This window comes from Triticum aestivum, chromosome 1A (assembly GCF_018294505.1).
Source record: "Triticum aestivum cultivar Chinese Spring chromosome 1A, IWGSC CS RefSeq v2.1, whole genome shotgun sequence".
Taxonomy (NCBI): Eukaryota; Viridiplantae; Streptophyta; class Magnoliopsida; order Poales; family Poaceae; genus Triticum; species Triticum aestivum.
In genome coordinates, this window is record NC_057794.1 from 416,926,067 (window position 1) to 416,998,155 (window position 72,089).

Sequence of the window (72,089 nt, forward strand, 5' to 3'; positions counted from 1 at the left end):
ATGTTTGTCTATGTATTCACACATGTATTATGTTTCCGGTTAATACAATTCTAGCATGAATAATAAACATTTATCATGAAATAAGGAAATAAATAATAACTTTATTATTGCCTCTAGGGTATATTTCCTTCAGTCTTCCACTTGCACTAGAGTCAATAATCTAGTTCACATCGCCATGTGATTTAACACCAATAGTTCACATCACCATGTGATTAACACCCATAGTTCACATCGTCATGTGACCAACACCCAAAGGGTTTACTAGAGTCAATAATCTAGTTCACATCGCTATGTGATTAACACCCAAAGAATACTAAGGTGTGATCATGTTTTGCTTGTGAGAGAACTTTAGTCTACGGGTCTGCCACATTCAGATCCGTATGTATTTTGCAAATTTCTATGTCAACAATGCTCTAAACGGAGCTACTCTAGCTAATTGCTCCCACTTTCAAAATGTATCTAGATTGAGACTTAGAGTCATCTGGATTAGTGTCAAAATTTTCATCGATGTAACCCTTTAGGACGAACCTTTTGTCACCCCCTTAATCGAGAAACATATCCTTATTCCACTAAGGATAATTTTGACCGTTGTCCAGTGATCTACTCCTAGATCACTATTGTACTCCCTTGCTAAACTCAGTGTAGGGTATACAATAGATCTGGTACACAACATGTCATACTTTATAGAAACTATGGCTGATGCATAGGGAATGACTTTCATTCTCTTTCTATCTTCTGCCGTGGTCGGGCTTTGAGTCTTACTCAATTTCACACCTTGTAACACAGGTAAGAACTCTTTCTTTGGCTGTTCCATTTTGAACTACTTCAAAATCTTGTCGAGGTACATACTCATTGAGAAAACTTATCAAGCGTCTTGATCTATCTCTATAGATCTTGATGCTCAATATGTAAGTAGCTTCACTGAGGTCTTTATTTGAAAAACTCCTTTCAAATACTCCTTTATGCTTTCCAGAAAATTCTACATTATTTCCGATGAATAATATGTCATTCACATATATTTATCAGAAATGTTGTAGTGCTCCCACTCACTTTCTTGTAAATACAGGCTTCACCACAAGTCTATATAAAACTATATGCTTTGATCAACTCATCAAAGCGTATATTCCAACTCTGAGATGCTTGCACATTTTGTTAGCACCTTTAGGATCGACAAAACCTTCTGGTTGCATCATATACAACTCTTCTTTAAGAAATCCATTAAGGAATGTAGTTTTGACATCCATTTGCCAGATTTCATAAAATGTGGCAATTTGCTAACATGATTTGGACAGACTTAAGCATCGCTACGAGTGAGAAAATCTCATCGTGGTCAACACCTTGAACTTTGTCAAAATCTTTTTCGACAAGCCTAGCTTTGTAGATAGTAACACTACTATCAGCGTCCGTCTTCCTCTTGAAGATCCATTTATTTTCTATGGCTTGCCGATCATCGGGCAAGTCAACCAAAGTCCACACTTTGTTCTCATACATGGATCCCATCTCAGATTTCATGGCCTCAAGCCATTTCGCGGAATCTGGGCTCATCATCGCTTCCTCATAGTTCGTAGGTTCGTCATGGTCAATTAACATGACCTCTAGAATAGGATTACCATACCACTCTGGTGCGAATCTCACTTTGGTTGACCTACGAGGTTCAGTAGTAACTTGATCTGAAGTTGCATGATCATCATCATTAGCTTCCTCACTATTTGGTGTAGGAGTCACAGAAACATATTTCTGTGATGAACTACTTTCCAATAAGGGAGCAGGTACAGTTACCTCATCAAGTTCTACTTTCCTCCCACTCACTTCTTTCGAGAGAAACTCCTTCTCTAGAAAGGATCCATTCTCAGCAACAAATATCTTGCCTTTGGATCTATGATAGAAGGTGTACCCAACAGTTACTTTTGGGTATCCTATGAAGACGCAGTTCTCCGACTTGGGTTTGAGCTTATCAAGATGAAACTTTTTCACATAAGCATCGCAACCACAAACTTTAAGAAACGACAGCTTAGGTTTCTTGCTAAACCATAGTTCATACGGTGTCGTCTCAACCGATTTAGATGGTGCCCTTTTTAATGTGAATGCAACTGTCTCTAATGCATAACCCCAAAACCATAGTGGTAAATCGGTAAGAGACATCATAGATTGCACTATATCAAACAAAGTACAGTTATGACATTCGGACACACCATTACGCTGTGGTGTTCCAGGTGGCATGAGTTTGTGAAACTATTCCACATTCTTTTAACTGAAGGCCAAACTCGTAACTCAAATGAAGGCGTGATGACGGTGATGATGATGCTACCGACGCAGGACTTCGCCTAAGCACCGCTACGATATGACCAAGGTGGATTATGGTGGAGGGGAGGCACCGCACACGGCTAAAAGATCAATGATCAATTGTTGTGTCTCCAAGGGGTGCCCCTCCCTGTATATAAAGGAGTGGAGGAGGGGGAGGGCCGGCCCTCTCTATGGCACGCCCTAGGGGAGTCCTACTCCCACCGGGAGTAGGATTCCACCTTTCCTAGTAGAACTAGGAGTCCTTCCAAGTAGTAGGAGTAGGAGAGAAGGAAAGGGAAAAGAGAAGAGAAGGAAGGAGGGGACGCCGCCCCTCCCCCTTGTCCAATTCGGACTAAGCATTGGGGGGGGGGGGCGCAGCCACTGCTCTCTCTTTCCCCTAAAGCCCAATAAGGCCCATATACTCCCCGACGAATTCCCGTAACTCTCTTGTACTCCGAAAAATACCCGAATCACACGGAACCTTTCCGATGTCCGAATATAGTCATCCAATATATCGAACTTTATGTCTCAACCATTTTGAGACTCCTCGTCATGTCCCCGATCTCATCCGGGACTCCGAACTACCTTCGGTACATCAAAACACATAAACTCATAATACAAATCGTCACCAAACGTTAAGCGTGCGGACCCTATGGGTTCGAGAACTATGTATACATGACCGAGACACGTCTCCGGTCAATAACCAATAGTAGAACCTGGATGCTCATATTGGCTCCTACATATTCTACAAAGATCTTTATCGGTCAAACCGCATAACAACATATGTTGTTCCCTTTGTCATCGGTATGTTACTTGCCCGAGATTCGATCGTCGGTATCTCAATACCTAGTTCAATCTCGTTACCGGCAAGTCTCTTTAGTCGTTCCATAATACATCATCCCGCAACTAACTCATTAGTTACAACTCTTGCAAGGCTTATAGTGATGTGTATTACCGAGTGGGCCCAGAGATACCTCTCCGACGATCGGAGTGACAAATCCTAATATCGAAATATGCCAACTCAACAAGTACCTTCGGAGACACCTGTAGAGCACCTTTATAATCACCCAGTTACGTTATGACATTTGGTAGCACACAAAGTGTTCTTCTGGTAGACGGGATTTGCATAATCTCATAGTCATAGGAACATGTATAAGTCATGACGAAAGCAATAGCATCATACTAAACGATCAAGTGCTAAGCTAACGGAATGGGTCAAGTAAATCACATCATTCTCCTAATGATGTGATCCCGTTAATCAAATGACAACTCATGTCTATGGTTAGAAAACTTAACCATCTTTGATTAACGAGCTAGTCAAGTAGAGGCATACTAGTGACACTATGTTTCTCTATGTATTCACACATGTATTATGTTTCCGGTTAATACAATTCTAGCATGAATAATAAACATTTATCATGAAATAAGGAAATAAATAATAACTTTATTATTGCCTCTAGGGCATATTTCCTTCATTTAGAGATGGTTGCATTCACGTTAAATAGGGCACCATCTAAATCCGTTGAGACGACACCATATGAACCGTGGTTTGGCTAGAAACCAAGTTATCATTTCTTAAAATTTGGGGTTGCGATGCTTATGTGAAAAAGCTTCAACCTGATAAGTTCGAACCCAAATTGGAGAAATGTGTCTTCATAGGATACCCAAAGGAGACAGTTGGGTACACCTTCTATCACAGATCCGAAGGCAAGATATTCGTTGCTAAGAATGGATCCTTTCTAGAGAAGGAGTTTCTCTCGAAAGAAGTGAGTGGGAGGAAAGTAGAAATTGATGAGGTAATTGTAGCTTCTCCCGAATTGGAAAGTAGTTCATCACAGAAATCAGTTCCAGTGATCCCTACACCAATTAGCGAGGAAGCTAATGATGGTGATCATGAAACTCCAGATCAAGTTACTACCAAACTTCATAGGTCAACCAGAGTAAGATCCACACCAGAGTGGTACGGTAATCTGTTATGGAGGTCATGTTACTTGACCATGACGAACCTACGAACTATGAGGAAGCGATGATGAGCCCAGATTCCATGAAATGGCTTGAGTCCATGAAATCTGAGATGGGACCCATGTATGAGAACAAAGTGTGGACTTTAGTTGACTTGCCCGACGATCGGCAAGCCATAGATAACAAATGGATCTTCAAGAAGAAGACTGATGTTGAAGGTAATGTTACTGTCTATAAAGCTTGACTTGGTGCAAAAGTTTTTCGACAAGTTCAAGGAGTTGACTACGATGAGACCTTATCACCCGTAGCGATGCTTAAGTCTATCTGAATCATGTTAGCAATTGCCGCATTTTATGATTATGAAATTTGGCAAATGGATGTCAAAACTGCATTCCTTAATGGGTATCTTGAAGAAGAGTTGTATATGATGCAACCGGAAGGTTTTCTTGATCCTAAATGTGCTAACAAAGTGTGCAAGCTCCAGCAATCCATTTATGGACTGGTCCAAGCCTCTCGGAGTTGGAATATACGCTTTGATAGTGTGATCAAAGCATATGGTTTTATATAGACTTTTGGAGAAGCCTGTATTTACAAGAAAGTGAGTGGGAGCTCAGTAGAATTTCTAATATTATATGTGTATGACATATTGTTGATTTGAAATAATTCAGAACTTCTAGATAGCATAAAAGGATACTTTAATAAGAATTTTTCAATGAAAGACCTCGGTGAAGCTACTTACATATTGGGCATCAAGATCTATAGAGATAGATCAAGACGCTTAATTGGACTTTCACAAAGCACATACCTTGATAAAGTTTTGAAGAAGTTCAAAATGGATCAGTCAAAGAAAGGGTTCTTGCCTGTGTTACAAGGTGTGAAGTTGAGTCAGACTCAATGCCCGACCACTGCAGAAGATAGACAGAAAATGAAAGTCATCCCCTATGCCTCAGGCATAGGTTCTATCATGTATGCAATGATGTGTACCAGACCTGATGTGTGCCTCGCTATAAGTTTAGCAGGGAGGTACCAAAGTAATCCAGGAGTGGATCACTGGACAACGGTCAAGAACATCCTGAAATACCCGAAAAGGACTAAGGATAGGTTTCTCGTTTATGGAAGTGACAAAGAGCTTGTCGTAAATGGTTACGTCGATGCAAGCTTTGACACTGATCTGGATGACTCTAAGTTGCAAACCAAATATGTATTTATATTGAATGGTGGAGCTGTTAGTTGGTGTAGTTCCAAGCAGGGCGTCGTGGCGGGATCTACGTGTGAAGCGGAGTACATAGCTGCTTCGGAAGCAACAAATAGAGTCTGGATGAAGGAGTTCATATCCGATCTAGGTGTAATACCTAGTGCATCGGGTCTAATGAAAATATTTTGTGACAATACTAGAGCAATAGCCTTGGCGACAGAATCTAGATTTCACAAGAGAACAAACACATCAAGAGATGCTTCAATTCCATCTGCGATCAAGTCAAGGAGGGAGACATAGAGATTTGCGAAATACATACGGATCGGAATGTTGCAGACCCGTTGACTAAGCCTCTCTCACGAGAAAAACATGATCAACACCAAGACTCCATGGGTGTTAGAATCATTACTATGTAATCTAGATTATTGACTCTAGTGCAAGTGGGAGACTGAAGGAAATATGACCTAGAGGCAATAATAAAGTTATTATTTGTATCTCCTTATATCATGATAAATATTTATTATTCATGCTAGAATTGTATTAACCGAAAACTTAGTACATGTGTGAATACATAGACAATCAGAGTGTCCCTAGTATGCCTCTACTTGACTAGCTCGTTAATCAAAGATGGTTAAGTTTCCTGACCATAGACATGTGTTGTCATTTGATGAACGACATCATTAGAGAATGATGTGATGGAAAAGACCCGTCCATTAGCTTAGCATTATGACCATTTAGTTTTATTGCTATTGCTTTCTTCATGACTTATACATATTCCTCTGACGCAACTCCCAAATACTGGAGGAACACTCTGTGTGCTATCAAACATCACAACGTAACTGGGTGATTATAAAGATGCTCTACATGTGTCTCCGATGGTGTTTGTTGAGTTGGCTTAGATCGAGATTAGGATTTGTCACTCCGAGTATCGGAGAGGTATCTCTGGGCCCTCTCGGGAATGCACATCACTATATGCCTTGCAAGCAATGTGACTAATGAGTTAGTTGCGGGATGATTCATTACAGAACGAGTAAAGAGACTTGCCAGTAACGAGATTGAACTAGGTATGAGGATACCAATGATCGAATCTCGGGCAAGTAACATACCAATGCCAAAGGGAATGACATATGTTGTTATGCGGTTTGATCGATAAAGATCTTCGTAGAATATGTAGGAACCAATATGAGCATCCAGGTGTTGCTATCGGTTATTGACCGGAGATGTGTCTCGGTCATGTCTACATAGTTCTCGAACCCGTACGGTCCGCACGCTTAACGTTCGATGACGATTTTGTATTATGAGTTATGTGATTTGATGGCCGAAGTTTGTTCGGAGTCCCGGATAAGATCACGGACATGACGAGGAGTCTCGAAATGGTCGAGAGGTAAAGATCGATATAGTGGAAGGTTATATTCGGAAACCGGAATGGTTCCGAAGTGTTTCAGGTATTTTTTGGAGTACCGGGAGGCTACCGGAACCCCCCGGGAAATAATGGGCCTTAATGGGCTTTAGTGGAAAGGACAGAAGGGCATCAAGGGTTGGCCGCGCCCCCCCTGGCTGGTCCGAATTGGACTAGTAGGGGGCGGCGCCCCCCTCTTTCCTTGTCCCCTCTTCCTCCTTCCCTCCTTCTCCTAGTTGGAATAGGAAGGGGGGGGCGAATCCTACTTGGACCGGGAGTCCAAGTAGGACACCCCCCCTTGGCGCCCCCCTTGGGCCAGCCTCCTCTTCCCCCCTCCTTTATATACGTGGGAGGGGGGCACCCCAAAGACACACCAAGTCTTCTCTTAGCCGTGTGCGGTGCCCCCCTCCACAGTTACACACCTCAGTCATATCGTCGTAATGCTTAGGCGAAGCCCTGCGCCGGTAACTTCATCATCACCATCGCCACGCCGTCGTGCTGAAGGAAATCTCCCTCGTCCTCAACTGGATCCAGAGCTCGAGGGACGTCATCGTGCTGAACGTGTGATGAACACGGAGGTGCCGTATGTTCGGTACTTGGATCGGTTGGATCGTGAAGACATTTGACTACATCAACCACTTTACTAAACGCTTCCGCTTTCGGTCTACGAGGGTACGTGGACACACTCTCCCGTCTCATTGCTATGCATCTCCTAGATAGATCTTGCGTGATCATGGGTAAATTTTTTGAAATACTGCATTCCCCATAGTTTCGACCATACACGGTCGAACAAAAGGCCGTTTTCCTCCTATTCTGCGATACACTAGACCCCGTTCCCGCTATTCCATCCAAGCCGGTTGGCTCCTGATGAACAGGACGCGTTCCGACCTAGTGACTTGGCTTCCGATGAACATGACACATTCTGACCTAGTGGCTTCGCTTCCGATGAACAGGACGTTGTTTCCTCCATTCCGACCCAACCGGTTAGCTGCCGATGAACAAGACAATGTCGCTGCAGTCTGTTGCCTCTCCATGTACACGAGCCCTCGTCATACAAATGCGCGAGTAGGCGTTCGATACCCCGCCCATATGTATGTACTTGGCCGTATTTTTTGGCATCTGGCTGTATGTTCGTTCACACGGTTTTGACTGGACTGCCTGAATTGCTACGTCGGGGGCTCTACTAGTACACATGTCTGATACGACTACGTTGTATCTACTTTTCCAAACACTTTTGTCCTTGTTTTGGACTCTAACTTCCAAGATTTGAATGGAACTAACCCGGACTGACGCTATTTTCAGCAGAATTACCATGGTGTTATTTATGTGCAGATACAAAAGTTCTCGGAATGACCTGAAACTCCACGGAGCGTACTTTTGGAAGTAATAAAAAATACTGGCAAAATATCAAGGCCAGGGGCCCACACCCTAGCCACGAGGGTGGGGGCATGCCTGCCCCCTGGGTGCGCCCCTACCTCGTGGGCCCCCTGGAGCTCCTCCGACCTCAACTCCAACTCTATATATTCACTTTCGGGGAGAAAAAAAATTAGAGAGAAGGATTCATCGCATTTTACGATACAGAGCCGCCGCCAAGCCCTAAAACCTCTCGGGAGGGCTGATCTGGAGTCTGTTCGGGGCTCCGGAGAGGGGAATCCATCGCCGTCATCATCATCAATCTTCCTCCATCACCAATTTCGTGATGCTCACCACCGTGCGTGAGTAATTCCATCATAGGCTTGCTGGACGGTGATGGGTTGGATGAGATTTATCATGTAATCGAGTTAGTTTTGTTAGGGTTTGATCCCTAGTATCCACTATGTTCTAAGACTGATGTTGCTATGACTTTTCTATGCTTAATGCTTGTCACTAGGGCCCGAGTGTCATGATTTCAGATCTGAACCTATTATGTTTTCATTAATATATGAGAGTTCACGATCCTATCTTGCAAGTTATAGTCACCTACTATGTGTTATGATCCGGCAACCCTGAAGTGACAATAATCGGGACCACTCCCGGTGATGACCGTAGTTCGAGGAGTTCATGTATTCACTATGTGTTAATGCTTTGGTCCGGTACTCTATTAAAAGGAGGCCTCAATATCCCTTAGTTTCCGCTAGCACCCTGCTGCCACGGGAGGGTAGGACAAAAGATGTCATGCAAGTTCTTTTCCATAAGCACGTATGACTATATTCGGAATACATGCCTACATTACATTCATGAATTGGAGCTATTTCCGTGTCACCCTAGGTTATGACTGTTACATGATGAACCACATCCGGCATAATTCCCTATCACCGATCCATTACCTACGAGCTTTCCATATATTGTTCTTCGCTTATTTACTTTTCCGTTTTTATTGTTACAATCACTACAAAATACCAAAAACATTACTTTTGTTATCCTTACTTTTTGCTATCGTTACCACTATTATCATATTACTTTGCTACTAAATACTTTGCTGCAGATATTAAGTTATCCAGGTGTGGTTGAATCAACAACTCAGCTGCTAATACTTGAGAATATTCTTTGGCTCCCCTTGTGTCGAATCAATAAATTTGGGTTGAATACTCTACCCTCGAAAACGATTGCGATCCCCTATACTTATGGGTTATCAAGACTATTTTCTGGCGTCGTTGCCGGGGAGCATAGCTCTATTCTTTGAGTCACTTGGGATTTATATCTGCTTATCATTATGAAGAACTTGAAAGATCCAAGAACCAAGATTTATCCCTCAACTACGAGGGGAGGTAAGGAACTCCCATCTAGCTCTGCACTTGATTCACCTTCTGTTTTGAGTAAGCTTGCGACACCTAAACCTGCTTTGCCATTCATTCTGATATGTCGCATGTTATTGATGATGCCACTTCTGCTATGCATGATACTTTTGATGAAACTACCTCTATGCTTGATACTACTATGTCACTTGGTGAATTTCTTGATGAACAACTTGCTAGGGCTAGAGAGAATGAAATTATTGAAACTAATAATATTGACGAAAGTGATGATGAAGACTTTCCCCCTAATAAATATGAATTGCCTGTTGTTCCTGAGGGTTATGTTATGGATGAAGAAGCTACTAGAGCTATTTTAGCTTGCAATGATAGATATGATCTAAAGAGGTTATTAGCTAAATGGAAGCAGCAATCCCTTAATGCTAGAATGAAACATGACCCTGCTTTTGCTACTTCACCTATCCACGTTACTGATAATGATTATGAATTCTCTGTTGATCCTGATATAATTACCTTGGTTGAATCTGATCCTTTTTATGGCTATGAATCTGAAACTATTGTGGCACATCTTACTAAATTAAATGATATAGCTACCCTGTTCACTAATGATGAGAGAACTCGTTACTTTTATATCCTTAAAGTATTCCCGTTCTCATTAAAGGGTGATGCTAAGATATGGTTTAATTCTCTTGATCCTAGTTGTGTGCGTAGTCCCCAGGATATGATTTATTACTTCTCTGCTAAATATTTCCCTGCTCATAAGAAACAAGCTTCCTTAAGGGATATATATAATTTTGTGCAAATTGAAGAAGAGAGTCTTCCACAAGCTTGGGGGAGGCTTCTCCAATTACTTAATGCTTTGCCTGATCATCCTCTTAAGAAAAATGAAATACTTGATATATTTTATAATGGACTAACCTATGCTACCAGAGATTACCTGGATAGTTGTGCTGGTTCTGTTTTCAGGGAAAGAACACCGGATGAAGCTGAAATTCTATTAAATAATATGTTGACTGCTACGTCTCCAACGTATCTATAATTTTTTATTGCTCCATGCTATATTATCTTCTGTTTTGGACATTATTGGGCTTTATTATCCACTTTTATATTATTTTTGGGACTAACCTATTAACCGGAGGCCCAACCGAGAATTGCTGTTTTTTTTGCCTATTTTAGGGTTTCGAAGAAAAGGAATATCAAACGGAGTCCAAACGGAATGAAACCTTCGGGAACGTGATTTTTTGAACGAACAAGATCCAGGAGACTTGGACCCTACATCAAGCAACCAACAGGGAGGCCACGAGGTAGGGGGGCACGCCTACCCCCCCCCCCCACCAGGCGCACCCTCCACCCTCGTGGGCCCACTATTGCTCCACCGACATACTTCTTCCTCCTCTACATACCTACGTACCCCCAAACGATCAGAAATGGAGCCAACACCCTAATTCCACCGCCGTAACTTTATGTATCCACGAGATCCCATCTTGGGACCTGTTCCGGAGCTCCGCCGGAGGGGGCATCGATCACGGAGGGCTTCTACATCAACACCATAGCCTCTCCGATGAAGTGTGAGTAGTTTACCTCAGACCTTCGGGTCCATAATTATTAGCTAGATGGCTTCTTCTCTCTTTTTGGATCTCAATAAAAAGTTCTCCCCCTCTCTTGTGGAGATCTATTCGATGTAATCTTCTTTTGCGGTGTGTTTGTTGAGACCGATGAATTGTGGGTTTATGATCAAGTTTATCTATGAACAATATTTGAATCTTCTCTGAATTCTTTTATGTATGATTGGTTATCTTTGCAAGTCTCTTCAAATTATTCATTTGGTTTGGCCTACTAGATTGATCTTTCTTGCAATGGGAGAAGTGCTTAGCTTTGGTTTCAATCTTGCGGTGTCCTTTCCCAGTGACAGTAGGGGCAGCAAGGCACGTATTGTATTGTTGCCATCGAGGATAACAAGATGGTTTTTTTATCATATTGCATGAATTTATCCCTCTACATCATGTCATCTTTCTTAAGGCGTTACTCTATTCTTATGAACTTAATACTCTAGATGCATGCTGGATAGCGGTCGATGTGTGGAGTAATAGTAGTAGATGCAGGCAGGAGTCGGTCTACTTGTCTTGGACGTGATGCCTATATACATGATCATACCTAGATATTCTCATAACTATGCTCAACTCTGTCAATTGCTCAACAGTAATTTGTTCACCCACCGTAAAATACTTATGCTCTTGAGAGAAGCCACTAGTGAATCGTATGGCCATCGGGTCTATCTTCTATCATATTAATCTTCCAACACTTAGTTATTTTCATTGCCTTCTATTTTACTTTGCATCTTTATCATAAAAATACCAAAAATATTATCTTATCATATCTATTAGATCTCACTCTCGTAAGTGACCGTGTAGGGATTGACAACCCCTTATCGCGTTGGTTGCGAGGATTTATTTGTTTTGTGTAGGTGCGAGGGACTAGTGCGTAGCCTCCTACTGGATTGATACCTTGATTCTCAAAAACTGAGGGAAATACGTACACTACTTTGCTGCACCACCCTTTCCTCTTCAAGGTAAAACCAACGCAATTGCTCAAGAGGTAGCAAGAAGGATTTCTGGCACCGTTGCCGGGGAGGTCTACGTAAAAGTCAACATACCAAGTACCCATCACAAACCCTTATCTCCCGCATTACATTATTTGCCATTTGCCTCTCGTTTTCCTCTCCCCCACTTCATCCTTGCCGTTTTATTAGCCCTCTCTCTCTATCCTCCCTATCTTTCTCTATTTGCCTGTTCCTCGTTTGCTTGTGTGTTGGATTGCTTGTTTGTCACGATGGCTCAAGATAACACTAAATTGTGTGACTTTACCAATACCAACAACAGTGATTTTATTAGTACTCTGATTGCCCCTCTTACCGATGCTGAATCTTGTGAAATTAATGCCGCCTTGCTGAATCTTGTCATGAAAGATCCGTTTTCCGGCCTTCCTAATGAAGATGCCGCTACCCATCTAAATAGCTTCATTGATTTGTGTGATATGCAAAAGAATAAAGATGTGGACAATGATATTGTTAAATTGAAGCTATTTCCTCTTTTGCTTTGAGATCGTGCTAAAGCTTGGTTTTCGTCTTTGCCTAAAAATAGTATTGATTCTTGGAATAAGTGCAAAGATGCTTTTATCTCTAAGTATTTTCCTCCTGCTAAGATCATCTCTCTTAGAAACGATATTATGAATTTTAAGCAACTTGATCATGAACATGTTGCACAATCTTGGGAGAGGATGAAATTAATGATACGTAATTGCCCAACACATGGTTTGAATTTGTGGATGATTATACAAAAAATTTATGCCAGATTGAATTTTGCTTCTAGAAATATTTTAGATTCGGCCATGGGAGGCACTTTTATGGAAATCACTTTAGTAGAAGCTACTAAACTCCTAGATAATATTATGGTTAATTATTCTCAATGGCACACTGAAAGATCTACTAATAAGAAAGTGCATGCGATAGAAGAAATTAATGTTTTGAGTGGAAAGATGGATGAACTTATGAAATTATTTGCTAATAAAAGTGTTTCTTCAGATCCTATGATATGCCTTTGTCTACTTTGATTGAGAATAATAATGAATCTATGGATGTGAATTTTGTTGGTAGGAACAATTTTGGTAACAATGCGTATAGAGGAAACTTTAATCCTAGGCCTTATCCTAGTAATTCCTCTAATAATTATGGTAATTCCTACAACAATTCTTATGGAAATTATAATAAGATGCCCTCTGATTTTGAATCTAATATTAAAGAATTTATTACTTCACAAAAGAATTTCAATGCTTTGATTGAAGAGAAATCGCTTAAGATTGATGAGTTGGCTAGGAACATTGATAGAATTTCTCTTGATGTTGATTCTTTGAAACTTAGATCTATTCCTCCTAAGCATGATATCAATGAGTCTCTCAAAGCCATGAGAATTCCCATTGATGAGTGAAACAAAGAACTGCTAGGATGCGTGCCAAGAAAGATTCCTTTATAAGAGCGTGTTCTTCTAGTTTCCATGATAATAAAGATGAATATCTAAAAGTTATTGATGTGTCCCCTATTAAATCTTTGTTTTGCAATATGAATCTTGATAATGATGGGACTGAATACGATCCACCTTTACCTAGAAGGCGTTCCAAAAATTCGGAGTTTTTAGATCTTGATGCTAAATTTGATAAAAGTGGGATTGAAGAGATCAAAACTCTAGATGTTAATGAACCTACTATTTTGGATTTCAAGGAATTTAATTATGACAATTGCTCTTTGATAGATTGTATTTCCTTGTTGCAATCCGTGCTAAATTCTCCTCATGCTTATAGTCAAAATAAAGCTTTTACCAAACATATCATTGATGCTTTGATGCAATCATATGAAGAAAAACTAGAGTTGGAAGTTTCTATCCCTAGAAAACTTTGTGACGAGTGGGAACCAACTATTAAAATTAAAATTAAAGATCATGAATGCTATGCTTTGTGTGATTTAGGTGCTAGTGTTTCCACGATTCCAAAGACTTTGTGTGATTTGTTAGGTTTCCGTGATTTTGATGATTGCTCTTTAAACTTGCACCTTGCGGATTCCACTATTAAGAAACCTATGGGAAAAATTAATGATGTTTCTTTATTGTTGCAAATAGGAACTTGTCGGGGATAACTGACCCACGAACACCTATGGGGCCGGCGGACCGGGCCCCTTTCGGTTTGGCGGGGGGGCGGAGGTCGCACGAAGAGCAGATCGAGGCGAGGCACACGAGCGGTTTACCCAGCTTTGGAGCTCTCCGGAGAGATAACACTCCTACTGCTGCTTGTCTAGTTGTATTATCTGGTGTTCTTGCTCTCCAGCGAGAGAGTGATGTGTTTTCTGGGCTATGAATGAATCGAAGCAAAGCTGTCCGAACCTCCGAACCCCCTCTACGTTGCGCATGGGCCTCCTTTTATACGCTAAAGGGGTCACTGACAGGTGGCAACGCAGAGGAGGGTAAAAACGTAAAAAGCAAGGTAGTTGATACAGTTGCTTGTACAGTGCACCCTACCTAACCCTGACGGCAGGGGACAAGGGCATTAAATGCCCGTCTGAGTAGCCCGAACAGTGCAGAAAAGGACCGTTAGGGGCGCCACCGTTTGCCACGATGGTGATCTTGTCAGCTTCGCATGCCACTGCGCACCGCTGGCTGCACAGCCTCCCGCCACGCGCGCCCGAAGAGGCCCCCAGAGCGACACGTTGGTGGATGCGCTGGAGCGTGGGCGCAGAGTGGCCGCCTGCCGCGGCGAGCGCCTTGCCGCTGTTGTTATCTCGCCGGGTCCAGAAGCTCGTCGCTCACCCGGCCTCGGGGTACCTTATTTAGTCTTCCCGGCAAGCTCCTCTTGCCGGGGCCTTGTTGCCTTGCCGGAGCGCGTGGCGCGTCGTGGCAAGTTCCTTGGAGCGCCTTGGTTAGCCTTCCCGGCAAGCTCCTCTTGCCGGGGTCTTGTCTCCTTAGCTTAAATACTTTGTTCTTGGATGGCTCCAAGGGAACCTTGGGGGATCTTGGCGTTCGCCCAGCAAGCCTTTGCCGCGGGGTGCTGCAACTGCCCGTGCACAAGTTCGGGGTACTAGGATACCCCTATTCTAGTACACCGACAGGAGCCCCGGGCCTGGGCCAGACACGGTGCCGAGCGCTGTTGGGCCAGGCCCAAGACAGGGCACGGGCACACGCGGGCTGGGCCACGCCAAATCTTGCTCTGTATCCACCGCGCTCTCCCATAACGGCACGCGTTGAATGCGGCATCGTGGGAGAGATCATGGGTGGTTGTTTATTTGGAAGGCCGAAACGTCCGCCCCGTCCCTCTTTATAAGCAGAGGAAACAGAGGCAGTTCGTTCCCCCTCGCTGGTTGCTGCTACTCCTTCTTCACAAACTCCGTCGCTCCCCCCTTCTTCTCGAAGCCGAGAGAGCAACGCTCCGCCCCCCATTGCCACCAGCATCACCATGCCGTCGACCTTCCCCACCACCTCCGCCATGGCCCCGAAAGCCGACAAGAGAAAGGGTGTGAGGTCGGCCGAGGCGCAGTGGCTCGCGGTGCTGCGGAAGGAGCGGGCGATCTTCACCCCCCAGCTCGGCGTGCAGGAGCTGAGGGAGTACTCCTACCTCTTTTGGGCGACGGAGATGCGTGCGCATCCGCGCACGAGGGTACTCCCGGCCGCTGCCTCGGAGTCGGCTCCAAATGGGTACCCGTTCTTCCCGCTATTCTTCTATTGCGGGCTCTGCCCGCCCTTCTCGGAGTTCTTCTGTGATATTATGAACACATATGGCTTCCGCCTCCTTGACTTCACCCCCAATGCTGTCCTGACCATGGCAGTTTTCGCACACTTGTGCGAAAACTTTGTCGGAGTCCACCCTAGTGTTGCCCTTTTCCGCCACTTCTTCATACCTCGGGTAGAGAGAGGAGAGCCGCTTGCCGGAGGGATTGCCTGGGTCTCGAGAGTCGGCAAGAAAGAGGCATACTTGTAGGGTGAGCTTCGCAGCAAGTGGGAGGAGTGGAGAGCGGAGTGGTATTGGATCGTCGAGGAGGATCCGCAGCCCTTCACCGCCGTGCGCCAAACACCAATAGTGCGCGGCAATGACTGGAGCAACGTGGCCCCGGAAGACGAGAGGCTGAAGATCGCCATCACTAGGATTCTTCACCTCAGGCTTGCCGGGCTCACCGTAGGTGCTGTCGGGGCAGATTTCCTCCGCCGCCGCATTGCCCCCCTGCAGGAGAGGGGGAGGCCTGCCTGGGAATTCAAGAATTCGGCGGACATCATGAGGCTGCGGCCGGGCCTCAACTACAACTTCACTGTCTTGGAGTTGGACGCAATGCTCTTGGAATTATTCAAACGCGACCCCCAGCACCCATTCACATTGCCGAGGGGCGTAGTTCCTTTGTGCAATAACTCTTCGCTTGACCGGATCCGCACCATGACGCCGTTGTGCGATTCACAAGGCATCGTCCCAACTTGGCAAGAGCCTGCGAATGACGTTGTGCGAGCACTCTTCGACACCTTGGAGGAAGTGCCGGTCCGTGCCGACGAGCAGAAGAGCCTCACCCGTGACACCACCGACGAGGAGCTGCAGCTCATTGCTACTAGGGCGGAAGAGGCTGCGGCCGCAGCTGCTGCGGGTGTGTTTGGGTTTACTGTGGAGGAGGCGGAGGCTGCAGAGGCGGCAAACCTTGCCGAACGCGCGGAGTTCATGGGCGAGGAGGAGCCTGCCGGTTCCGAAGCCGAGTCGAGCGAGGCCGGCGAGGAGGAGGCTGAGCCTTCAGAGAGCTTGCCGCAGGCGGAGCCCCCGGCCCCGCCAAGGAGGCGCCTTCGCAGGGCCGGGGACGCAGCGGGGCGGCAGCCGGCTCCACAGCCACCGAGCCGCGCGACACGCTCTACCGCGGCAAGCAATGTTGCCGCGGGAGCGCCTCACGCAACAGCGGCAACTGGAGCGGGATCTTCCTGGGCCACTGCCACTGCCCCCGCCAAGCGGGCAAGGGATCCTACTCCTCCCCCTCGCCGCACCGGAGGAGGGCCGGACTTCGATCTTTCCGCGCTCAGCTCCGACGAGGAGGAAGAAGAGTGAGTTTCTTTGGTGCTCTTATAATCCTTCAATCTTGCTGTTTATATCTTGTATCTGACTTGCTCCAATCTGGACTCCTTTCTTTTCAGAACACTGGCCCAGAGAGCGGCGAAGAGAGCCAAGGCCGCGGTGATCGTCATCGAGGATGACCCCATCGTGTCTGCAGGAGGTGGGCCCGAGACCACCTTGACGAACCCGGCAATTACCCCTCGGAGCAGCCCCTAGCGCAGCCCCCAGCGTAAGTTCATAGTTTAGCCTTCTGCTGCCGGGCGCGCTTGAGTGTTTTTTCCTTTGTTGATATCTTGCTTGTTGACTTGTGCAGGAGCAGAGCAGACTCATCAGGAGTGCCCGGAGGCCGGTCCCGAAATGCCACCTGCTTCGACTGCGCCGCCAAGGGAGGAGTCCCCGGCAAGGGAGCGCTCTCCGGCAAGGGGGAACTCTCCGGCAAGGGACAGCACTGCTGATCCTGCGGCGACCGAGGCCGCAACTGAAGATCTTGGCGCAGGTAATCCACTTGCCCAGAAACTTTCCCTTGGGTTCTGCTTCTTCCGTTTTTCCTTTCTTGGATTTTTGATTGATTTTCCTCCCTTCTTCGTTCTTCAGACCCATCTACGGCTGAGCCAATGGAGACAGAGGGCGCCAGCGAGGAAGGTGCCGGTGCTGATGAGACCGCCGGCAAGGAGGCCGCCGTGGCTGCTGCTGCGGAAGCCGGCGAGGGGTCGGGCGATCGCACTGACGACCCTGAGGCCGCAGGAGCACCGGGCGCTGCGCCGACCGCCGAACCCTCTGCCGCTTCTGCGGAGCCGGGCTCCGAGGAGCCCCAGCCCGGCGCCTACTTGCAGGCCGGTGACAATATCTTCATCAAGCTACCCTGGGCGTCGAGCTCCAGGGCGCCGATCGAGGGGGAGACTTTTGACGGGGAGGTGCTCACCTCTGCTGGACTGTCATTGGTTGACGCGCCCGGCAGCAGCAGCGGCGAGCCTGAGGAGGAGCAGCTGCTGCGGAAGCTGCTGTCAATCTACCGCACCCGGCAAGCCAAGCTGGCTTCCCGGGAAGCGCTTGTCGCGAAGGCGGGAGTTGACATGGAAAAGCGCGCGGAGGAGCTCCGGGGCCAAAATCAAGAAGCTCTCCGGTCCCTGGCGTAGGAGCGGGAGCGAGTCAACGAGGAGCGCACGACCTTTCTTCTCGAGAAGGCCGAGGCTGAAGAGGAACAAAGGCTGGCTGCCGAGAAGCAGTCCGCGCGAGAAGGTGAACTAGTGCAGCGGAAGGCCCACCTCGACAGCTACGAGGAAGAGCTTGCCGAGCGCGAGCGAGCACTTGGCGGGGCGCTCAAGGAGGCAAAGGACGCCGCGGCAACTGCAGAGGCCGCCAAGAAAGAGCTAGAGGAGAAGGTGGCGCAGCTGGAGGCCGACATTGGGAAGAGCGGCGAGGAGCTTGCCGCGCTCAAGCGTGAGCGCGAGAAGGATGCTGCCGCCCACGGTGAGCTGCAAGGCCTTCTCGCTGAGAGGGGCAAGGAGCTCAGCGCCGCCAAGGATTCCAAAGCAGACCTGGGGCTGAAGCTGGCCACGCTGACGCAGACGCTGGAGGCCACCAAGGAGCGGGAGAAGACCTTGGCGGAGAAGGTCAAGGCTGACGCGGCGCTGCTGGAGAGCATTGCAGTTACCCAGAACTCGTTCAGAGACACAGTGGAGCACTGGACCGAGGGTCTGGTGAACACTGCCGCAGTCATCAACGAGGAGCTGGCGCAGCTGGGGATGGAGGACTTTGGGTATCCTTCCGACGAGAGTCTTCAACCCAGCGCCAAGCTCAGCCTGTTCTTCAAGGGCGTGGCGACGGCACTCCAGCGGCTCCGGGAGAGGATCCCGAAGCAGCTGGCCGACGAGTCGCGCAAAATCTGCGCCAGGGTTCTCCAGAAGGTGCTGATGAAGGTAGCCTTCCGCAATCCAGGCCTCAGGTTCACCAACGTCCTCAGGTCCTTGCCGCCTGACGCCGATCTGGATGCACTCAAGGCCCTTATCGCACCCATTGTGGACAAGGTGAGCGAGATCAAGAGAGTCGAGGGCGGACGTGTAGATTAGGCCGCCTATTTCTTCTTTTCCCTTGTCGCTGCTAATCATGTTATGAAAACAGTCTGTTAGAGCTGCGACAAGTTATCTTTGTAATATAACTTTATTTCTGTCTATCAATTGCTATGTTATTTCCTTTACTAGATTCTTCCTTTGTATGTTTTTACCCTACTCTTCTAGGGAACTTGTCGGCTCAGGCGCCCGAGCCGCGAGCGCTGAGTGCGGAACTTCAGCAGCCTGCTAGCGGCGCTGCTTCTGACAAGAAACCTTGTCGCGACTAGATGCAGCACGCTTAAGCTGTTGAGTGGACTCGAAACAAAGTAAGGGCGCAACTAGCCATGAGTTGGTTCCTCCGCGCACAGGTTTTCCATACAAAGCAGGGTCGTTCGAGGAAGATAACTCAATTTTTTTTTAAAAAGTGATTGCTCAAACTTTGGCAACTTAGCTTTTCTGTCATTTGCTTCCCGGTAAGGCAAGTCTTTGCTTGAACGACGCCTGGCCCATACCACAATCTTCTCCTTCCCCCCCGGCAAACTTGTGTGCGAGAGAACCTTCTTTTCCTTTGAAAGAAAAAGAAAGAAGAGAAAATAATAATATGGAGCTCTTCGGCTCGTTACTGCTTACCGGATGTAGGTGCTGCACAAAGTGTCAGATAATCGCATGCAAGAAAGGAACTAACGCATGAAATGGACAAGCTGTGCGGAGCACATGGGGTTTTACTTATGCACGGGATCTGCGCCCGGCTTTGTACAAAGGATTACATGCAACAGCGGCAAGACTTGTACAAAAGGTGGTTGCCGGAACGGGTTCCGGCAACCGCGCCTTATGGGAAAAACTTACGAAGATGTTCTATGTTCCAGGAGTTGCTCACCGGAATGCCATCTTCGGTCTCAAGGCGGACAGCACCAGGCCTTGTGACTCGTCTCACCCGATAAGGGCCTTCCCACTTCGGCGTCAACTTGTTGGAATTCTTGGCGGACTGAACGCGCCGAAGAACAAGGTTGCCTTCCTCGAAGCTTCTGGCTTTAACTTTGCGGCTATGATAGCGGCGCAAAGCTTGCTGGTATCGAGCAGCTCGTACAACAGCCTGAAGACAATCTTCCTCAAGGAGCAGCGCGTCGTCTTGCCACAGCTGTTCTTGCTCAAACTCATCATAAGCGAGCACTCGAGGTGATCCATATACGAGTTCTGTGGGGAGAACTGCCTCTGCTCCATAGACTAGAGCGAAAGGTGTCTGGCCAGTGGCTCGATTTGGCGTCGTTCTGATCGACCAAAGAACCACCGGCAGCTCGTTGATCCAGTTCCTTCCGCACCTGTGCAGCCTGTCGAAAGTTCTGGTCTTGAGCCCGCGCAGCACTTCAGCATTTGCCCTCTCTGCTTGACCGTTGCTTCTCGGATGAGCAACAGAAGCGAAGCAGACCTTGGCGCCAAGGTCTTGGACGTACTGCATGAAGGTGCGGCTCGTGAATTGCGTGCCATTGTCGGTGATGATCCTGTTAGGGATCCCGAAACGGCAAACAATTGACCTGAAGAACTTGACTGCTGACTGTGCTATCACCTTCCTCACTGGCTGCACTTCCGGCCACTTTGTGAACTTGTCGATTGCGACGTACAAGTGCTCAAAGCCCCCGACAGCTCGGGGGAAAGGGCCAAGGATATCGAGCCCCCAGACTGAAAATGGCCAGGATAAAGGGATTGTCTGGAGAGCTTGAGCTGGCTGGTGTATCTGTTTGGAGTGGAACTGGCACGCTTCACACTTGGTTACTTGTGCAGTTGCATCCTGGAGGGCTGTCGGCCAAAAGAAACCTTGCCGGAAAGCTTTGCCGGCAAGTGGTCTCGCGCCAATGTGGTGGCCACATATGCCTCCATGTATCTCTGCCAACAGCTTTTGTCCATCTTCCCGGCAAATGCACTTCAATTTCACACCGTTGAGTCTTCTTCTGTACAGTATGCTATCGACAAACTGGTACATACTTGACTGCCGGGCTACTCTTTCCGCTTCTTCTTGTTCTTCGGGAAGTTTTCCTGTCTGAAGGAAGTGGACAATCTGCTGTGCCCATGCCGGAGCTTGTGGCTCAACAACATGGACTAAAAGCGCATCTGCTACTGCGGGAACATCCGCTTCCACGGCAAGGACTTGTGGTCCTGCCGGAGGTTGATGTTCCCCGGCAAGCTTGCCGGAGCAAAACTTGTCGGGAGCGTCTGCTTCAACGGAACAAACCATAAGGCTTGCCGGAGCAGACTGCCCCTCAGTATCCTTGGTGTTGATCTTGGGGACTTTCTTGGCGGCGGCTTCGGGGAGCTCTGCCGGAAAGTAGTCGCCGGAAACCAACTTCCTCTTTTTGCTTTGTCCAGTTGAGGGTGTTACGGATGGTTGAGTCAAATTAAGCACAAAGATCCCTGGTTCCACAGGTAACTTTAGTGCGGCGCACTTTGACAGGCCATCAGCAATATCATTCTGAGCTTTTGGGATATGCTCCATTTGTAGGCCGTCAAAGTGCTCTTCTAGCTTCCTCACTTCATCAACATATGCTTCCATCAACGGACTCTGGTAGTTCTTGTTCACTTGTCGGACGACAAGCTGTGAGTGACCCCTGACAATGAGCTTCTTGATCCCAAGGTCTGCTGCGATTCTGAGACCGGCAAGCAATCCTTCATACTCTGCAGTATTGTTGGTTGCTTGCTCTTTGGGAAAGTGCATCTGGACTACGTACTTGAGGTGCTCTCCGGTGGGTGCGATAAGCAGCACGCCTGCACCGGCGCCTTGCAGCGAGAAGGCACCATCAAAGTACATCAGCCACTCTTTGCTTGACTCTTTGACGGGGATGCTTGTTTCTGAAATTTCTTCATCTGGGGTTGGCGTCCACTCTGCTATGAACTCTGCCAATGCTCTGCTTTGTATAGTTGAAGTGCTCTCAAACTTGAGGCCAAAGCTTGACAGTTCCAGCGCCCACTCGACAATCCCGCCCGTTGCTTCTGGATTTTGTAGTATTCTCTTCAGCGGAAAGTGAGTGACGACTGTGATCTCATGTGCTTGGAAGTAATGGCGCAGCTTTCTCGAGGCCATGAGGAGGCCGAAAAGCAACTTCTGCACACCAGAGTACCTTGATCTAGCCCCCTGCAGAAGAGAACTGACAAAGTAAACTGGGCGCTGCACCATTCTCCTTGGCATCTTATCATGTTCCTGCGCAAACCCATGTTTGTCGGGACCAGAGCTTGTCGATGATGCCCCCTGCTTGTCGTTGGATGGATCTGCCGTGGTTGCTGGCTCATCATCCGCCTCCCTCTCTGCCACTAACGCAGCACTAACCACTTGATTGGTTGCCGCTATATACAGCAGCAACTTCTCTTGCAGCTTAGGTGCGACAAGCGTTGGAGTGGAGGACAGGTATCTCTTCAAGTCCTGCAGCGCAGCCTCCGCTTCTGGAGTCCATTTCATTGGACCTGCCTTTTTCAAAATTTTGAAAAATGGCAGGGCGCGCTCAGGAGATCTAGAGATAAACCTGCTGAGAGCAGCCACGCAACCGGCAAGCCTTCGTACATCCTTGACGCGCTTTGGTGCTTCGATCTGCTCGATGGCTTTGATCTTGTCGGGATTGGCTTCAATTCCCCGCTGAGACACGAAGAACCCGAGAAGCTTGCCGGAAGGGACTCCAAACACACACTTCTCGGGGTTAAGCTTGAGGTTGATCTTGCGCAGGTTTGCAAATGTCTCATCTAAATCTTGAATCAAGGTCGCTTTGTTCTTGCTCTTGACCACTATGTCATCCATGTAAGCTTCCACATTTCTGTGTATATGTGGCTCAAAAGCATGGTGGACTACCCTTGCGAATGTTGAACCAGCATTCTTCAACCCGAAAGGCATCCGTACGAAGCAGTATGTGCCACACGGGGTGATAAATGTGGTTTTCTCTTCATCTTCTTCTTCCATGAAGATCTGATGGTATCAGTTCTGAAGATCATGGCCCTTGGTGCGGTGAATCTTGCAATACTGCTTGTTGGTGCCGTCTTGCTTGTCGGCGACCGCCACCTCCGCGGCAACCTCCTTGCCGGAGTCACCAGCTTTGGCTTCCTTGGCGCTACCACCGTTGCCAGACTGCTCAACAACTAGCACTTCTTTGCCTTTCCTCCTTCTGTTGTTCTGCCGCCGGTTTTTCCTTGTCGGGGCAGCATCTTCGCTGTCAGATCCTCCAGCTCCTATATTTTCTCCGGGGAGTCTCCTCCCTTCCTCAGCACGCGCACACTTGTCGGCCAGTGCATATAACTCACTGACGTCCCTGATCTTGCACATCGCCATTTCCTCCCGCATCCTGCGGTTCCGCACGTTCTGATGGAACGCGCTGATCACCGCGGCAGAGTGGACGTCTGGGATGTTGTGCTGCACACTACTGAATCTCTGAATGTACTTGCGCAGGGGCTCTCCTTCCTTCTGGGCGAGCAGATGAAGATCACTCTCCTGGCCATGAGGCTTGTGTCCGCCTGTAAAGGCGCCGACAAACTGATGGCACAGATCATCCCAAGAGGATATGGAGTTGTCCGGCAAGTGCATGAGCCAGGATCTGACGTTGGGCTTGAGCACCAGCGGGAAGTAGTTGGCAAGGATCTTGTCATCTCGTCCCCCGGCAGCTTGCACCGCAATGGTGTAGATGCGGAGGAACTCTGACGGATGCGTCTTGCCGTCGTACTTCTCCGGTACGTCTAGCTTGAAGTTCTTTGTACTGGGCCACTGGACTTGCCGCAGCTCACGAGTGAACGCAGGACAACCTACCGCGTACGGCAGATCACCTGGTTCCCCTGGCGCATGCATGTCAACAGAGGGCCCAGCGCGCTTGTCGGATTGACGTCGCGCTTCTCTTCGGCGCTCGATGCGGGTTCGAGCGTCTTCTTGTTGTCGATCATGAAGAACTTGGCGCTGATCGTGACGAGCTCGTGGATCCGATGATGCAGTGGAGTCGCTGTCGAGGTGGATCCGGCGAGTCGGCGATCTTGGCCTTCGGGGCGGTGATTGCATGGTAGTTGCACCTCCGCCCGTTTCGTCGCCACCGGCTCGCGTCCGGCGGTCCTGTCGCGGCGGCGACGCGCTCGGCCGCCGTGGAGTGTCGCCGTTGGCGTAGCTGATGAGACTCTGGATGGTGGCCCTCCATTCGTCGATCTTGTCCGACGTCGGAGGGTAATCTAGGAGAAGTTGAGCTCGCGCCAAAGCTTCTGCTGGGGTGGTGGGTGGCAGTGGCTGACGGCGCGAGGAGCGGGACGTGCTCGAACTTCTAACTATGTTAGAAGGAGCAGTATCCCGTCCAGGCGACCGTGCCCCGCTCGTGCCAACACGCTGGCGTGCATGTTGGTCTTGAGCGCCCCGAGATCCACCAGCTTGGTCTTGGGCTATCATGCGTATGGCACTGCTAGTGCCATGACGCTGTTGATCTTGCGCCTCCTGAGAGTGGCATGGAACATGTACAGTCGCAGAGGTTTGTGCAGCCTTGTTCTTGGACCTGGCGGCATCATGAGCTTCCTCGTCGACGTCCTTTCTTCCGCCGGCGTCCATCCCACCGCTCGTTTGCTCCAACGGTGGCGGAAGTGACGTGGATGGAGCGGCTACCGCCGAAGTCTTCTTCTTCGGTGGCATATTGATGAAGGGAATATGGATCTAGCTCGTGTGAACGCAGGATCTGGTTCACACAATCTCAACGACCCCTACCTGGCGTGCCAAAGATGTCGGGGATAACTGACCCACGAACACCTATGGGGCCGGCGGACCGGGCCCCTTTCGGTTCGGCGGGGGGCGGAGGTCGCACGAAGAGCAGATTGAGGCGAGGCACACGAGCGGTTTACCCAGCTTCGGAGCTCTCCGGAGAGATAACACTCCTACTGCTGCTTGTCTAGTTGTATTATCTGGTGTTCTTGCTCTCGAGCGAGAGAGTGATGTGTTTTCTGGGCTACGAATGAATCGAAGCAAAGCTGTCCGAACCTCCGAACCCCCTCTACGTTGCGCATGTGCCTCCTTTTATACGCTAAAGGGGTCACCGACAGGTGGCAACGCAGAGGAGGGTAAAAATGTAAAAAGTGAGGTAGTTGATATAGTTGCTTGTACAGTGCACCCTACCTAACCCTGACGGCAGGGGACAAGGGCATTAAATGCCCGTCTGAGTCGCCCGAACAGTGCAGAAAAGGACCGTTAGGGGCGCCACCGTTCGCCACGATGGCGATCTTGTCAGCTTCGCATGCCACTGCGCACCGCTGGCTGCACAGCCTCCCGCCACGCGCGCCCGGAGAGGCCCCCAGAGCGACACGTTGGTGGATGCGCTGGAGCGTGGGCGCAGAGTGGCCGCCTGCCGCGGCAAGCGCCTTGCCGCTGTTGTTATCTCGCCGGGTCCAGAAGCTCGTCGATCACCGGGCCTCGGGGTACCTTATTTAGTCTTCCCGGCAAGCTCCTCTTGCCGGGGCCTTGTTGCCTTGCCGGAGCACGTGGCGCGTCGCGGCAAGTTCCTTGGAGTGCCTTGGTTAGACTTCCCGGCAAGCTCCTCTTGCCGGGGTCTTGTCTCCTTAGCTTAAATACTTTGTTCTTGGATGGCTCCAAGGGAACCTTGGGGGATCTTGGCGTTCGCCCGGCAAGCCTTTGCCGCGGGGTGCTGCAACTGCCCGTGCACAAGTTCGCGGTACTAGGGTACCCCTATTCTAGTACACCGACAGAACTATGTGCCCGTAGATTTTATTGTTCTTGACATAGATTGCAATCCTTCATGTCCTATTATTCTTGGTAGACCTTTCCTTAGAACGATTGGTGCAATTATTGATATGAAGGAAAGAAATATTAGATTCCAATTTCCATTAAGGAAAGACATGGAACACTTCCCTAGAAAGAAAATTAAATTACCTTATGAATCTGTTATGAGAGCCACTTATGGATTGCCTACCAAAGATGGCAATACCTAGATCTTTCCTTGCTTTTTATGCCTAGCTAGGGGCGTTAAACGATTGTGCTTGTTGGGAGGCAACACGATTTTATTTTTATTTCTTGCTTTTTGCTCCTGCTTAGTAATAAATAATTTATATATCCTCTGTTGTGTTTTTTGTGTTTAATTACTGTTTGTGCCAAGTAGAACCGTTGGGAAGACTTGGGGAAAGTCTTGTTAATCTTGCTGTAAAAAACAGAAACTTTAGCGCTCACGAGAACTGCTGCCATTCTTGTTTGGAAAGTCCTATTTAGTTTATTATTTTTGAATACTATTATTAATAGATAAATTCCTCACGTCCAGCAATTTATTTTAGAATTTTTGGGGTTCCACATCTTGCGCTAGCTAAAGATTACTACAGACTGTTCTGTTTTTGACAGATTCTGTTTTTCATGTGTTGTTTGCTTATTTTGATGAATCTATGGCTAGTAAAATAGTTTATAAACCATAGAGAAGTTGGAATATAGTAGGTTTAACACCAATATAAATAAAGAATGAGTTCATTACAATACCTTGAAGTGGTGTTTTGTTTTCTTTCGCTAACGGAGCTCACGAGATTTTCTACTTTAAGTTTTGTGTTGTGAAGTTTTCAAGTTTTGGGTAAGGATTTGATGGATTATGGAACAAGGAGTGGCAAGAGCCTAAGCTTGGGGATGCCCATGGCACCCCCAAGATAATCTAAGGATACCAAAAATCCAAAGCTTGGGGATGCCCCGGAAGGCATCCCCTCTTTCGTCTACTTCCATCGGTAACTTTACTTGGAGCTATATTTTTATTCACCACATGATATGTGTTTTGCTTGGAGCGTCTTGTATGTTTTGAGTCTTTGCTTTTTAGTTTACCACAATAATATTTTCTGTACACACCTTTCGAGAGAGACACATATGATTCAAAAATTATTAGAATACTCTATGTGCTTCACTTATATCTTTTGAGTTATATAGTTTTGCTCTAGTACTTCACTTATATCTTTTAGAGCACGGTGGTGGATTTGTTTTATAGAAACTATTGATGTCTCATGCTTCACTTAGATTATTTTGAGAGTCTTAAATAGCATGGTAATTTGCTTAAATAATCCTAATATGCTAGGTATTCAAGATTAGTAACAACTTTCTTATGAGTGTTTTGAATACTAAGAGAAGTTTGATGCGTGATGATTGTTTTGAGATATGGAGGTAGTGATATTAAAGTTGTGCTAGTTGAGTAGTTGTGAATTTGAGAAATACTTGTGTTGAAGTTTGCAAGTCCCGTAGCATGCACGTATGGTAAACGTTATGCAACAAATTTGAAACATGAGGTGTTCTTTGATTGTCCTCCTTATGAGTGGCGGTCGGGGACGAGCGATGGTCTTTTCCTACCAATCTATCCCCCTAGGAGCATGCGCGTAGTGCTTAGTTTTTTATGACTTGTGGATTTTTGCAATAAGTATGTGAGTTCTTTATGACTAATGTTGAGTCCATGGATTATACGCACTCTCACCCTTCCATCATTGCTAGCCTCTTCGGTACCATGCATTGCCCTTTCTCACATTGAGAGTTGGTGCAAACTTCGCCGGTGCATCCAAACCCCGTGATATGATACGCTCTTTCACACATAAACCTCCTTATATCTTCCTCAAAACGGCCACCATACCTACCTATTATGGCATTCCCATAGCCATCCCGAGATATATTGCCATGCAACTTTCCACCATCCTGTTTATCATGACACGTTCATCATTGTCATATTGCTTAGCATGATCATGTAGTTGACATAGTATTTGTGGGAAAGCCACCATTCATAATTGTTTCATACATGTCACACTTGGTTCATTGCATATACCTTGTTCTAGTATCGAGTTGTAATCATTGAGTTGTAAATAAATAGAAGTGTGATGATCATCATTTAATAGAGCATTGTCCCAATATAAAAAAAGAAAAAAAAAGAGAAAGGCCAAATAAAAAAGGAAGGCCCCCCAAAAATGAAAAAGGGACAATGCTACTATCTTTTTTCCACACTTGTGCTTCAAAGTAGCACCATGATCTTCATGATAGAGAGTCTCTTGTTTTGTTCAACCTATGATCAATTTTTGTGTCTCCAAGGGGTGCCCCTCCCTGTATATAAAGGAGTGGAGGAGGGGGAGGGCCGGCCCTCTCTATGGCACGCCCTAGGGGAGTCCTACTCCCACCGGGAGTAGGATTCCCCCTTTCCTAGTAGAACTAGGAGCCCTTCCAAGTAGTAGGAGTAGGAGAGAAGGAAAGGGAAAAGAGAAGAGAAGGAAGGAGGGGACGCCGCCCCTCCCCCTAGTCCAATTCGGACTAAGCATGGGGGGGGGGGGGCGCAGTCACTCCTCTCTCTTTCCCCTAAAGCCCAATAAGGCCCATATACTCCCCGGCGAATTCCCGTAACTCTCCAGTACTCCGAAAAATACCCGAATCACACAGAACCTTTACGATGTCCGAATATAGTCGTCCAATATATCAAACTTTATGTCTCAACCATTTCGAGACTCCTCTTCATGTCCCCGATCTCATCCGGGACTCCGAACTACCTTCGGTACATCAAAACACATAAACTCATAATACAAATCGTCACCGAACGTTAAGCGTGCGGACCCTATGGGTTCGAGAACTATGTATACATGACCGAGACACGTCTCCGGTCAATAACCAATAGTAGAACCTGGATGCTCATATTGGCTCCTACATATTCTACGAAGATCTTTATCGGTCAAACCGCATAACAACATATGTTGTTCCCTTTGTCATCGGTATGTTACTTGCCCGAGATTCGATCGTCGGTATCTCAATACCTAGTTCAATCTCGTTACCGGCAAGTCTCCTTAGTCGTTCCATAATACATCATCCCGCAACTAACTCATTAGTTACAATTCTTGCAAGGCTTATAGTGATGTGTATTACCGAGTGGGCCCAGAGATACCTCTCCGATGACCGGAGTGACAAATCCTAATATCGAAATATGCCAACTCAACAAGTACCTTCGGAGACGCCTGTAGAGCACCTTTATAATCACCCAGTTATGTTGTGACGTTTGGTAGCACACAAAGTGTTCCTCTAGTAGACGGGATTTGCATAATCTCATAGTCATAGGAACATGTATAAGTCATGACGAAAGCAATAGCATCATACTAAAGGATCAAGTGCTAAGCTAACGGAATGGGTCAAGTCAATCACATCATTCTCCTAATGATGTGATCCCATTAATCAAATGACAACTCATGTCTATGGTTAGAAAACTTAACCATATTTGATTAACGAGCTAGTCAAGTAGAGGCATACTAGTGACACTATGTTTGTCTATGTATTCACACATGTATTATGTTTCCGGTTAATACAATTCTAGCATGAATAATAAACATTTATCATGAAATAAGGAAATAAATAATAACTTTATTATTGCCTCTAGGGCATATTTCCTTCATTTAGCGATGGCTGAATTCCCGTTAAATAGGGCACCATCTAAATTCGTTGAGACGACACCATATGAACCGTGGTTTGGCTAGAAACCAAGTTGTCATTTCTTAAAATTTGGGGTTGCGATGCTTATGTGAAAAAGCTTCAACCTGATAAGTTCGAACCCAAATCGGAGAAATGTGTCTTCATAGGATACCCAAAGGAGACAGTTGGGTACACCTTCTATCACAGATCCGAAGGCAAGATATTCGTTGCTAAGAATGGATCCTTTCTAGAGAAGGAGTTTCTCTCGAAAGAAGTGAGTGGGAGGAAAGTAGAAATTGATGAGGTAATTGTACCTTCTCCCGAATTGGAAAGTAGTTCATCACAGAAATTAGTTCCAGTGATCCCTACACCAATTAGTGAGGGAGCTAATGATGATGATCATGAAACTCCAGATCAAGTTACTACCGAACCTCGTAGGTCAACCAGAGTAAGATCCACACCAGAGTGGTACGGTAATCTGTTATGGAGGTCATGTTACTTGACCATGACGAACCTACGAACTATGAGGAAGCGATGATGAGCCCAGATTCCATGAAATGGCTTGAGTCCATGAAATCTGAGATGGGATCCATGTATGAGAACAAAGTGTGGACTTTGGTTGACTTGCCCGATGATCGGCAAGCCATAGAGAATAAATGGATCTTCAAGAAGAAGACCGACGTTGACGGTAATGTTACTGTCTATAAAGATTGACTTGGTGCAAAAGGTTTTCGACAAGTTCAAGGAGTTGACTACGATGAGACCTCGGTTATGAAATTTGGCAATTGTTAAAGTCTATCCGAATCATGTTAGCAATTGCCGCATTTTATGATTATGAAATTTGGCAAATGGATGTCAAAACTGCATTTTTAATGGGTATCTTAAAGAACAGCTGTATATGATGCAACCAGAAGGTTTTGTTGATCCTAAAGGTGCTAACAAAGTGTGCAAGCTCGAGCGATCCATTTATGGACTGGTGCAAGCCTCTCAGAGTTGGAATATACGCTTTGATAGTGTGATCAAAGAATATGGTTTTATATAGACTTTTGGAGAAGCCTGTATTTACAAGAAAGTGAGTGGGAGCTCAGTAGCATTTCTAATATTATATGTGTATGACATATTGTTGATTTGAAATAATTCAGAACTTCTGGATAGCATAAAAGGATACTTTAATAAGAATTTTTCAATGAAAGACCTCGGTGAAGCTGCTTATATATTGGGCATCAGGATCTATAGAGATAGATCAAGACGCTTAATTGGACTTTCACAAAGCACATACCTTGATAAAGTTTTGAAGAAGTTCAAAATGGATCAGTCAAAGAAAGGGTTCTTGCTTGTGTTACAAGGTGTGAAGTTGAGTCAGACTCAATGCCCGACCACTTCAGAAGATAGACAGAAAATGAAAGTCATCCCTTTGCCTCAGCCATAGGTTCTATCATGTATGCAACGATGTGTACCAGACCTGATGTGTGCCTCGCTATAAGTTTAGCAGGGAGGTACCAAAGTAATCCAGGAGTGGATCACTGGACAACAGTTAAGAACATCCTGAAATACCCGAAAAGGACTAAGGATATGTTTCTCGTTTATGGAAGTGACAAAGAGCTTGTCGTAAATGGTTACGTCGATGCAAGCTTTGACACTGATCTGGATGACTCTAAGTTGCAAACCAAATATGTATTTATATTGAATGGTGAAGCTGTCAGTTGGTGCAGTTCCAAGCAGAGCGTCATGGCGGGATCTACGTGTGAAGCGGAGTACATAGCTGCTTCGGAAGCAACAAATAGAGTCTGGATGAAGGAGTTCATATCCGATCTAGGTGTAATACCTAGTGCATCGGGTCTAATGAAAATCTTTTGTGACAATACTAGAGCAATAGCCTTGGCGAAGGAATCCAGATTTCACAAGAGAACCAAACACATCAAGAGATGCTTCAATTCCATCTGCGATCAAGTCAAGGAGGGAGACATAGAGATTTGCAAAATACATACGGATCAGAATGTTGCAGACCCGTTGACTAAGCCTCTCTCACGAGAAAAACATGATCAACACCAAGACTCCATGGGTGTTAGAATCATTACTATGTAATCTAGATTATTGACTCTAGTGCAAGTGGGAGACTGAAGGAAATATGACCTAGAGGCAATAATAAAGTTGTTATTTATATCTCCTTATATCATGATAAATATTTATTATTCATGCTAGAATTGTATTAACCGAAAACTTAGTACATGTGTGAATACATAGACAAACAGAGTGTCCCTAGTATGCCTCTACTTGACTAGCTCATTAATCAAAGATGGTTAAGTTTCCTGACCATAGACATGTGTTGTCATTTGATGAACGACATCATTAGAGAATGATGTGATGGAAAAGACCCGTCCATTAGCTTAGCATTATGACCGTTTAGTTTTATTGCTATTGCTTTCTTCATGACTTATACATATTCATCTGACGCAACTCCCGAATACTGGAGGAACACTCTGTGTGCTATCAAACATCACAACGTAACTGGGTGATTATAAAGATGCTCTACATGTGTCTCCGATGGTGTTTGTTGAGTTGGCTTAGATCGAGATTAGGATTTGTCACTCTGAGTATCGCAGAGGTATCTCCGGGCCCTCTCGAGAATGTACATCACTATATGCCTTGCAAGCAATGTGACTAATGAGTTAGTTGCGGGATGATTCATTACAAAACGAGTAAAGAGACTTGCCAGTAACGAGATTGAACTAGGTATGAGGATACCAATGATCAAATCTCGGGCAAGTAACATACCAACGCCAAAGGGAATGACGTATGTTGTTATGCGGTTTGATCGATAAAGATCTTCGTAGAATATGTAGGAACCAATATGAGCATCCAGGTGTCGCTATTGGTTATTGACCGGAGATGTGTCTCGGTCATGTCTACATAGTTCTCGAACCCGTAGGCTCCGCACGCTTAACGTTCGATGACGATTTTGTATTATGAGTTATGCGATTTGATGGCCGAAGTTTGTTCGGAGTCCCGGATAAGATCACGGACATGATGAGGAGTCTCGAAATGGTCGAGAGGTAAAGATCGATATAGTGGAAGGTTATATTCGTACACCAGAATGGTTCCGAAGTGTTTTAGGTATTTTTTGGAGTACTGGGAGGCTACCGGAACCCCCCGAGAAATAATGGGCCTTAATGGGCTTTAGTGGAAAGGAGAGAAGGGCATCAAGGGGTGGCTGCGCCCCCCCTGGCTGGTCCGAATTGGACTAGTAGGGGGCGGCGCCCCCCTCTTTCCTTGTCCCCTCTTCCTCCTTCCCTCCTTCTCCTAGTTGGAATAGGAAAGGGGGGAGGGGCGAATCCTACTTGGACCGGGAGTCCAAGTAGGACTCCCCCCCTTGGGCTGGCCTCCTCTTCCCCCTCCTTTATATACGTGGGAGGGGGGCACCCCAAAGACACACCAAGTCTTCTCTTAGCCGTGTGCGGTGCCCCCCTCCACAGTTACACACCTCAGTCATATCATCGTAATGCTTAGGCGAAGCCCTGCGCCGGTAACTTCATCATCACCATCGCCACGCCATCGTGCTGAAGGAAATCTCCCTCGTCCTCAACTGGATCCAGAGCTCGAGGGACGTCATCGTGCTGAACGTGTGATGAACACGGAGGTGCCGTATGTTCGGTACTTGGATCGGTTGGATCGTGAAGACATTTGACTACATCAACCGCTTTACTAAACGCTTCCGCTTTCGGTCTACGAGGGTACGTGGACACACTCTCCCGTCTCATTGCTATGCATCTCCTAGATAGATCTTGCGTGATCATGGGTAAATTTTTTGAAATACTGCGTTCCCCATAGTTTCGACCATACACGGTCGAACAAAAGGCCGTTTTCCTCCTGTTCTGCGGTACACTAGACCCCGTTCCCGCTATTCCATCCAAGCCGGTTGGCTCCTGATGAACAGGACGCGTTCCGACCTAGTGACTTGGCTTCCGATGAACATGACGCATTCTGACCCAGTGGCTTCGCTTCCGATGAACAGGACGTTGTTTCCTCCATTCCGACCCAACCGGTTAGCTGCCGATGAACAAGACAATGTCGCTGTAGTCTGTTTCCTCTCCATGTACACGAGCCCTCGTCATACAAATGCGCGAGTAGGCGTTCGATACCCCGCCCATATGTATGTACTTGGCCGTATTTTTTGGCATCTGGCTGTATGTTCGTTCACACGGTTTTGACTGGACTGCCTGAATTGCTATGTCGGGGCTCTACTAGTACACGTGTCTGATACGTCTACGTCGTATCTACTTTTCCAAACACTTTTGTCCTTGTTTTGGACTCTAAATTGCATGATTTGAATGGAACTAACCCGGACTGACGCTGTTTTCAGCAGAATTGCCATGGTGTTATTTATGTGCAGATACAAAAGTTCTCGGAATGACCTGAAACTCCACGGAGCGTACTTTTGGAAATAATAAAAAATACTGGCAAAATATCAAGGCCAGGGGGCCCACACCCTAGCCACGAGGGTGGGGGCATGCCTGCCCCCCTGGGCGCGCCCCTACCTCGTGGGCCCCCTGGAGCTCCTCCGACCTCAACTCCAACTCTATATATTCACTTTCGGGGAGAAAAAATCAGAGAGAAGGATTCATCGCGTTTTACGATACGGAGCCGCTGCCAAGCCCTAAAACCTCTCGGGAGGGCTGATCTGGAGTCTGTTCGGGGCTCCGGAGAGGGGAATCCATCGCCGTCGTCATCATCAACCTTCCTCCATCACCAATTTCGTGATGCTCACCGTCGTGCGTGAGTAATTCCATCGTAGGCTTGCTAGACGGTGATGGTTTGGATGAGATTTATCATGTAATCGAGTTAGTTTTGTTAGGGTTTGATCCCTAGTATCCACTATGTTCTAAGATTGATGTTGCTATGACTTTTCTATGCTTAATGCTTGTCACTAGGGCCTGAGTGTCATGATTTCAGATCTGAACCTATTATGTTTTCATCAATATATGAGAGTTCACGATCCTATCTTGCAAGTTATAGTCACCTACTATGTGTTATGATCCGGCAACCCTGAAGTGACAATAATCGGGACCACTCCCGGTGATGACCGTAGTTCGAGGAGTTCATGTATTCACTATGTGTTAATGCTTTGGTCCGGTAGTCTATTAAAAGGAGGCCTTAATATCCCTTAGTTTCCGCTAGCACCCCGCTGCCACGGGAGGGTAGGACAAAAGATGTCATGCAAGTTCTTTTCCATAAGCACGTATGACTATATTCAGAATACATGCCTACATTACATTCATGAATTGGAGCTATTTCTGTGTCACCCTAGGTTATGACTGTTACATGATGAACCACATCCGGCATAAGTCCCTATCACCGATCCATTACCTACGAGCTTTCCATATATTGTTCTTCGCTTATTTACTTTTCCGTTTTTATTGTTACAATCACTACAAAATACCAAAAACATTACTTTTGTTATCCTTACCTTTTGCTATCGTTACCACTATTATCATATTACTTTGCTACTAAATACTTTGCTGCAGATATTAAGTTATCCAGGTGTGGTTGAATCAACAACTCAGCTGCTAATACTTGAGAATATTCTTTCGCTCCCCTTGTGTCGAATCAATAAATTTGGGTTGAATACTCTACCCTCGAAAACGGTTGCGATCCCCTATACTTATGGGTTATCAAGACTATTTTCTGGCGCCATTGCCGGGGAGCATAGCTCTATTCTTTGAGTCACTTGGGATTTATATCTGCTTATCATTATGAAGAAATTGAAAGATCCAAGAACCAAAATTTATCCCTCAACTACGAGGGGAGGTAAGGAACTCCCATCTAGCTCTGCACTTGATTCACCTTCTGTTTTGAGTAAGCTTGCGACACCTAAACCTGCTTTGCCATTCATTCTGATATGTCGCATGTTATTGATGATGCCACTTCTGCTATGCATGATACTTTGGATGAAACTACTTCTATGCTTGATACTACTATGCCACTTGGTGAATTTCTTGATGAACAACTTGCTAGGGCTAGAGAGAATGAAATTATTGAAACTGATAATATTGACGAAAGTGATGATGAAGACTCTCCCCCTAATAAATATGAATTGCCTGTTGTTCCTGAGGGTTATGTTATGGATGAAGAAGCTACTAAGCTATTTTAGCTTGCAATGATAGATATGATCTAAAGAGGTTATTAGCTAAATGGAAGCAGCAATCCCTTAATGCTAGAATGAAACATGACCCTGCTTTTGCTACTTCACCTATCCACGTTACTGATAATGATTATGAATTCTCTGTTGATCCTGATATAATTACTTTGGTTGAATCTGATCCTTTTTATGGCTATGAATCTGAAACTATTGTGGCACATCTTACTAAATTAAATGATATAGCTACCCTGTTCACTAATGATGAGAGAACTCATTACTTTTATATCCTTAAAATATTCCCGTTCTCATTAAAGGGTGATGCTAAGATATGGTTTAATTCTCTTCCCTGATTGTGTGTGTAGTCCACAGGATATGCAACTTCTTTGCTAAATATTTCCCTGCTCATAAGAAACAAGCTGCTTTAAGGGATATATATAATTTTGTGCACATTGAAGAAGAGAGTCTCCCACAAGCTTGGGGGAGGCTTCTCCAATTACTTAATGCTTTGCTTGACAATCCTCTTAAGAAAAATGAAATACTTTATATCTTTTATAATGGACTAACCGATGCTTCCAGAGACCACCTGGATAGTTGTGCTAATTCTGTTTTCAGGGAAAGAACACCGGATGAAGCTGAAATTCTATTGAATAATATGTTGACAAATGAAAATAATTGGACACTTCCTGAGCCAACTCCTGAGCCTATTCCTAAACCAACCCCGAAGAAAAGAGGTGTTCTATTTCTAAGTCCCGAAGATATGCAAGAGGCAAACAAATCCATGAGAGAAAAGGGTATTAAAGCTAAAGATGTTAAGAATTTACCTCCTATTGAAGAAACACATGGTCTTAATTTACCGCTGATACGTCTCCAACGTATCTATAATTTTTGATTGCTCCATGCTATATTATCTACTGTTTTGGACATTATTGGGCTTTATTATTCACTTTTATATTATTTTTGGGACTAACCTATTAACCGGACGCCCAACCCAGAATTGCTGTTTTTTGCCTGTTTTAGGGTTTCGAAGAAAAGGAATATCAAAAGGAGTCCAAACGGAATGAAACCTTCGGGAACGTGATTTTCTCAACGAATAAGACCAGGGAGACTTGGACCCTACGTCAATAAATAAAACGGGAGGCCACGAGGTAGGGGGGCGCGCCCACCCCCACCAGGCGTGCCCTCCATCCTCGTGGGCCCCCTGTTGCTCCACCGACGTACTCCTTCCTCCTATATATATCCACGTACCCCCAAACTACCAGATACGGAGCCAAAACCCTAATTCCACCGCCGTAACTTTCTGTATCCACGAGATCCCATCTTGGGGCCTGTTTCGGAGCTCCGCTAGAGGGGGCATCGATCACGAAGGGCTTCTACATCAACACCATAGCCCCTCCGATGAAGTGTGAGTAGTTCACCTCAGACCTACGGGTCCATAGTTAGTATCTAGATGGCTTCTTCTCTCTTTTTGGATCTCAATACAATGTCCCCCCTCTCTTGTGGAGATCTATTCGATGTAATCTTCTTTTTGCAGTGTGTTTGTTGAGACCGATGAATTGTGGGTTTATGATCAAGTCTATCTATGAATAATATTTGAATATTCTCTGAATTCTTTTATGTATGATTGGTTATCTTTGCAAGTCTCTTCGAATTATCAGTTTGGTTTGGCCTACTAGATTGATCTTTCTTGCAATGGGAGAAGTGCTTAGCTTTGGGTTCAATCTTGCGGTGTCCTTTCCCGGTGACAATAAGGGCGGGAAGGCACGTATTGTATTGTTTCCATCGAGGATAACAAGATGGGGTTTTCTTCATATTGCATGAGTCTATCCCTCTACATCATGTCATCTTTCTTAAGGCGTTACTCTGTTTTTAACTTAATACTCTAGATGCATGCTAGATAGCGGTCGATGAGAGGAGTAATAGTAGTAGATGCAGGCAGGAGTCGGTCTACTTGTCTCGGACGTGATGCCTATATACATGATCATACCTAGATATTCTCTTAACTATGCTCAATTCTGTCAATTGCTCAACAGTGATTTGTTCTCCCACCATAGAATACTTATGCTCTCGAGAGAAGCCACTAGTGAAACCTATGGCCCCTGGGTCTATCTTTATCATATTGATCTCCTACTACTTAGTTTTTTTCCTTTGCTATTAACTTTGCCTTTATTTTACTTTGCATCTTTTATCATAAAAAAACCAAAAATATTATCTTATCATATCTATCAGATCTCACTCTCGTATGTGGCCCTATAGGGATTGACAACCCCTATCTGCGTTGGTTGCGAGGATTTATTTTTTGTGTGCAGGTGCGAGGGACTTGCGCGTAGCCTCCTACTGGATTGATACCTTGGTTCTCAAAAACTGAGGGACATACTTACACTACTTTGCTGCATCATCCCTTCCTCTTCGGGGAAAACCAACGTAGTGCTCAAGAGGTAGCAACCGCATGTTGAAGAAATATATGGTTTTAATCCATCACCTATTGAAGAAACACATGGTCTTGATAACCCGACACAGGTAATAAAGGTAAATTCTCTCTATAGATATGATAAAGCTGAAATCCCTCCTACTAAGTTTGCTAGCCAATGTTTGGATGAGTTTGATAACTTTATGGTTAAGCAAGAAGACTTCAATGCTTATTTCGGTAGACAATTGAAAAAAATGCTTATATGATTGAACACTTGGGTGATTATATGTCTAGAGTTAAAGGTGAACTTAGACTCAACTCATTAGTAAACATGCTTCTATGGTTACCACTCAAGTAGAACAAGTACTTAAAGCTCAGAATGATTTGCCCAATGAATTAAAATAGTAAGAAAAATGATAATGCTGTTAGAGTTATGACTAGAGGTGGTAAAATGACCCAGGAACCTTTGTATCCTGATGGCCATCCTAAGAGAATTGAGCAAGATTCTCAGAGAAATGATAGTGATGCACGTAGTCCTTCCAAGAGGAAGAAAAAGAAAAATGATAGGACTTTGCACGCTTCTAGTGAACCTGTTATTGACACCCATGAGAATCCTAATGATATCTATATTTCTGATGCTGAAACACAATCTGGTAATGAGCATGAACCTAGTGATAATCCTAATAATGATGTTCATGTTGATGCTCAACTTAGTAATGATAATGATGTAGAAATTGAACCTGCTGTTGATCTTGATAACCCACAATCAAAGAATCAACTTTATGATAAAAGAGAATTTGTTGCTAGGAAGCACGGTAAGGAAAGAGAGCCTTGGGTTCAGAAACCCATGCCTTTTCCTCCTAAGCCATCCAAGAAAAAGGACGATGAGGATTTTGAGCGCTTTGCTAAAATGATTAGACCTATCTTTTTGCATATGCGTTTGACTGATATGCTTAAAATGAACCCTTATGCTAAGTACATGAAAGATATTGTTACTAATAAAAGAAAGATACTGGAAGCTGAAATTTCCACCATGCTTGCTAATTATACTTTTAAGGGTGGAATACCTAAGAAACTAGGAGATCCAGGAGTACCAACTATACCATGCTCCATTAAAAGAAACTATGTTAAAACTGCTTTATGTGATCTTGGAGCCGGTGTTAGTGTTATGCCTCTCTCTTTATATCGTAGACTTGATTTGAATAAGTTGACACCTACTGAAATATCTTTGCAAATGGCTAATAAATCAACTGCTATACATGTCAGTATTTGTGAGGATGTGCCTGTTGAGGTTGCAAATGTTACTATTTTAACGGATTTTGTTATTCTTGGTATTCCCGAGGACGATAGTATGTCTATTATTCTTGGAAGACCCTTTTTGAATACCGCAGGGGCTGTTATTGGTTGCACCAAAGGCAATGTCACTTTTCATGTTAATGGTAATGAGCATACGGTACACTTTCCGAGGAAACAACCTCAAGTCCATAGTATCAATTCTATTGGAAAAATTCCATCAATTATTTTTGGAGGTTTCGAATTTCCTCTTCCTACTATCAAGAAGAAATATGATATCTTATTATTGGGGATGTGCATATCCCCGTTGAGGTAACATAGTGGCATTCGAAATTTCTCCAGTTTCATGTTACTCGAAATGAGTTTGTTAACAAGACTTGATCAACCTTGTTAGTGGATTCCTTTTGATGAGCATGAGATGGATGAAGTTAGAAAGCACAACCTTTTGTACCCTCCTTTTACTTTCAATTATTTAGCTGAAATAAAGTAAAAATAGTATTTTTCTGTCTGTTTTCTTATTTATCCGTGCAATATAAAAATACCCCGAAAATAAAAGTTCTCCAAATGCCTTGAAATTTAAATATGTTTTTTCTGGAATATTTGAGAATATCTGGCAATGAGAACACAACAGGGGGAGCAAGCACCTGGCCACGAGGGTCCAGGGCGCGCCCCCTGCCTCGTGGGCCCATGGTGGCTCCCCTCCACTTATTTCTGCACCCACACACTTCTTCTTCCTCCCAAAAAAATCACCATCCAGCTTAAGCACGAGTTCTAGCTCATTTTGCTCGATTTTCTATCTCCTTGCTCAAAGCAACTCTCACAAAACTGCTTTGGGGGATTGTTCCTTGGTATGTGACTCCTCCAATGGTCCAATTAGTTTTTGTTCTAGTGATTTATTCATTGCAAATTTTTGCTGCCTAAGTGACCATGTTCTTGAGCTTGCATGTCAAATTTATATGGTTCCAAGTAGTTCTAATGCATGATATATGCTCTAGGCACTTGTAGGAGTAGTTGCTATCAATATTGTTGAGTTTGGTTTACTTTTATTTGAAGTTACTAAAAATTTCAGAAATTTTTCAGAGGAAAAAAATATGCTTAGGAAAATGTACCAAGGTGGTTCTTCAAGGAAGCAAGGACCCAGGCTTGCAATGCGTGATGCTAATGATGAACCACCAAGGGACGCTCTAGTGCGGCCTTGTGAATGGCCTTCAGAGGACTTCATGGATTGAGCAGGAATTAAGGAAGAATTTAATGCATATTTGCATAACGCTGATCTTGTGAGCTTCGAGGCAGAAAAGTGCCGTCAGTACCACTATCTCACTAGTTCCTTTGTGAGGAGGTTTGAATTTTCATCTTCACGCAATTCTCAACTGTCCTGTTTGATGTCTATGAAAATTCTTATACTATGGACTTAGAGGATTTTACCACTGCTTGCAAACTTCCACAATGGAGTAGTGCTAGTGAACCTCACAAATATGAATTTAGAGATTTTCTTGCTAGTATAACTGTGGGGAATCTAGAGATATAGCACAAGCTACCATAGGGAGCATTCATTTTCCTGCTATACATTATTTTGCTCTCTTCATAGGTAGGTGCATAAATGGTAAAAATGAAGCATGTCATATGTGTGTCCCTGACCTCAGTATTCTTAGGAGTGCCGTGTTAGGAGATAAATCTTATAATTTGGGAGCCATTGTTGCACGTAGGTTGCATCATAATAGATTTAATGGAGATTTCTTTGGTGGAATTTATGCAACCCGTATAGCTAATTTTCTTGGTATAACCATCCGTGAGGATGATTTTGAGTTGCCTCCTGCTTATTTGGATTATCAGGCTATGGTTCGTCATCATTTTGTTGAGAGGAACGATCAGTTCCTCCAGTATCGACTAATCTTTGACAGACAACGCACCTATCATGTCGCTCTCCCTGCTTCTACTTCCTTTGACTTTCAGGCAAAGGGGAGATATTTTATAACTAGAGAGGAGGCGGAGGAGTATAAGAGGAGGGATGAGATAGCTTGCCTCCAAGATGCAACCCACGATGCAATGACTGATGCATCTCAGTACGACCCCAACTACAACTTTGGATATCCGCCAGGCCATCCGTGGCAATAGATTAACTTAGGCCAAAAGCCTAAGCTTGGGGGAGTACGTATTTCCCATTGACATTACATTTATGTTCACACACTCATTGCTAGATGTCGGTGCTCATACTTTTTCATTGTAATATCCATGTTATCTTATTTCTATTTTATGCTTTCTTTTTGTGTGTTTGATAAACCTTAAGAAAAACCAAAAAAATAGTTGTAGCTTTTAGCTAGTTTTAATTTCCATGCTTGTAGTAGTAATTAAAAAGAAAACCCAAAAAGATTTCATGTTCTTCTTTTGCTTGTTGGGAGCTTTCCCACGTAAATAGTTTTATTTCTTTTCTTTTCTTTGGGGGTTGATAGGAGAAGACCATGATTAAATTATTGAAGTGACTCATATATGCATTATTGTTGATTTAACCAAGAGTCCATATTGCCTTGTCTTCTCCTGTTTATTGAATGCTTGCAGATTCCAGCTTAGTCCAATGCGTGTGCACTGTTATAATTAATCACATCATTTGGTCGTGCAAGTGAAAGGCAATTATGATGATATATGATGGACTGACTGAGATGGGAGAAGCTGGTATGAACTCGACCTCTCTTGTTTTTGTAAATATGATTAGTTCATCGTTCCTGATTCAGCCTATTATGAATAAACATGTTTGCAATGACAATTAGAGATTATAGTTGCTTATGCCATGCTTAATTAGCTAGGAGCTTATAATGGTTTACCTTGCGTGCCAACATGCTATTAGAATGGTTGTGGCGTGGTATGATAGGGTGGTATCCTCTTTTGAACGATTCGAGTGGCTTGACTTGGCACATGTTCACGCATGTAGTTGAAACAAAATCAACATAGCCTCTACGATATTTATGTTCATGGTGCATTATATCCTACTCATACTTGCATTCGGTGTTGATTGATTTTAATGCATGTTCATGACTGGTATCACTCTCTAGCTGGTCGCTTCCCAGTCTTTTTCTAGCCTTCACCTGTACTAAGTGGGACTACTGCTTGTGCATCCAATCCCATAAACCCCAAAGTTATTCCATATGAGTCCACTATACCTTCCTATATGCGGTATCTATCTGCTGTTCCAAGTAAATTTGTATGTGCCAAACTCTAAACCTTCAAATAAACATTCTGTTTTGTATGCTCGAATAGCTCATGTATCAACTAGGGATGTCCGTATCTTCCATGTTAGGCGGGTTATTCTCAAGAGGAGTGGACTCCGCTCCTCATTCACGAGAAAATGGCTGGTCACCGGGATGCCCAGTCCCATGCTTTATGAAAATAAAATCAAAATAATTGCAAACAAAACTCCCTCAGGACTGTTGTTAGTTGGAGGCACTCGTTGTTTTGAGCAAGCCATGGATTGATGCTTGTTGGTGGAGGGGGAGTATAAATTTTACCATTCTGTTTGGGAACCGCCTATAATGTGTGTAGCATGGAAGATATTGCCATCTCTTGGTTGTTATGTTGACAATTAAAGTATAACGCTCAAATATTATTCATCTCTACTTCAAAATCGAGCCCTGGCACCTCTACAAATCCCTGCTTCCCTCTGCGAAGGGCCTATCTATTTACTTTTATGTTGAGTCATCACCCTCTTATTAAAAAGCACTAGTTGGAGAGCACCGCATTCATTTGCATTCATTAATGTTAGTTTACATTGAGTATGACTTGACTGGATCTCTTTCACCATGAATTACAATGTCTAGTCAGTCCTTGATCTTTAAAGGTGTTGTGCATTTATGTTTTGTGGTCTCAGAAGGGGATAGCGAGATACCATCTTGTTATATCATATTATGATTGTTTTGAGAAAGTGTTGTCACCGAGATTTATTATTATTGCTCACTAGTTGATTATGCCATTGATATGAGTAAACATGAGACATAAGTGTTATTGTGAATGTGGTTAGTTCATAATCTTTGCTGAAAACTTGAACGCTGGCTTTACATATTTACAACAACAAGAGCAAACAGAGTTTGTAAAAGTTTTTCTTTATCACTTTTAGTTTGTCAACTGAATTGCTTGAGGACAAGCAAAGGTTTAAGCTTGGGGGAGTTGATACGTCTCCATCGTATCTACTTTTCCAAACACTTTTGCCCTTGTTTTGGACTCTAACTTGCATGATTTGAATGGAACTAACCTGGACTGACGTTGTTTTCAGCAGAATTGCCATGGTGTTATTTATGTGTAGAAACAAAAGTTCTCGGAATGACCTGAAACTCCACAGAGATTATTTTTTGAAATAATAAAAAATACTGGCAAAGAATCAAGGCCAGGGGGCCCACACCATAGCCACGAGGGTGGGGGCGTGCCCCCTGCCTCGTGGGCCCCCCTGGAGCTCCACCGACCTCAACTCCAACTCCATATATTCGTTTTTGGGGAGAAAAAAAATAAAGGAGAAGGATTCATTGCGTTTTACGATACGGTGCCGCCGCTGGGCCCTAAACTCTCTCGTGAGGGCTGATTTGGAGTACGTTCGGGGCTCCGGGGAGGGGAATCCGTCGCCATCATCATCAACAACCATCCTCCATCACCAATTTCATGATGCTCACCGTCGTGCGTGAGTAATTCCATCGTAGGCTTGCTGGACGGTGATGGGTTGGATGATATTTATCATGTAATCGAGTTAGTTTTGTTAGGGTTTGATCCCAAGTATGCACTATGTTCTGAGATTGATGTTGCTATGACTTTGCTATGCTTAATGCTTGTCACTAGGGCCCAAGTGCCATGATTTCAGATCTGAACCTATTATGTTTTCATGAATATATGTGAGTTCTTGATCCTATCTTGCAAGTCTATAGTCACCTACTATGTGTTATGATCCGGCAACCTCGAAGTGACAATAATCGGGGCCACTCCCAGTGATGACCATAGTTTGAGGAGTTCATGTATTCACCATGTGTTAATGCTTTGGTCTGGTACTCTATTAAAAGGAGGCCTTAATATCCCTTAGTTTCTGCTAGGACCCCGCTGCCACGGGAGGGTAGGACAAAAGATGTCATGCAAGTTCTTTTCCATAAGCACGTATGACTATATTCGGAATACATGCCTACATTACATTGATGAATTGGATCTAGTTCTGTGTCACCCTATGTTATGGCTATTACATGATGAACCACATCCGGCATAATTCTCTATCACTGATCCAATGTGTGCGAGCTTTCCATATATTGTTCTTCGCTTATTTACTTTTCTGTTGCTATTGTTATCATCACTATAAAACACCAAAAATATTACTTTTGCCACTGTTACCTTTTGCCACCGTTACCACTACTATCATATTACCTTGCTACTAAACACTTTGCTGCAGATATTAAGTTATCCAGGTGTGGTTGAATTGACAACTCAGCTGCTAATACTTGAGAATATTCTTTGGCTCCCCTTGTGTCGAATCAATAAATTTGGGTTGAATACTCTACCCTCAAAAACTGTTGCGATCCCCTATACTTGTGGGTTATCAGAGGCCACGAGGCAGGGGGGCGCGCCCACCCCCCTGGGCGCGCCCTCCACCCTCATGGGCCCCTTGTTGCTCCACCGACCTACTTCTTCCTCCTATATATATATCCATATACCCCGCAAACATCCAGGAGCACCACGAAACCCTATTTCCACCGCCGCAACCTTCTGTACCAAAGAGATCCCATCTTGGGGCCTTTTCCAGAGCTCCACTGGAGGGGGCATTGATCATGGAGGGCCTCTACATCAACTCCATGGCCCTCCGATGATGCGTGAGTAGTTTACTTCGGACCTTCGGGTCCATAGCTAGTAACTAGATGGCTTCTTCTCTCTCTTTGGATCTGAATACAAAGTTCTCCTCGATTCTCTTGGAGATCTGTTCAATGTAATCTTCTTTTGCGGTGTGTTTGTTGAGATCCGGTGAATAGTGGGTTTATGATCAAGTCTATCTATCAACAATATTTGAATCTTCTCTGAATTCTTTTATGTATGATTGGTTTATCTTTGCAAGTCTCTTCGAATTATCAGTTTGGTTTGGCTTACTAGATTGATCTTTCTTGCAATGGGAGAAGTGCTTAGCTTCGGGTTCAATCTTGCGGTGCTCGATCCCAGTGACTGATACGTCTCCAATGTATCTATAATTTTGATTGTTCCATGCTATTATATTATCTATTTTGGATGTTTATGGGCATTATTATGCACTTTTATATTATTTTTGGGACTAACCTATTAACCCAGAGCCCAGTGCCAGTTTCTGTTTTTTCCCTTGTTTTAGAGTATCGCAGAAAAGGAAAATCAAACGGAGTCCAATTGACCTGAAACTTCACGAAACTTATTTTTGGACCAGAAGAAGCCCACGGAGCATCGGAGATGGACCAGAAAAGTCCCGGGCTGACCACGAGGGTGGGGGGCGTGCCCCCTGCCTCGTGGACAGCCTGAAGATCCCTTGACCGACTTCTTTCGCCAATATATGTCCATATACCCTAAAATCTTCGAGGAGCAGCAGAGTTCCACCGCCAGAAGCCTCTCTAGCCACTGAAAACCAATCTAGACCCGTTCCGGCACCCTGCCGGAGGGGGGAATCCCACTCCGATGGCCATCTTCATCATCCCGGTGCTCTCCATGATGAGGAGGGAGTAGTCCACCCTCGGGGCTGAGGGTATGTACCAGTAGCTATGTGTTTGATCACTCTCTCTCTCTCATGTTCTTGAGGTGGTACGATCTTGATGTATCGCGAGCTTTGCTATTATAGGTGGATCTTATGATGTTTCTTCCCCTCTACTCTCTTGTAATGGATTGAGTTTTCCCTTTGAAGTTATCTTATCAGATTGAGTCCTTAAGGATTTGAGAACACTTGATGTATGTCTTGCACGTGCTTATCTGTGGTGACAATGGGATATCACGTGATCCACTTGATGTATGTTTTGGTGATCAACTTGCGATTTCCGTGACCTCGTGAATTTATGCATAGGGGTTGGCTCACATTTTTGTCTTGACTCTCCGGTAGAAACTTTGGGGCACTCTTTGAAGTTCTTTGTGTTGGTTGAATAGATGAATCTGAGATTGTGTGATGCATATCGTATAATCATACCAATGGATACTTGAGGTGACATTGGAGTATCTAGGTGACATTAGGGTTTTGGTTGATTTGTGTCTTAAGGTGTTATTCTAGTAAGAACTCTATGATAGATTGAACGGAAAGAATAGCTTCATGTTATTTTACTACGGACTCTTGAATAGATCGATCAGAAAGGATAAATTTGATGTGGTTTCATACCCTACCATAATCTCTTCGTTTGTTCTCCGCTATTAGTGACTTTGGAGTGACTCTTTGTTTCATGTTGAGGGATATTTATATGATCCAATTATGTTATTATTGTTGAGGAACTTGCACTAGTGAAAGTATAAACCCTAGGCCTTGTTTCAACACATTGCAATACCGTTTGTGCTCACTTTTATCATTAGTTACCTTGCTGTTTTTATATTTTCAGATTACAAAAACCTTTATCTGCCATCCATATTGCACTTGTATCACCATCTCTTCGCCGAACTAGTGCACCTATACAATTTACCATTGTATTGGGTGTGTTGGGGACACAAGAGACTCTTTGTTATTTGGTTGCGGGGTTGTTTGAGAGAGACCATCTTCATCCTACGCCTCCCACAGATTGATAAACCTTAGGTCACCCACTTGAGGGTAATTTGCTACTGTCCTACAAACCTCTACACTTGGAGGCCCAACAACTTCTACAAGAAGAACGTTGTGTAGTAGACATCAAGCTCTTTTCTGGCGCTGTTGCCGGGGAGGCGAGTGTTTGAAGGTATATCTTTAGATCTTGCAATCGAATCTTTTTGTTTCTTATTTTATCACCAGTTTAGTCTATAAAAGAAAACTACAAAAAATGGAATTGAGGGTGCCTCATATGCTGCATCTTTTTAATGTCTTTCGTGAAAATAAGGATTCCAATAATTGTGCCAAAGTGTTAGAAGAAGAATGCATTAAAATGTTTGGCACTAAATCTTTGGATGATGAGCATGATTGCAATGTTGTTAGTATTAATCCTTTGAGTATCCATGATGCTAATGATATGCAAAGCCACAAGCTTGGGGATGCTATGTTTGATGAAGATGATATTTTTTGTCCCCCAAGTTTTGATGAGAAAATTTATTATGATGAAAGCATCCCTCCTATCTATGATGATTATTGTGATGACACGTATGCTATAAAGAACAATGTTAACCATGAAACTTGTCATCTTGATTTCAATTTTCAAGGACAACCAACATCCTAAGTTTGGGGATGCCCCGGATGGCATCCCCTCTTTCGTCTTCGTTTATCAGTAACTTTACTTGGAGCTATATTGTTATTCACTGCATGATATGTGTTTTGCTTGGAGTGTCATTTTATTTTATTTTGTTTTGATTGCTGTTTGAATAAAATACCAAGATATGAAATTCTTAAATGTTAGAGAGCCTTCACATAGTTGAGTAATTATTCGACTACTCATTGATCTACACTTCTATCTTTTGGAGTAGTTTGCCGTTTGCTCTAGTACCTCACTTATATCTTTTTAGAGCATGGCGGTAGTTTTATTTTGAAGAAATAGATGAACTCTCAAGCTTCACTTATATTATTTTGAGAGTCATTAGAACAACATGGTAATTTGCTTTGGTTATAAATTTAGTCCTAATATGATGGGCATTCAAGATGGGTATAATACAACTTTCATATAGAGTGCATTGAATAGTTTAATACTTGATAATTGTTTTGAGATATAAAGATGGCAATATTAGAGTCGTGCTAGTTGAGTAATTGTGGAATTGAGAAATACTTGTGTTGAAGTTTGCAAGTCCCGTAGCATGCACGTATGGTAAACGTTGTGTGACAAATTTGAAGCATGAGGTGTTCTTTGATTGCTTTCCTTATGAGTGGTGGTCAGGGACGAGCGATGGTCTTTTCCTACCAATCTATCCCCCTAGGAGCATGCACGTAGTGCTTGGTTTTGATGACTTGTAGATTTTTGCAATATGTATGTGAGTTCTTTATGACTAATGTTAAGTCCATGGATTATACGCACTCTCACCCATCCATCATTGCTAGCCTCTTTGGTACCGTGCATTGCCCTTTCTCACCTCGAGAGTTGGTGCAAACTTCGCCGGTGCATCCAAACCCCGTGATATGATATGCTCTATCACACATAAGCCACGTTATATCTTCCTCAAAACAGCCACCATGCCTACCTATTATGGCATTTCCATAGCCATTCTGAGATATATTGCCATGCAACTTTCCACTGTTCTGTTTATTATGACACACTCCATCATTGTCATATTGCTTTGCATGATCATGAAGTTGACGTCGTATTTGTGGCAAAGCCTGAAGGAAATATGCCCTAGAGGCAATAATAAAGTTATTATTTATTTCCTCATGATAAATGTTTATTATTCATGCTAGAATTGTATTAACCAGAAACTTAGTACATGTGTGAATACATAGACAAACAGAGTGTCACTAGTATTCCTCTACTTGACTAGCTCATTAATCAAAGATAGTTAAGTTTCCTAACCATAGACATGAGTTGTCATTTGATTAACGGGATCACATCTTTAGGAGAATGATGTGATTGACTAGACCCATTCCATTAGCTTAGCACTTGATCGTTTACTTTACTGCTATTGCTTTCTTCATGACTCATACATGTTCCTATGACTATGAGGTTATGCAACTCCCGATTATCGGAGGAACACTTTGTGTGATACCAAACGTCACAACGTAACTGGGTGATTATAAAGGTGCTCTACAGGTGTCTCTGATGGTACTTGTAGAGTTGGCATAGATCAAGATTAGGATTTGTCACTCCGATTGTTGGAGAGGTATCTCTTGGCCCACCCAGTAATGCACATCACTATAAGCCTTGCAAGCATTGTAACTAATGAGTTAGTTGCGAGATGATGTATTACGGAACGAGTAAAGAGACTTGCCGGTAATGATATTGAACTAGGTATTGAGATACTGACGATCGAATCTCAGGCAAGTAACATACCGATGACAAAGGGAACAACATATGTTGTCATGTGGTTTGATCGATAAAGATCTTTGTCAAATATGTGGGAGCCAATATGAGTATCTAGGTTCCGTTATTGGTTATTGACCGGAGACGTGTCTCGGCCATGTCTACATAGTTCTCGAACCCGTAGGGTTCGCATGCTTAAAGTTCGGTGACGATCAATATTATGAGCTTTTGTGTTTTGATGTACCGAAGGTATTTCAGAGTCCCAGATATGATCACGGACATGACGAGGAGTCTCGAAATGGTCGAGACATAAAGATCGATATATTGGACGACTATATTTGGACACCGGAAGTGTTCCGGGTGGTTTCGGAGAAAACCAGAGTGCCGGAGGGTTACCGGAACCCCCCCAGGAGAAATAGTGGGTGAGGGAGTCCTGGATTAGGGGGTCTCCGGACAGCCGGACTATATCCTTTGGCCGGACTATTGGACTATGAAGATACGAGATTGAAGACTTCGTCCCGTGTCCGGATGGGACTCTACTTGGCGTGGAAGGCAAGCTAGGCAATATGGATATGTATATCTCCTCCTTTGTAACCGACCTTGTGTAACCCTAGCCCCTTCCGGTGTCTATATAAACCGGAGGGTTTTAGTCCATAGGACAACATACAATCATACCATAGGCTAGCTTCTAGGGTTTAGCCTCTTCGATCTCGGGGTAGATCAACTCTTGTACTACTCATATTATCAAGAATAAATCAAGCAGGACGTAGGGTTTTACCTCCATCAAGAGGGCCCGAACCTGGGTAAAACATCGTGTCCCCTGCCTCCTGTTACCATCCGCCTTAGACGCACAGTTCGGGACCCCCTACCCGAGATCCGCCGGTTTTGACACCGACATTGGTGCTTTCATTGAGAGTTCCTTTGTGTCATCATCATTAGTCTTGATGGCTCCTTCAATCATCGATAGCGATGCAGTTCAGGGTGAGACTTTTCTCCCCGGACAGATCTTTGTGTTCGGCGGCTTCGCACTGCAGGACAACTCACTTGGCCATCTGGAGCAGATTGAGAGTTACGCCCCTGGCCACCAGGTCAGGTTTGGAAGCCTAAATTACACAGCCGATATCCACGGAGACTTGATCTTCGACGGATTCGAGTCCCTGCTTAGTGCGCCACACGGTCACAATGAGCATGATTTAGCTGTGCCATTGGACAGTGTTCAGGAGATCGCGCCGGCAACTGCTCCGACCCTCAATTCGGAGCCAGTTGCGCCATCCATGGACGGGTGGATAGACCCCGCCACAGAGGCCGCACTCTCATCGGCGATCGAGCCGAGTATCGACCTTACCCTTCACGGGAGCCGTGACGCCGAACTACCGGATTCTTCCTCGGCCACGTACTCCGAACCGCCTGTGTCCGTGCCTATCGAATCCGACTGGGCGCCGATCATGGAGTTTACCTCAATGGATATTTTTCAGCACTCGCCCTTCGACGACATACTAAACTCATTAAGGTCTCTCTCCTTGTCAGGAGAGTCCTGGCCGAACTATGTCTAGCAGGATTGGGCAGGATTAGGACGCCTACCCACCACCCACTTAGTAGCCACTGTCGATGATTTGACCGACATGCTCGACTTCGACTCCAAAGACATCGAAGACATGGAAGACGATGCAAGAGGTAAACAAGAACCACTGCCCATAGGGCACTGGACAGCCACCTCGTCATATGACATATATATATGGTGGACACACCCAAAGAAGGTAATGGCAACGGGACAGCGGAGGACGACCCCTCCAAGAAGCAACCCAAGCGCCGACGTCAGTGGCGCCGCTCTAAGTCACGCCAAAGCAAAAGCGGTGACACCGACACAAGAGATAATAGCACTCCAGACAGTGCCGAAGACAACAACAATCCCCTCCAGCAAGATTTAGGGCAGGAGGATGGAGAAGCCAGCCCTCCCGAGAGAGCGGCAGATGGAGAGGCGGAGGATGATAATTACATGCCTCCCTCCGAAGACGAGGCAAGCCTCGACGATGACGAATTTGTCGTGCCTGAGGATCCCGTCGAACAAGAGCGCTTCAAGCGCCGGCTTATAGCCACGACAAATAGCCTTAAGAAAAAAGCAACAACAGCTTCAAGCTGATCAAGATTTGCTAGCTGACAGATGGACTAAAGTCCTTGCGACCGAGGAATATAAACTCGAACGCCCCTCCAAGAGTTACCCAAAGCGCAGGTTGCTACCCCAACTAGAGGAGGAAGCACCAAAACCTACATCTCCAGTGTATGAGGCGGCTGATCGGCCACCTCATGGCCGCAATAAAGTGGCATTCCAGCCAAAAGTTCAGCCCGCACCCCGCCGCCACTCAAATAAAAATGTCAAGACATGGGGAAATACGCCAGACCTGCGAGACGTATTGGAGGACAAAGCAAAACATGCAAGATCGATCTACGGATCACGAGGGCGCGCCACTATGCAAGGCGATAACCTTCACGCCGGATACAGTAAAAGTAAGTCCGGCTGGGCCGAACACAGCAGATAAGACTCATTTGAGCTGTGTCGCGATATAGCCCAGTACAGAGGCGCCATGCACCCCGTATGCTTCACAGACGAAGTAATGGATCATCAAATCCCAGAGGGTTTCAAACCCATAAATATAGAATCATACGACGGCACAACAGATCATGCGGTATGGATCGAGGACTTCCTCCTGCACATCCACATGGCCCGCGGTGACCATCTACACGCCATCAAATACCTCCCACTTAAACTCAAAGGACCAGCTCGGCATTGGCTCAACAGCCTGCCAGCAGAATCCATTGGCTGTTGGGAAGATCTGGAAGCCGCATTCCTTGACAACTTCCAGGGCACTTATGTGCGACCACCAGATGCCGATGACTTGAGCCACATAATTCAGCAGCCAGAGGAATCGGCCAGGCAATTCTGGACACGGTTCCTAACAAAAAAATCAAATCATCGACTGTCCGGATGCAGAGGCCCTAGCAGCTTTTAAGCACAACATCCACGACGAGTGGCTCGCCCGGCACCTTGGCTAGAAAAAGCCGAACTCTATGGCAGCCCTCACGACACTCATGACCCGCTTTTGCACGGGAGAAGATAGCTGGCTGGCTCGCTGCAATAACATATGAAAGAACCATGGTACTTCGGATACCAAGGATGGCAATGGCAGGTCACGTCGCAACACACACAAGTGCCGCATCAACAACGACAATACCGAGGATACGGCAGTCAATGCCGGATTCAGAGGCTCTGAACCCGGTCAGCGGAAAAAGCCATTCAAAAGAAGCACTCCAGGCCCGTCCAGTTTGGACTGTATACTCGATTGCTCATGTCAAATACACGGCACCCCCGACAAGTCAGCCAACCACACCAACAGGGTTTGTTGGGTGTTCAAGTAGGCTAGCAAGTTAAATGCCGAAAACAAAGATAAGGGGTCACATAGCGATGACAAGGAGGAGCCCCGGCCACCGAACACCAGAGGACAGAAGAGGTCCCCCCCACAAGTGCGGATGGTGAACATGATATACGCAACCCACATCCCCAAGAGGGAGCGGAAGCGTGCGCTAAGGGACGCATATGCGTTGGAGCCAGTCGCCCCAAAGTTCCACCCATGGTCCTCTTGTATGATCACCTTTGATCGCAGGGACCAACCCACTAGTATCCGTCATGGCAGATTCGCTGCACTGGTCCTAGACCCAATCATTGACGGATTTCACCTCACTCGAGTCCTTATGGATGGCGGCAGCCTGAACCTGCTTTATCAGGACACAGTGCACAAAATGGGTATAGACCCCTCAAGGATCAAACCCACAAAAACGACCTTCAAAGGCGTCATACTAGGTGTAGAGGCCCATTGCACAGGCCCAGTCACACTGGAAGTGGTCTTCGGATCCCCGGATAACTTCCGAAGCGAGGAGTTAATATTCGATATAGTCCCGTTCCACAGTGGCTATCATGCACTGCTCGGGCGAACCGCATTCGCGAGATTCAACGCAGTACCGGACTATGCATATCTCAAGCTCAAGATGCCAGGACCTCGGGGGGTCATCACAGTTAATGGAAACACAGAGCGCTCTCTCCATACGGAGGAGCACACTGCAGCCCTCGTAGCAGAAGCGCAAAGCGGCCTCTTAAGGCAATCCACCAGTTCGGCAATTCAAGACCCGGACACCTTCAAGCACGCCCGGAGTAATCGACAACAAGAACTCCTGGCACATTCTGAGCTCGCATAGCAATGCGGCCCCCACACCAGTACCAGCCAAATGGCGAAATCCGTGCCACACGTACATAATTACGCATTAAAAATACCATGGGCACAGGTGGGGAGGGGGGCACGACTACGGCACGCCCCAAGACGCGGCTCAACCGCACTAGGGGCTTCCCGCTTTGTTATTTTTCTCTCTTTCAGGACTTTAATCTCTGGAAACCCTGTCCGGCAGTACGGTTGCCGGACACACGATGCAACAACCAAGGAGATAGAAAGCTACGTTGCACCATGGAACTCCCAGGTGGTCTCTGACAACGAGTGAAATACCTGCTTTAAATACCATTCCTCAGCTTGCCCTTGGAGGGGACATGTCAAATAGTCCTACTTTTTGCTTACGCACTACTTGTATCATTCTGCTTTAACGCACCTTTTTGAATAAACAATGCATAGCACTAAACTATTATCGCATTCTCTATTCTTATATATATATATATATGTTCATTCATGACATCCAGCACCCGTACACTCTGGTACAGCCAATACGCTAGGGGCTTAAGCATACCCCATAATACAGCGTGAGAAGTCCAAACACTTTCGATAGTGCGGCACCCCGAACTTATATCATTATATGCATCAGCTCCGAATCATTTCTTGGGTCAATAGTTGGGTTTGCCCGGCTCCCATGTTTTGGTACCTTACGTTCCGTTATATCGGCTAAGGTAGCACTGGGAGAACTACTGCGATTGTGCCCCGGTTCAGCTAGGCTAAGCACCTCGGTAGAGAGAGCTAAAACTGACTATCATGATAAGGCGAGAGCTGGTCGCTGTTCGAGAGGACTCGAGTCCCTAAAGACTTATGCCGCTTAGAACGAGGAGTCGGCTTTGTCCAGCTTAAGGCGTGTATAGCACCCCGAATTCGGCCTTCTGAATACTAGGGGCTTCACCAAAATTTAAAATTGTAGAATTCTATGGCTAAGTGAGAGTGATAAAGCATTATAGTCCGGTTGCCTTGTTCGTTGTGCTGAGCACCTCCCTCGAAGGACCCAACAATGGGAAAAAGAGTGCTCAGGTTTATCCCGAACACCCCAGCACTCGTGGCACGGGGGCAGAAGCCGACGACTGGCCATCTCTCAGATTTGATAAACAGCCGCACAGAAGGTAATATTTTAAATTCAAACAAGCGTTGCATAGCGCATATGAACAAGTTTTCATAATACAGGATCACACGAGCAAGTTCATTCAAAAATTACATCTTTTGCACACTCGTCTGCCACAAGACGGGCACCCTTCAGGACACCCTCATAATATATTTCGGGGTGGCGATGCTCCTTGCCCTGCGGCGGCCCCTCGTTCACCAGCTTCTCAGCGTCCATCTTGGGTAGGGGGACCCGAACTGTGCGTCAAGGCCGGATGGTAACAGGAGACAAGGGACACAATGTTTTTTACCCAGGTTCGGGCCCTCTTGATGGAGGTAATACCCTACTCCTGCTTGATTAATATTGATGATATGGGTAGTACAAGAGTAGATCTACCACGAGATCAAGGAGGCTAAACCCTAGAAGCTAGCCTATGGTATGATTGTTGTGTATGGAGTTGATTGCCTACGGACTACAACCCTCCCGTTTATATAGACACCGGATAGGGTTAGGGTTACATAAAGTCAGTTACAATGGTAGGAGATCTTGAATATCCGAATCGCCAAGCTTGCCTTCCACGCCAAGGAAAGTCCCATCCGGACACGGGACGAAGTCTTCAATCTTGTATCTTCATAGTCCAGGAGTCCGGCTGAAGGTATAGTCCGGCTACCCGAACACCCCCTAATCCAGGACTCCCTCAGTAGCCCCTGAACCAGGCTTCAATGACGAACGAGTCCGGCGCGCAAATTGTCTTCGGCATTGCAAGGCGGGTTCCTCCTCCAAATCCTTCATAGAAGATTGTAAACACCAAGAGTAGTGTCCGGCTCTCCAAAATAAGTTTCCACATATTGCCATAGAGAGAATAATATTAACACAAATCAAATCTGCTGACGTATTCCGCAGTGCGTCATCACCAAGTTCTTTACTCGAATCATTTTTACTTTTCCACCTCAGCATGTTTTGCGAGGCGGTTTCCTTGGCACGTCTTGTCAAAGCAGAGATCGTGTGCCCCCCTTTTATGGGATTCTCATCAACACGGACGTGGGTAACCCAATCATGCCCGTTAGCATGTTTTCTCGATTAAAGGCGAGTCTCGAACGGTTATGGGGAGGGCTCCTGGTATTCAACGTCTTATAAAGAGACCAAGGCCTTACTCCTTTTTCCAATCTCAAACAAGTTCGCCCGTCGCCTCGAGTTCCAACACCCTAGGCTCCAGATTCCAGGCACTTCGGACCTTCAACAATGTCCGGTTCCGACCTTCAAGGCCGATGGATGCCCTCCTCCGTCACGGAGGAGGACGGAGGAGGACGTGCTAAAGTTGAGAGAGGCTAAGTTCTTGACCGCCGAAATTTCGCATAGGTTGCCTGCTCACAGGCAGGCTATTCCCAGTCCCCAGCCCGGTGAGAGCGTAGTGTTCATGTCTCACTTCCTTCGGGGGGTAGGCTTCCCAATGGATCCCTTCGTGAGGGGGCTGCTGTTTTATTACGGGCTGGAATTTCATGACTTAGCTCCGGAGTCCATCCTCCACATTTCCTCATTCATCGTTGTGTGCGAAACGTTCCTCTGTGTTACTCCTCACTTCGGATTATGGCTCAAGACTTTTGGAGTGGAGCCGAAGATGATCGAGGGACGGCACGTAGAGTGCGGAGGCGCTGTCATAAGTAAGAATGCTGATCCTCCATGGCCCGAGGGCTCCTTTCAAGAGGAGCTCAGCTTGTGGCAACGAGAATGGTTCTATATCACCGTTCCCAGGAGCGCCAAGTGGGCGGCGCCTCCTGCCTTTCGCTCGGGTCCCCCATCACGGCTAGCGTCATGGGTCAACAAAGGATTAGATTGGGGGTTATCCAAAGACGTGCCCCTGTTGCAGGGCCGAATTAGGGATCTCTTGGAAGGAGACCTCGGTTTGGTCAAGGTGACGCAGGTCATGCTGATTCACCGAATATTGCCCGGCAAACGTCGCCCCCTTCTCCTGTGGGAGTTTAATCCAGAGGGACCGCGAGCTCTCCAGAATTTTATGGGCGCAAAGCCTGCAGAGATGTATAGACTGTTCTTTGGATCACAAGAGATGTGTCGGGATTTAACCGAGGACGCATGCCTAAGCTGCAATCACCCGGATACTCAAGTAAGCAACCTTGTGCCCGGACCTTCTATCCGTATAATTGTCATAAACTTGCCCCTAAAAGAGCTGTCCTTTTAAACAGGAGTGGATAGCGAAGGCAAAGATGATCAGGTGTCCGGCTCCCCTTCCCGAAACCAGGCCGGATCCCGTGCTTGTCAGGATGTTGAAGATAATGCCTTTGGAGGGAAGTAAGGGGATGGACAAGGGAACTATGGCCTCCTCGAAGGAGGCTCCTCCGAAGGGAGGAACCAATAATTCCTCTCCCAAGGGGAAGAAGAGGGCCGCCTCTGACGACCCGGAGACCATGGCCCCGAAGCAGGGGAGAAAATCCTCGTGAGAGGGTCCGATGCCGGGGAGTTCCTCGGCCGAACTACGCCCTCAAAGGGATCGGCCCTCCAGCAAGCCGTAAGTAGAGAGAGGTTTTCCTTTTGAGGGATGAGAGAAATCCTTGATTTATATCTGAGAAGATTAACCGAAATTTTACCTTGTAGCTCGGACCTCAGCCCTTCTCAGCAGAGCTCGTCTTCGGGGGATTTTCTTCCGGAGATGATGGAGAGCGGGACACCTCCCCCTGCCGTACCGCCTAGCGAGGCGAGTGATCCTGAGGTGTCGTCGCGGAGGGTTTCTCTGAATCCGGCAGGGACGGAAGATAGCTATGTGCCCCCCAAGGCTCTCCGCGTCCGACCTTCGAAAGAGGCCATAGGACAAGTCCGGCACCATCTGGTGCTTGGCCAGAGGAGCTAAAGATTCTGCTGGGGCGAGGTTCTATCTCAGAGGGGCACCGTGCATTGATGGGCACGGTGATTGAAAGGATTTCATCTGCAGAAAGCGGATTGCATGAGGACGTCAAAAGTTTACTGATGGGTTTTGAGGTACGTTAGATAATGTACACTTTTGTCAGTTGCGCATAAGTAAGATGTGCCCTGTGTAGATAGTAGCCCCTGAGACTCTGCACGTTGTCAAGAAATGACGGCACGCAGAGGATCATAATCCCAGGTCTAAGATGTCGCCTTTGAATGTAGGTGGTGAGGTGTCCGGAATCAAGCCGAATTGATGATGTGGCCGAACTAAAGCGGCAACTGGACGTGGCAGATGCCGACATCGCGCTTGTCAACAAGCGGCTTGATGAGGCTCAAGGTATGTAATTCTTCGGGCGACATCAGGTAAGAGGAGCTTCATGCCAGTGTCTTACAATGTGTGCTTGACGCAGATGGTACGGCCGCCGTGGAGAATCTTAGGGCAGAACTTGCCCGAGCTAAGGAGCAAGCCAGAAAAAGCGATGCGGCTGCTGAGAAGGCCCTTGAAGAGCTGAGAGCCGAACAGGCTGCTCATTGCCGAAGCAAAGAAGAGATGGCCGAGATGGCCGAGAAGTTAAAGAGCGCTGCAGATCATTGCAAACTTCTTGAGAAAGAAGACCGGGCGAGACAGACGGACTTAGAGAAGGCCGTTGCCGATGCCAAGGATGCTCGCTCTGCGATGAGAGCTGCGAAGGAGGAGCTGCGTCAGGCCGAACAGATTGCGGCTGGAAAGCCCTTTATGTTGCGGAGGAAGTTTTGTGATCCGAAGTTTGCTCCGTTGGACCGGATGTGGAGTGTGGAGGACACCTATCTGGATTTGGCAGCAAGTGCTGCTGATGCGACCGAACACTTTCGAGATCTAAAAGATCGCGAAGTGGAAAAGCTTTTCTGTTCACACTTCCACAATCCAGAGCGTCCACTGGCAGTGGACGATCGTCTGGCTCAATGGGCCGAACTGAATAGATTGTCCGGACTCGCCATGAAGTACGTCATGGGTCATCTGTGGCTTGGGAGATCGGATCCGAAGAGTTATTTCAGCTTGGTGCAGCAATTCCTTGACGCGGTTCCGCGTATAAATGCAATGAAGAGGTCAGCATGCATAGAGGGCGCTAGGATGGCTCTTGCCCGTGTTAAGACATACTGGGCAGAGATGGAGACCACCGTTGTTGCGTCCCGAGATTCGGACAAAAGCCGAGTACCCTCCGAGCACTATTTTCAGGAAGTTCTTGAAGGCGCTTGTGTAATATAGACACAGTGCCCGAAAGATGCTATGTTATGATAGCGTATGTAATTATAAAGTAATATTTTGATAAACTGTAGTGGCCTTTTTTATACTTGTGCCTCCAAGTATTGGGAACACCTCCTGTGCGGCCATTTTAAGATATATATATATATGTGTATATATATATATATATATATATATATATATAGAATCTGAAAGATGGCAGTCGTTGGCTTCAGCCCCCACGCACATAGTGCGGGGGTGCTCGTAGAAGACGCATTTTCACACTTAACCCAATGTCTTGGTCCTACAAAGGAGGTGATAGCGCAGCGGGCCAGGCAACCGGACTATAATGCTTTAACACTTTCACTTAGCCATAGGAGTTTGACAATGAGACTCTTTAGTTAGCTCCTTGGTGGCAACTGCGCTCGTCCGAATTCGGGGCGCATATGTGCCAGACCGGGAAGCGGCCTTCGTTAAAGCGGAGGAATCCGATAGATTCCGATAGGTCATCGAGTGGCTGACCAGTCTCACGCTACATCATGACAGTCAGTTTTCGGCTTTCTCTACTGAGGTGCTTGCCCGGCCGAACCGGGGGCACAATCACGGTAGTTCTCCTGGTGCTACCTTAGCCGATAGAGCGGAACGTAAGGTAGCCGAACTCAGGAGCCGGGTAACCGAACATTTGACCAAAGACATGATTCGGAGCTGATGCATATAATGCCAAAACTTGCAACACCGAACACTCCCTAAGGTGTTCGGTCTTTATGAGTGCGGGCGAAACAACACTCTTTATTAAAAAAGCCCCTAGTGTCCAGGTACGTGCAAAAATTTCTGACGTGGCCACATGCCAAGACGCCAGCCTCCTCCTTGGTTATATCAGAAAAAACCAGGGGATGTGTAGCAACAAGAAACAGTAAAAAAGGTTTATGCAAGGTCTTAATCTAAAAAGAATCCTTTAGGATGGGTCCCTACTGCACGTCTGCGCCTATGTCTCTGTTGTGCCGTATCCTGGACGGGCGCCGCACGACGTTCATCTGTAAAAGAGAGGAACTGAGTTGAAAATGGGTCGTGCCGAACAAAAGTTTAAAATAAACAAAATGTAAAGTAAAATATATAAAACTGAGCTTTATTGTCTCTTATTGTATATGCATGGAGCCCCTAGTGCGGGGGTATATGGCCACTAAGCCTGCATCAATGATGATTTTGTACCGAACTCGTCTATCCGCGTTCGTGGTCTTTAATGACCTATTTCGAAGTTTTTTGGCCGGTGAGGCCATTTTACTGTGGGGCTGTCAAAGCGGCCGCACAGTCCCCCGCTTGGGGGGGTGCACTTTAGTGCTTCCCCTTCAAAGAGATGATGCCTCGTGGACCGGGCATCTTAAGCATGAGAGATGCATAATGCGGTATTGCGTTAAAGTGGGCGAAAGCTTCGCATCCCAGTATTGCTTGATAGCGACTTGAGAACGGGACGATATGGAAGGTCAGCATTTCGCGGCGGAAGTTATCGGCAGAGCCGAATATAACTTCGAGCCGGAGAAAACCCATACAATGGGTGTCCGGGCCAGGTGTTACTCCTTGAAAGGAGGTTTTGTTGCGGCGGATTCTTGCTGGGTTTATCCCCATGTGCTGGATTGTATCCTGAAATATCAGGTTTAGTCCGCTGCCACCGTCCATAAGGACATTGGAAAACTGGAGTCCGCCAATTATTGGATCGAGTATCAAGGCAGTCCAGCCTACATTCTTGATATTCCTAGAATAATCTAGCTGATCGAAGATGATCAGTTTTGACAACCAGTGGCAGGACCCTTTGGGGATGGGTCGTGTGGTGCGTACCTTTACGGGCGCCGCACGTTTTGTTATGTGAAGTGAGTTCACTGTTTTTACTTCTTGTGGGAAGTTCTTTTGTTTCCTGGTGCTCTGCTTTTGGGGTTCGTCCTCGTCTTCGCTTGGTGTGTCGAGCCCCTTGTGTTTGGCATTGAGTCTGCCGGATTGTTTGAAAACCCAACAGTCTTTGTGGGTATGGTTAGCAGGCTTCCCGGGAGTACTGTGTATCTGACATATCTTGTCTAGGATTTTATTTAGGTTGGATGGATCGTCCCTGTTATCCTGGGGGGGGCGATTTTTCCTGATTTTGTCATGAGCCTTTGAATCCGGCATTGACTGCCGTGCTCTTCGAAATTTTGTCCTTAGTCCGGCGACGGTCCTTGTTGCATCGCGGTTTTCTGTTTCCATCCCTAGTTTCGGATGTACTTGGGTCGCTGGGGCTGCACCTTGCCAACCAGCTGTCCTCCCCTGCACAAAAGCGGGTCATGAGGCTTGTTAGTGCGGCCATTGTTCTTGGCTTTTCTTGGCCGAGGTGTCTAGCGAGCCATTCGTCTCGAACATTATGCCTGAAAGCTGCTAAGGCTTCGGCGTCCGGACAGTCGACTATCTGATTCTTTTTAGTGAGGAATCTATTCCAGAACTGCCAAGCTGATTCTCCGGGTTATTGAGTTATGTGACTAAGATCGTCTGCATCCGGAGGGCGCACATAGGTCCCTTGAAAGTTTGCTCGGAAAGCATCCTCGAGCTCTTCAAAGTTCCAATTGTGTTTTCGGGAAGGCTTTTAAGCCAATGTGGGCTGGCCCTTTAAGCTTAAGGGGTAGATATTTTATGGCGTGGAGATCATCTCCTCTAGCCATGTGTATGTGGAGGATATAATCCTCGATCCAGACTCCAGGGTCTGTTGTTCCATAATATGCCTCTATGTTTACGGGTTTGAATCCCTCTGGGAATTCATAGTCCAGGACCTCGTCGGTGAGACATAGGGGGTGTGCGGTGCCCCTGTATTTGGGTGTGCCGGATTCTGATGATGGCTTCATAGCGTTGCTTATGAGAGCTTGCTTTCTTGGCCCATAAATGGACCTGACTGGGCCATGATGCGAATCCTTAAGTGGGTCGCATGCCGATTTAGGTGCGGCGCCACTTGCCGCTTTATGGGGTCATCTATCCGACCGTGTGGCTTTTTCATTTTTTGAATGCGAGGGCTCTAGGGCCTCTTCGTCGAATTCAGGCAGTAGCTTTCTTTTCGGATAGCTTTTAGTGCGGCGACTGTCGCCATACTTATCTGTGGTATTGATTACTTTGCTCCATCTAATCTGGAGTGCGTCTTCCGCTGTTTTTAGCTTCTGCTTCTGCTTCTTTAGCCTGCGTGCAGTTGCAACGAACCTCTCATGGAGATTCTTCTGCTCCATAGGTTTATTCGGCATGAGGTCGTCCGGAATGCCGTTTTCGCCGGAGGAGGGATGTTCGGTTTCTTTATCTGTGTTGCCCTGTTTGGACAGTTGCTCTAAGGCCTGCTCGTCGTCTACCGGCTCGTCCTGCTCTATGGCTGGGTTTTTGTTGAGGCAGGGCTTGGATCGGCGTTTACGCCGACGCTTTGATTGCTTTTCGGGGGGTCGATCTCCTGTTCCATCCCCTTTTTCCTCGTTGTCTCTTCCTTTAGGGGTATCCACCATGTACACATCGTGAGATGAGGTGGCTGTCCAATGCCCTATGGGCGTTGGTTCGTCGGTATCTCCTGCATCATCATCCATGCTGTCGATGTCTCCGGAGTCGAAGTTGAGCACGTCATTTAAATTGTCGACAGTGGCTACCAAGTGGGTGGTGGGTGGGCTTTGAATTTCTCCATCGTCCGTATCCCATCCTCGCTGACCGTAGTTCGGCCAGGGCTCTCCTGATAAGGAGAGAGTCTTGAGAGAGTTCAGGATATCGCCACAAGGCGAGTGCTGAAAGATGTCTGCGGCGGTGAACTCCATTATCAGCGCCCAATCGGATTCGATTGGCAGGGGCGCGGGGGGTTCGGAGTCCAGGGAGGAGTCCAGATCCTCGGAGTCACGGGTCATGCAGAGTGCGGGGCTAGCGTTCGGCTCGATCGCTTTTGGGATCACAGCCCCCGAGGTGACATCCAACCGCTCATCCTCGATTGGCGCAATAGGCTCCGAGTTAGGGGTTGGAACCGATCCGTGTGCGGCCTCCAGGACACTGTCCGGAGGCAGAGCTAGATCATGACCCTCGAGATAGTGCGGCGCGCTTGGCCGTGGCTCGAACCCGTCGAAGATCAAGTCTCCGCAGATGTCAGCCGTGTAGTTTAAGCTTCCAAACCTGACTTGATGGCCAGGGGCATAGCTTTCGATCTGCTCCAGGTGGCCGAGCGAATTGGCCCGTAGAGCGAAGCCGCCGAAGACGAAGATCTGTCCGGGGAGAAAAGTCTCAGCTTGGACCGTATCGTTGTTGATGATCAAAGGAGCCATCGGGCCTAAAGGCGACGACACAGAGGAACTCTCAATGAAAGCACCAATGTCGGTGTCAAAACCGGCGGATCTCGGGTAGGGGGTCCCAAACTATGCGTCAAGGCCGGATGGTAACAGGAGACAAGGGACACAATGTTTTTTACCCAGGTTCGGGCCCTCTCGATGGAGGTAATACCCTACTCCTGCTTGATTAACATTGATGATATGGGTAGTACAAGAGTAGATCTACCACGAGATCAAGGAGGCTAAACCCTAGAAGCTAGCCTATGGTATGATTGTTGTGTATGGAGTTGATTGCCTATGGACTACAACCCTCCGGTTTATATAGACACCGGATAGGGTTAGGGTTACATAAAGTCGGTTACAATGGTAGGAGATCCTGAATATCCGCATTGCCAAGCTTGCCTTCCACGCCATGGAAAGTCCCATCTGGACACGGGACGAAGTCTTCAATCTTGTATCTTCATAGTCCAGGAGTCCGGCTGAAGGTATAGTCCGGCTACCCGAACACCCCCTAATCCAGGACTCCCTCAACGGGCACCCTTCAGGACACCCTCATAATACATTTCGGGGTGGCGATGCTCCTCGCCCTGCGGCGGCCCCTCCTTCACCAGCTTCTTAGCGTCCATCTTGGCCCAGTGCACCTTTGCATGGGCAAAAGCCCGGCGGGCACCTTCTATATAGATGGACCACTTGATGACTTCCAGCCATGGGCAGGCATCCACATGCCGCCTCACCAGGCCGAAGTAGCTGTTGGGAAGGGAATCGCCAGGCCACATCCGGACTATAAAGCCCTTCATGGCCTGTTTGGCCGCCTTGTGCAGCTCGACCAGTTGCTTTAGCTGGTCGCTCATAGGCATCGGGTGTTCGGTCCCAGTATACTAAGACGAGAACAGATTCTCCGTCGAGCTTCCCTCCTCGGCCTGGTAAAATTTCGCGGGATCCGACACGCTGCGGGGCAAATCTGCGAATGCTCCTGGAGAGCTCTGGACTCGGGTAAGTAACAAGTAATTTACTTTCACATGCTTGCTTTGCATATTGAATGCCTTACCCGCCGCTATCCTCCTCATCGCCTCAATCTTCTGGAGGGCCTTTTGGGCTTCAGCCTTGGCATCCTTTGTGCTCTCGAGGGCTGCGGAAAGCTCGGACTCTCGCGTCTTTGAGTCAAGCTCCAAAGCCTCGTGCTTCTTTACGAGAGCCTCGAGCTCTTGCTGCACCTCGCCCACCCGTGCCTCTTGTTTCTCCCTCTTGGTGCGCTCCTTGGCCGCTTTGTCTTCGGCCTCGGATATCGCTTGCTTCAGGGTCGCCACTTCGGTCGTGGCCCCTGGCACATTCATGATGATCCTGTCATTTCACAACCACAATTTATTTTATATATATAGACAAGGTATTACTTACCTTTATTCTCCTTGAGCTGCCTCTTGGCAAGACCGAGCTCTTTCTCGGACCCTTCGAGGTCCTGCTTCAATGCGGCGACCTCCGCAGTCAGTGCAGCAGAGGTCAGTAGCGAAGCCTGCATACGCATACAGACATAGTTTTATTAGACTCCTGCATATATTATTTGATCCTCTATTCGGCTTTTCTTTATGAACACCAAATAGAGCATCAGGGGCTACTGTCTATGCAGTAATATTTTCCCTATATTTTAAATACTTACCTCAAAGCCTGTTAGAAGGCTGGCACAGGCTTCAATCAGTCCGCTCTTGGCGGACTGAACCTTCTTGATCACCGCACTAATAATAGTGCGGTGCTCTTCATCGATGGAAGCGTTGTGAAGCGCTCCCAGCAGGTTGTCCGGTGCCTCTGGATGGACAGAGGTCACCGGCACGGGCGTCTTGCCCTTTTGGAAGGGGGCCGCCTGCCCGAGTCCGGAACCACTGGAGGTTCCAGCACGGTGTTCGGCTGAGAGCCGAACTTGGAGGCCCCGGGAGCCTTGCTCCTGGAGTCCGAAAGGTCGCCTTGAGGCGCCTCCGGGACTGTCTCCCCCTGGCTCAGTGCCCCCTGAGACAGTACCTCGGCATTTTCCGTAGTGCAAGGAGAGGTGGCAGTTGGAAGTGTATCACTATTCATGTCCGACGAGTCCAAGGAACCGTCCGAAGATGATACATCGATACGGGCTTGGGGCGGACTGCATAATCATATTCGATGTTAGGAGAAGCAGTGCGACAAAGGTATGCTATGTGTTACTCTGGTATCTGAATACTTACAACTTCGCCAGGGGCTTGGCCCTGAGCAGCCACTCGTCTCCGCCGTCGGCGGCGGTGGAACAGTCCAAAAGGAGAGTCCTTCCCTTCTTGGACCCTTCGGCCTCCCTGGTTGGGGCGACCTTCCTTTTCTTATCTCCCCCGGCTGGAGGGGGAGAGTCTTCATCTCCCTTCTCCTCGTTTTCATGGGAGGAGTGCGTCTTGGAGTTATCGGACGATGAGTCCGATACCACCTGGCGCCGGGAACTCTTTCGGGTTCCCTTGGCCTTCTTCTTGGTCTTATCCGGCACCTCATAAGGAGCCGGAGTCTGCATCTCCGTCAGGAGAGCGTCCGCAGGGTCTTCGGGCAGAGGGGCCGGACAGTTGATCTACTCCGATGTCTCCACCCAGTCCTATCAAAGGCATGGGAGCTCAGACCCCGCACATGGTTAAGCTATGGGAAATAAATATCCTACCAGATGTACAGAACTTATCGGATTCGCAGGGCGCTTCGCGCTTAGCCCGCGGTCCTCGGTAAGAGAGGGAGGGACCTCGGCGCCCTTGAACAGCACCCTCCAGACGTCCTTATGCGTCGTGTCGAAGAGCTCGTGTAGAGTCTGGTGCTGGGCCGGGTCGAACTCCCATAAGTTGAAATCCCGTTGTTGACACGGGAGGATCCGGCGGAAGAGCATGACCTGGACTATATTGACAAGCTTAAGTTTCTTGCTTATCATGTTCCGGATACACTTCTGGAGTCCGTCCAGCTCCACCGTTGAACCCGAGGACAGGCCCTTCTCCTTCCAGGAAATGAGCCGCGTGCGGATTCCGGATCGAAACTCGGGGGCCACCACCCAGTTGGTGTCGCGCGGCTCGGTGATGTAGAACCATCCCGATTGCCACCCCTTTATGGTCTCCACGAAGGACTCCTCGAGCCATATAATGTTGGGCATTTTGCCCACCATGGCTCCTCCGCATTCTACTTGTTGGCCGCCCACCACCTTTGGCTTGATATTGAAGGTCTTCAGCCACATGTCGAAGTGGGGCCGGATGCGGAGGAAAGCCTCGCACACGACGATGAATGTCGAGATGTTAAGGATGAAATTCGGGGCTAAGACATGAAGGTCCAGCCCATAATAGAACATGAGGTCGCGGACGAATGGATGGAGGGGAAACCCCAGTCCGCGGATGAAGTAGGGGAGGAAAACCACCCTTTCGTGAGGTTCTGGGGTAGGGACGACCTGCCCCGCGGCTGGCAGCCAGTGCGTGATATCCATGGCTAAGTATCCGACTCCACGTAACTTTTTGATGTGCCCCTCCATGACGGAGGAGGCCATCCATTTGCCTCCCGCTCCAGACATGTTTGGAGAGAGTTGAGGAGGAGGATGCGGACTTGGGCACTGGAGCTCGAGTGCGCGAGAATGGATGAGCAAGGAGGAAGAAGGTGTAGGTAGAAAAAGGTGAGATCTTATCCCTTTATAAGGGCAGACTAAACTATGCGCCCCCACTAGCCTGGTAAAACTCGCTTATCCCCCAAGCGCTGTATAACATGGCGCGGTTGGGTTACCCACGTCCGTATTGATGAGAATCCCGTAATAAGGGGAGCACGATCTCTGCTTTGACAAGACGTGTCAAGAAACCGCCTCACGTTATGTGCGGGGCTGGTTAAAGAAAAATGGTTCAAATAATTACCGGGCCATGGCGTGATGTCATGCTGCCAAAACGTGTCAACAGATTAGATTTTTGGTAATATTATTCTCTCTATGGTGGTATGTGGAACTTATTTTGCAGGGTCGGACACTATCCTTGTATTCAAACTCTTCTGTGGTGTATTCGGAGGAGGAACCCGCCTTGCAATGGCGAAGACAACACTGCGTACCGGACTCGTCGTCATTGAAGCCTAGTTCAGGGGTTAGTGAGGGAGTCGTGGATTAGGGGGTCTCCGGACAGCCGGACTATATCCTTTGGCCGGACTGTTGGACTATGAAGATACGAGATTGAAGACTACGTCCCGTGTCCGGATGGGACTCTACTTGGCGTGGAAGGCAAGCTAGGCAATACGGATATGTATATCTCCTCCTTTGTAACCAACCTTGTGTAACCCTAGCCCCTTCCGGTGTCTATATAAACCGGAGGGTTTTAGTCCGTAGGACAACATACAATCATACAATAGGCTAGCTTCTAGGGTTTAACCACTCCGATCTCGGGGTAGATCAACTCTTGTACTACTCATATTATCAAGAATAAATCAAGCATGACGTAGGGTTTTACCTCCATCAAGAAGGCCCGAACCTGGGTAAAACATCGTGTCCCCTGCCTCCTGTTACCATCCGCCTTACACGCACAGTTCGGGATCCCCTACCCGAGATCCGCCGGTTTTGACACCGACAATGGGCCTTATGAGCCTTAGTGGAGAGATAGAGGGCTGGCCTAGGGCAGGCCGCGCGCCCCTCCCCCTCTGGTCTGAATTGGACTAGGAGAGGGGCGGCACCCCCCTTTCCTTCTCCCTCTCCCCTTCCTTTCCCCCTCCTACTAGGAGTAGGAAAGAGGGGAGTCCTACTCCTACTAGGGGCCGGCCGACCTCCCCCTTGCTCCTTTATATACAGGGGCAGGGGGCACCTCTAGACACACAAGTTGATCTGTTGATCTCTCCCGACCGTGTGTGGTGCCCCCTCCACCATAATCCACCTCGATCATATCATAGCGATGCTTAGGCGAAGCCCTGCGTCGGTAGCATCATCATCACCGTCATCACGCCGTCGTGCTGACGAAACGCTCCCGTGAAGCTCTGATGGATCGGAGTTCGTGGGACGTCATCGTGCTGAACATGTGCTGAACTCGGAGGTGCCGTGCGTTCGGTACTTGGAACGGTCGAATCGTGAAGACGTACGACTACATCAACCACGTTGTGCTAGCGCTTGCTCTTTCGGTCTACGAGGGTATGTGCACACACTCTTCCCTCTCGTTGCTATGCATCACCATGATCATGTGTGTGCGTAGGATTTTTTTTGAAATTATTATGTTCCCCAAGATTGGTATCAGAGCCAGGTTTATGCGTAGATGTTATATGCATGAGTAGAACACAAGTGAGTTGTGGACGATACAAGTCATACTGCTTACCAGCATGTCACACTTTGGTTCGCCGGTATTGTTGGATGACGTGGCCCGGACCGACATTACGCGTACGTTTACGCGAGACTGGTTCTACCGACGTGCTTTGCACACAGGTGGCTGGTGGGTGTCAGTTTCTCCAACTTTAGTTGAATCAAGTGTGGCTACCCCGGTCCTTGAGAAGGTTAAAACAACACTAACTTGACAAACTATCTTTGTGGTTTGATGCGTAGGTAAGAACGGTTCTTGCTCGGGCCGTAGCGGCCACGTAAAACTTACAACAACAAAGTAGAGGACGTCTAACTTGTTTCTGCAGGGCATGTTATGATGTGATATGATCAAGACACGATGCTATATTTTATTGTATGAGATGATCATGTTTTGTAACCGAGTTATCGGCAACTGGTAGGAGCCATATGGTTGTCGCTTTATTGTATGCAATGCAATCGCCCTGTAGTGGCTTCACTTTATCACTAAGCGGTAGCGATAGTCATAGAAGCAATATCTGGCGAGATAACAATGATGCTACGCTGGAGATCAAGGTGTCGCGCCGGTGACAATGGTGATCATGACAGTGCTTCAGAGATGGAGACCACAAGCACAAGATGATGATGGCCATATCATATCACTTATATTTATTGCATGTGATGTTTATCCTTTATGCATCTTATTTTGCTTAGATCGACGGTAGCATTATAAGATGATCTCTCACTAAATTTCAAGGTACAAGTGTTCTCCCTGAGTATGCACAATTGTGAAAGTTCGTCGTGCCGAGACACCATGTGATGATCGGGTGTGATAAGCTCTACGTTCACATACAACGGGTGCAAGCCAGTTTTGCACATGCAGAATACTCGGGTTAAACTTGACAAGCTTAGCATATGCAGATATGGCATCGGAACACTAGAGACCGAAAGGTCGAGCGTGAATCATATAGAAGATATGATCAACATAATGATGTTCACCATTCAAAACTACTCCATCTCACGTGATGATCATACATGGTTTAGTTGATATTGATCACATGATCACTTAGATGATTAGAGGGATGTCTATCTAAGTGGCAGTTCTTTAATAATTTGATTAACTGGACTTTAATTTATCATGAACTTAGTACCTGATAGTATTTTGCATGTCTATGTTATTGTAGATAGATGGCCCGTGCTGTTGTTCCGTTCAATTTTAATGCGTTCCTTGAGAAAGCAAAGTTGAAAGATGACGGTAGCAATTACACGGACTGGGTCCATAACTTGAGGATTATCCTTATTGCTGCACAGAAGAATTACGTCCTGGAAGCACCGCTAGGTGCCAAACCTGCTGCAGGAGCAACCCCAGATGTTATGAACGTCTGGCAGAGCAAAGCTGATGACTACTCAATAGATCAGTGTGCCATGCTTTACGGCTTAGAACCGGGACTTCAATGACGGTTTGAACATCATGGAGCATATGAGATGTTCCAGGAATTGAAGTTAATATTTCAAGCAAATGCTCGGGTTGAGAGATATGAAGTCCCCAATAAGTTCTACAACTGCAAGATGGAGGAGAATAGTTCTGTGAGGGAGCATATACTCAGAATGTCTGGGTATAACAATCAGTGCATTCAACTGGGAGTTAATCTTCCGGATGATAGTGTTATTGACAGAATTCTTCAATCACTGCCACCAAGCTACAAGAGCTTCGTGATGAACTATAACATGCAAGGGGTGGATAAGACGATTCCCAAGCTCTTTCGCAATACTAAAGGCTGCGGAGGTAGAAATCAAGAAGGAGCATCAAGTGTTGATGGTCAACAAGACCACCAGTTTCAAGAAAAAGGGCAGAGGGAAGAAGAAGGGGAACTTCAAGAAGAACGGCAAACAAGTTGTTGTTTAGGAGAAGAAACCAAAGTCTGGACCTAAGCATGAGACTGAGTGCTTCTACTGCAAACAGACTGGTCATTGGAAGCGGAACTGCCCAAAGTATTTGGCGGATAAGAAGGATGGCAAGGTGAACAAAGGTATATGTGATATACATGTTATTTTTGTGTACCTTACTAATTCTCGCAGTAGTGCCTGGGTATTTGATACTGGTTCTGTTGCTAATATTTGCAACTCGAAACAGGGACTACAAATTAAGTGAAGATTAGCAAAGGACGAGGTGACGATGCGCGTGTGTCGAGGGTTGGGTGCGACATATGCCAAAGGATGGCTTATCATGGTGGGAGCGAGTAGAACGTCGCCGGTGCCTGGAAACGGGATAAGGCGAAGGCATGCACGCTGGCGAATCTTACCCAGCTTCGAGGCTCTCCGTGGAGATAACACCCCTACTGCTACTCTGCGGGGTCTCCGCATGATCACTATGGCAGAAGTGTGTACACGGTTGCTCCTTGAGCTGTTTCCTAGAGGTAGGAGAAGGAAAGGCTAGCTTTCTCCTACCTATATGATCTGGTCTAGTGCTAATGGATCCGAACCCTTTACATGGGTGCCCTGGGGGTTTATATAGGCCTACCCCCAGGGGTACAATGGTAATCCGGCTAGACGCGGGCCCAACCGTCTGTCACTCTGGCCGTCGTCTTATCCGCCGACTCCTGGGGCCCGCCGACTGGCTCGGTACGGAGCCGACAGGCCGCGTCCACCACGGGCGGGTCTTGCCTGCTGCAGATTACTAGCCGTGCTTCTAATGACACGGGCTCGGTCATGGGGTCATGGCAACAGCTCCGCCGTCTGGTGGGCAATCACTATTGCCACTCCCTGTCGCATCTGGTTAATGGCGCGTGGGGCCCGTGGGAGGGGCTGGCCGACTCCTGGGGGCCGACTCCCAACTGGGCCGGCTGGTGGCCCTCTCGCTGTCTTCTATACGCCCGCCGACTTGTGGGACCCATCGTCCCTGGGTCGTACCGGCAGGCCGTCGTGGGCACAGGACTCCGCCCACTGGGCTGACGTCAGGGCCGGCATGGCAACAGTGCTGCACCGAGCGGAGATCTCCGCGGGTACGGCGTACTGTGGCCACTCCTGCCCTTGGAAAAGGATGGGAGTGGACCTTACTGTGGCCACTCCCCGTCCCGTCCCTCTTTATGAGGCATTGGGGGTTGTTGGCGTCGCGGGCCGACTCCCCATGGCCGGCTTCTCTGGAAGTCGCCAGTTAGGAGTCGGCTCATCCTGAAGTCATCCCCGAGACTCGGCCGCGAGGGGGCAGTCGGCTACCTCGCCGCTGACTCTCAGAAGGCGACTCTTCGTCCTGGGGTCTTGAGGGGCGCAGCCTGCCCTGATGTCTTGAAAGGTTCTGGGCCTGGGTTAGCCTATCTGTGGCCCATTACTCCGACAGTAGTCCCCGAAGCTGGTGAGGCACCGAGGGTGATATGTCGAGGAGCCTCAACAGTTTCTTCTTTCCGGTGGTTGGATCTGGGCCTCGCTCGCCGTCTTCTGTCAAGCCGACTAGTTGGAGTCGGACTTGTTTAAGGCCAACTTGCCCCCGAAATAGTTTTAACGTC